The sequence below is a fragment of the Helianthus annuus genome, chromosome 12, assembly GCF_002127325.2.
Source record: "Helianthus annuus cultivar XRQ/B chromosome 12, HanXRQr2.0-SUNRISE, whole genome shotgun sequence".
NCBI classification, from domain to species: domain Eukaryota; kingdom Viridiplantae; phylum Streptophyta; class Magnoliopsida; order Asterales; family Asteraceae; genus Helianthus; species Helianthus annuus.
This window is the reverse complement of record NC_035444.2, coordinates 91228415-91289362: the sequence shown is the minus strand read 5'-3', so window position 1 is coordinate 91289362 and position 60948 is coordinate 91228415. Positions and strand designations below refer to the sequence as shown.

The 60948-nt window shown below is 39.7% G+C and overlaps 1 long non-coding RNA gene across 1 annotated transcript; it reads right to left on the bottom strand.

Annotated features, from left to right (window-relative positions):
• Nucleotides 1–15641: 15641 nt before the first annotated feature.
• LOC118484940 lies at nt 15642–17127 on the bottom strand. Its single transcript, XR_004875142.1, has 3 exons — nt 16730–17127; nt 16132–16211; nt 15642–15693 (listed from the first exon to the last, which is right to left on the bottom strand). It is a non-coding gene; the product is annotated as an uncharacterized LOC118484940 (long non-coding RNA).
• Nucleotides 17128–60948: the final 43821 nt, after the last annotated feature.

The window sequence follows — 60948 nt, the reverse complement described above, 5'->3', positions numbered from 1 at the left end:
TAATAAAGTGCCAAAATATGAGGAATTATTCCCGACACCTTGCAGAATAAATTGTGTCGCTAAAAATATTAGTTATGACGCTTAACGGATATCTTAAGCACTTTAACGGATTACTATCCGACCGAACAACCGGACAATACCCGGAACATAAAAATATTGCCAAAATTAATATTGGTACTTTTCTGAGCCAGTTAGGGTCCCTGATTACCCTAACACCCGCTATTTAATGCATTAAGCAACTAACGAGGTTAGTACCTTAAAGTAACGCACTTAACCAAACTGAACCGTAACTGAACGATTGAAAACGAACCGAGCACCATTACATCCTAAAGGAATCGGCCAACTAGTGGGACCCGGGGAGTACACCTTTATTATTTTATATTAGATTACGCGATAACCGAGAACGAGAACCTCTATAAATACCTCACTCTCTCTCTCACACAAACACACACTTCACCTCACCACCACTCCCTCTCCCTTGCCCCCTCCTCTCGGCCGAGATCACCACCACCCTCACATCCGTTTTTCGGTTCAAGTCTTGACATTCCAAGCATATACAAGTGTTGGTGGTTACGTACAACGGAGCTCGGAACAAACGGAACGCGGAGGACCTCTACCGTTTGCTATTATCCACGCAGTTTTCGACTAGTTTCTTCCCTAGCCCCGAGCTAGAGGTATAACGTTTAAAACTCATTTTTGATCATGTCTAAAGTGGTTAAAAAGATATTTGTCGGTTGAATGTCGGTAACCCGCTTAATGGAACTTTAAAGTCTACTAAAACGTGTAAATCGTTGGATAAAAGCTCAAAACGCGTGTAAATGTCGTAGTATTTGAATATGTTGGTTTTTATGGCCCGATCTATGATGTGGTGGCTCTCATCATCGTTTAACCCGACTTTGTTAGGATCACGTATCTTGACATACACTGGTTTCTTTGGTACAAGGGTTAAAAGGTGAAACTCCACCACACGGGAAACATGAACTTGTGTAAAAATGTTTTAATGTGAAAAATAGTATTTAAAACAAGCCGATCTACGTATGTACAAGTGGTATATTCGTAGGACCGGGTGTCGAGAAAATCATGTTTTAATAAAAATGGATAAAGTGTTAACAAATACGATTTTTATAAACTACAAGTGTAGAAACACTTGTAGAATAAAAGATCCGACAAAATAACAATGTTTACAAAAATTGTCGGGAAGTTGTAAGAAGTAAGTTGTTCTAAAAACGAGGTTTTTGCAAGACTAAGTTATGCTATATATAGATCCACTAAAAATAACGAGATCTACACCGTAGTTTTTGTAAAAGCTACAAGTTCATGAAACAACGCGGTTTTTCATACTAGTCTTCTATTTGAAGTGTTGAAAATTGATTTGGTTGATTTGATAAATTGTTGAGATGATTTGTAAAAGAAAATGATACGCTTGAAAGCGTGGCCACCTCCAGTTACAGGGGAAACTCTGGCGAAATTTTCTAAAAATCTAACACTTAGAATTATTTAACAAGTGTTAGACTACTTTGACATGTTTTCAAAAATATATTTTCGCCACAACTTTATTTATAAATAATCGGAGGTGGGATTTTCACAAAACTAAAAGTGATAAATATTTATTCGGTAAATATATTTTGTCACCTCACTGTTTATGATTATTTTGTGAAAATGTATAAATATTATTTTTAGAGTAAAAATAATATTTACTAACCTTGTCAAGCCCGAACTAATACAAACGCCTTCACGGCAAACATATAAGTTACAACGGTAATTTCTATTACCACATAATCACCAAAACGTAACTTACGCTTTATTCGGAAGTATTCATAAGCGCGTGTGTTGTCAATATATTATTTTGGGAAAATATTATGAGAAAAAGGAAATATATTATTTTTGAGAAAAATAAATATATTTTGAAATAAGAAATAAAATATATTAAGTGGGACTTAATAAAATAATATAAATACACATGTATTTAATTCCCCCATCCTTGGGAAGGAGTATGCGTATCAAACATATATACGAAACGGTTGACTAACTGTTTCCCAAAAATATAATCTATGAAGCTAAAGCACGGCCATCCGTCTAATAGAATTAGCACATGTAGGTCGTTGCACAGCACTTGGATATTGGATTGCTTGATTTTGTGACGCGTTCACTGTGAGTTCATGTCCCCCTTTTCTCTTAACTGTTTTCAGTTTTATAAACTGCGGGGGTGAAATACATGTTACAATGATTATGGATATGTTATACATGGTATGGTTAGCATAAGGAGGGTTATTACTTAGATCATGTGAGTGGGTAGGCAGAAACTTGAGGCCATTAATCCTCGTTGAGGACCGAGGGACAGGAGCGGTAGATCTATCTGGGTGTAGCGAGCCCAGCCCCAGGTCCAGCTGAACGGACCTCGGGGTGACTTAGTGCCCGACGCATAAATCCGCTAGGTTTGAGTCATCCCTACTTGCACTTCACACATATCAGTGGACTTGCAACCCATTGGTGATCTCTTTTGTTTCCTTATTTGCTACATACCAGGGTTTTTGATAAAGATAAAGGTTTATTTACTCATTTTCGCATGAACTCGCTCAACATTATTGTTGATTTTTCAACTTACATGTATTTCAGGGAATTAAGGATCTGGCACGGTTTAGCAGGATTTCCCGCTGCATTTAGATTCAGAGTCATCCGGGTTCAAGGTTTATGGCTCTTTCCTGGACAAGCCATAGCCTCTGAACCATGTTTATTTATGTTGCATTATAGTAATGGTTGTTGGGTGTTTACCCGTTTAGACAATGTTTGACAATTTTATCTTCAATGGATGACTTTGCATGATTTTAAATTCATATAGCTTGTTATGGTTAAGCTATGGTATTAAGAAGTCACACCAAATTAACCACGCTTCCGCAAAGCCAGGGTGTGACAGCTTGGTATCAGAGCTCTGATCATAGCGAACTAGGGTTCATTTTGAGTCTAGACTATGATCACTAGGGCTCTCACGAAAATATTTTTCTGCATACCACTTAAGTCCAGATCCAAAACTTTTTATAAACAAATGTTGAGCATATTTTATTATTTTAGGCTCAGTCTGGGAGGCTGAGGCTCGGTCTGGGAGGTCGAGGCTCGATCCAATCGATCGAGGTGGTTGTCTAGTGGGACTAGGGAGTCAGTCTGGGAGGCTGGGAAAAGTTGGCTAGTGGGACTAGGAAGGACAGTCTGGGAGGCTGGGAGGCTAGTGGGACTAGGAGGAATATGTGATTATTATGTGGTAACTTGTGTGATTACCTGATTTACTGATATTTGTACATACTTATGATTGTATTACAGACTCATGGACACCTCAGATACTGGAGACTCGGACACTACTGGACCCCGACCCATGGAGTCAGACGAGAGTATGTCATCAGAGCACGAGGTGCACACCTCGGATTTTACTAGTACAGACGACGACGACTTTCAGCCGTTCGCGCTACCTGACGGCGTCGATGAGCCCATCGTTGGTGGTCCTGCTGCGGATCTTCCTCTCGCTGTGATTCCCGCCCCGATTCCTCTTGCATCCTACCCAGCTTATGAGCTTATGCTTGATGCCGAGGCTGGTGATGATATTGATCTTTTCGATGACGAGCTATACGAGGACGAGGTTCCTGACCCAGCTCTTTTGCCCGCTGGCGGTCTTTTGATGATCGCCGGTGCTCCTGTCGGAGACTCGCCTGTTCATTCTCCAGCTCCAGACTCCTTTGAGTCTGTGGCATCTGCTCCATCACATGTGGCGAGCACGCAGCTTTTCGTTCATGACTCGGATCCTGACCAGGCGTCATCTGCCGCCCCTATGCCGAGCTTTGTTTTTGAGCATGACGATATCGAGGATTCTGACCCTGTATTTTCCCCTGGATTCGATCCAGACCGTGATATTGAGTTCGTTCATATGGACCAGCCTGTAGAGGACCCCGTTGACCCTGCCGACCCTTTCGATCCTATCGATCCGGACTTTGACTTCGATATGGCGTTCGACGATCCCGAGCCTGCAGTAGCTCCAGAGCAGGCCGCTGTTTTCGATCCCGCACATGAGCATGGTTTGGCGCATGCTGATGTTCCTGTTGATCCTATTTTGGCAGGTCAGCCACTTGGCGATATTCCTGTTGATGATATTCCTTTGTTAGATGCTGACCATGTTGATGATCCTCTTGTTGACCCTCCGATCGCTGACGTTCCAGTTGACCCTCATGTCGATCATATTGATCCTGTTGTTGCTCACGTTGATCCTGTTTTAGCTCCTGTTGATCCCTTACCTATTGAGCCCGAGCATGCTCTGTTTGCAGAGCACATGGATCCCCCTGACGAGGAGGCTCAGCACGGTTAGATACCGGCTGACGAGGATGTTCCGCCGCTTCCTCCTCACCGCACTGATGCTCACCATCCTGAGTTCTCGTTTCAGATACCTTCTGTCATACCTCCAGCGGGGCCTGGAGAGGGCTCTTCCGCCCATCCATTTGGCCATGTATCGATGCCCATGCCTGTCATGCCTCAGATATCTCCTGTTTCAGCATCCACTTCATCTTTTCCTGTTATGCCTTTTGGCACTGCCAGCGAGCCTTCTTTCTGGTCTTCGCTACCCGTTGATCCACCTCATATGGGGCATACCCTAGAGGACCTGTTGATGTCATTTGTTCACCAGCATGATTCCCATTCTCAGCGTTTGCAGGAGCTCGAGAGAGCTCAGATGCCTCCTTGTTCTGGTCCGTCATCCTCAGCTGCTCAGCCATTTCGGTCTTTTCCTCCTGACATTGCCGCTCGACTTTCGATCCTAGAGCAGCAGATTGCATCCGTGATCCGCACCCAGCAGGCCTTGGAGGAGGATTGGCTTCTCTTTCGCCGCCTACATTATCCTCCACCACCACCACCATTCTAGAGATCATCGACGTTACCAGGGTAGACACCGGTGAGACAGCCGCGATTGTTATGCACAGCTTTTGAAGACCATTTGACTACACAGATTTTTGTTGATACATGTGATGTACTGATTGTATGTAACACTGATATGATGTATTTTGTACAGGGGAAATGTAACCCCTATGTGATTGATGGATGTACTAACACACTTACTATGCTTATGGTCTTGATATATATGCAATCGCCGCATTCTCATCATATCTGATTTACTTGATTGATTATTTTTATATTTGGACATGGGATGTTGGACATGGGATGTTGTGTGTGATATATTGATAACATGAGATGTTATATGCTATTACTATTACTATATACGTATGATTTCTATGGCCTAATCGACGTACGCATCTTTAGAGAATGGCACCAAGACGTCAACCGCAGCCGATGCCCACGACTCAAGAAGAACTGCAAGGAATCATTGCTGCCGCGATTGCTCAGTATGCTGCATCGCAGGGAGGACCCAGCTGGAGTAGCTCCAACGGCAATGGCAACCAGAATCCCACTCATGGTAACCCTAAGTCTTTAAGACGTACCATGGTCTAATTGGATTCCTGTAGCAATTACTAATGCAGTCCCTATATTGAAACGAATGTGCAGGGTGCACCTTCAAGCAGTTTCTGGACTGTAAGCCCACAAACTTCGACGGCACGGGTGGTGCTGTAGCCTTCGTTCGTTGGGCAGAGAAGACTGATTCCACCATCCGTATGAGCAAATGTGCGATCGACCAGCAGGTCACTTACATTTCAGGGCTGTTTCTAGATGGAGCCCTATCTTGGTGGAACCTTCAAGTGCAAACTCTAGGCGAAGCTGCCGCCTACGCCCTGTCTTGGGCCGAATTGAAAGAGCTTATGCGGAGGAAGTACTGCTCTCGCGCGGAGATTCAAAAGCTTGAAACTGAGTTTTGGCACTTAAAGATGGAAGGGTCGAAGATAGCGGAATACGTTCAGAGATTCCACGATCTGTCTCACGTGGTTCCTTATATGGTAACACCCGAGTTTAAGAGGGTTGAGCGCTTCATCTGGGGACTGGCTCCTCAGATAATCAGTATGGTGACTTCTTCCAAACCTGCAACCATCACAGAAGCCATTGATCTCAGTGTGGCTCTTACTGAAGAAGCGATTCGGTTAAACAAGTTCGATGAGATTGAACCCAAGAGAAAGGAGACTCATGTGGAGTCATCTAGTGGTAGTAAGCGGAAGTTTTCAAGTTTCAAGCAAAGCACCGGGACGGTGGTCAAGAAGGGAGAATCGAATGCACCAACTCAAGATTCAGTTGGTGGTGGAAAGAAGAGCAGGGGATACATGGGTGCACAGCCCAAGTGCAACTCATGTCAAAAACATCACTCTGGTCGCTGCAGTCTAAGGGTTTGTGAGTCTTGTGGGAAGACTGGTCATACAAAGGATTTCTGTTGGGCAAATGCTGGCCGGGGAGGTCAGGGAGGAAATGGGAATAGAAACAACCGTGGTGGTAATGGGAACCGCCCACAAGGAAATCAGGGAAGAGATGGAAACCGTGCTAACCAAGCAGGAACCGTGAACCGAAACCAGGGAAACCACCAGGCTGGGAACAATGGTGGAAACGGGCAGAGGCCCGGGTGTTTTAATTGTGGAGATCAAGGGCACTTCAAGAGGAACTGCCCGGAATTGACCCAAGCTCGTGGAAGAGTTTTCAACATGGAGGCCAGGGAAGCGCGCCAGGATCCCAATGTCGTTACTGGTACGTTCCCTGTAAACCAACGCTATGCGTCTGTTTTGTTTGATACTGGTGCCGATTATAGCTTTGTATCGCTAGAGTTTAGAAACATGCTTGGTTTAGCCGCTAGTAAGTTAGATATTCCTTATTCGATCGAGCTAGCTAATGGGAAGTTAGTAGAAGCCAATGAAGTGATTAGAGGTTGCGTAATCGAGTTAGGAGAGCGTGAGTTTGCTCTCGATCTACTACCAGTCCAGTTGGGAAGCTTCGACGTGGTAGTAGGGATGGATTGGTTAGCAAGTAACAAAGCAGAGATTGTTTGTCACGAGAAGATTATCCGTATTTCGACCGACGATGGTGAGACCATTGTTGTTCATGGAGAGAAGCGTGAGACGCCGTTGCGGATTATCAGCTGTCTGAAAGCAAGGAAGTGTCTGAAGAAAGGATGTGTTGCTTTTCTAGCACACATCGTGGATAAAAAGGCTGCTGAGCCGAAGATCGAAGACATCCCTGTCGTAAGGGAATATCCGGAAGTCTTTCCAGAAGATTTGCCTGGCTTGCCGCCTCAGAGGCAAGTGGAATTTCGCATCGACTTAGTTCCAGGCGCCGCGCCTGTGGCTAAGGCACCTTATAGACTTGCCCCGTCTGAGATGCAAGAACTGTCAACGCAACTTCAAGAGTTGTTAGATAAGGGTTTTATCCGACCAAGCTTCTCGCCTTGGGGAGCTCCAGTTTTGTTTGTGAAGAAGAAGGATGGTAGTTTCCGTATGTGCATTGACTACAGAGAATTGAACAAGTTGACGATCAAGAATAGGTATCCTTTGCCAAGGATTGATGATCTGTTCGACCAACTTCAAGGTTCAAGTTTCTACTCCAAGATCGATCTTCGATCTGGATACCATCAACTCCGGATACAGGAAGAAAGTATCCCGAAGACAGCCTTCAGAACTCGATATGGGCACTACGAGTTCCTTGTCATGCCGTTTGGTTTAACAAACGCACCTGCAGTGTTCATGGATTTGATGAACCGAGTTTGTAAGCCGTATCTGGATAAGTTCGTGATTGTGTTCATCGACGACATCTTGATCTACTCAAAGACGAAGGCAGAGCACGAGCAACACCTCAGAACTATTTTAGAGCTACTGAAGAAGGAGCAGTTGTATGCCAAATTCTCTAAGTGTGAGTTTTGGCTGAGAGACGTGCAATTCCTTGGGCACGTGGTAAATGAAAGTGGAATTCATGTGGATCCAACCAAGATCGAGGCGATCAAGAATTGGGAAGCGCCTAAGACGCCAACCGAGATCCGGCAATTCTTGGGTTTGGCTGGTTATTATCGAAGATTTATTGAGGATTTTTCAAAGATCGCTCAGCCGTTGACGCTCCTCACGCAAAAGGATAAAAAGTTTGATTGGGGAATCAAACAGGATGAAGCATTTCAGTTGTTGAAGGATAAGCTTTGCAACGCGCCAATCTTAGCTCTACCGGAAGGTACCGACGATTTTGTGGTATACTGCGACGCTTCACGTCAAGGATTGGGTTGTGTGTTGATGCAACGTAAAAAGGTTATCGCCTACGCATCACGCCAACTGAAAGTGCATGAAAAGAACTATACCACGCATGATTTGGAGCTAGGCGCAGTGGTTTTTGCTTTGAAGATTTGGAGACACTACCTTTACGGTACGAAGTGTACGATCTTTACAGATCACAAAAGCCTCCAGCATATATTCAACCAGAAGGAGTTGAATATGAGGCAAAGGCGATGGGTTGAGTTGTTGAACGATTACGACTGCGAGATCAAGTATCATTCGGGGAAGGCGAATGTGGTCGCCGATGCCCTAAGTCGCAAGGAGAGAATCAAGCCCATAAGGGTTAGGGCTATGGAAATGATTATCCAAACCGATCTTTCCTCGCGCATTCGAGCAGCGCAAAAAGAAGCTCTCAAGGAGGAGAACCTTGAGAAAGAATATCTCCGTGGGATGGAGAAGATATTGATTCCAAACAAGGAAGGAACGTTATGTTTTGAGAAAAGGATTTGGGTTCCTTTGTTTGGTGATTTAAGAGAGGTTATTTTTGATGAAGCTCACAAGTCACGGTACTCTATCCACCCGGGAGCGGATAAGATGTACCAAGATCTTAAGGATTATTATTGGTGGCCTAGGATGAAAGGCGATGTTGCTATCTACGTGAGCCAATGTTTGACTTGCGCTAAAGTTAAGGCAGAATATCAGAAGCCTTCGGGACTTCTGCAACAACCAAAAATTCCCCAATGGAAGTGGGAAGAAATATCCATGGATTTTGTTACAAAGCTGCCAAGAACGCCTAAGGGCCATGACACTATCTGGGTGATAGTGGATCGCTTGACGAAATCAGCACATTTCTTGCCTATTCGCGAGAAGGATCATACAAGCAAATTGGCTGAAATTTACATGAGAGAGATTGTCACTCGCCATGGAGTACCACTCTCGATTATTTCTGATAGAGATGGAAGGTTCGTATCGAGGATATGGCAATCCTTCCAGGAAGCTTTTGGCTCGAAGCTGAATATGAGCACCACTTTTCACCCACAGACCGACGGCCAAAGTGAGCGGACGATTCAGACATTGGAAGACATGCTGAGAGCATGTGTGATGGATTTAGGCGGTAGCTGGGATAAGCATTTACCCCTGGTTGAGTTTTCATACAACAACAGCTACCACACCAGTATTGGTGCCGCGCCATTCGAAGCTTTATATGGACGCAAGTGCAGGTCGCCGCTCTGTTGGTCTGACGCAGGTGATAGACAATTGGTAGGTCCCGATGTAGTTCAGGAAACTACGGATAAGATCGCGCAAATCCGAGATCGCATTAGCGCGGCTCGCGACCGCCAGAAGACCTACGCTGATCTGAAGAGGAAACCTCAAGAGTTTGAGGTTGGGGATATGGTTTTGTTGAAAGTATCACCCTGGAAGGGTGTAGCACGCTTTGGGAAGCGTGGGAAGCTGAATCCACGCTACATTGGTCCATTTAAGGTTTTGAAGAAAATTGGAACAGTAGCATACAAGTTGGATCTACCTGCCGAGCTGAATAACGTTCACGATACATTTCATGTATCCAATCTAAAGAGGAGTCCAACTCAAGTTAACGTTGCCATTCCTACCGACGAGATTCACATTGATGACACGCTCCACTTCGTTGAAGAACCTGTTGAGGTCACGGATTGGAAAGTTAACAAGACCCGCCGGAGCAGTGTCAAGCTCGTCAAAGTTCGCTGGAATGCTAGACATGGTCCTGAATTCACCTGGGAGCGTGAAGACCGAATGAAAGAGAAATACCCCCACCTGTTTCCTAAGAACCCTGCTTCTTCAAGCAGAACCTAAATTTCGGGACGAAATTTATTTAACGGGGGGAGAATGTGACAACCCTCACAAAACCAGGTATCCGTACGACTTAATTAATTATTAATTGTTGCCTAATTACTGTGCTTGACTGAGATTTCTGCTACTTGATTGTTGATACTTATACATGTCTGCATCATACTATAATTTTCCTGTCACTACATTACTTATTTACTGAACCTTAGTGACAAACATGATGCACAAAAGCACAGTAGCACTAAACGGATACACAGTGAACATGCTGATATAGCCAGCATCAGGCAAACACTGCCTCTAAAGGCCTGAATGAGCCAAAATATTTTTACTACACCCAGAGTGTGTGTAGGGATACAAGGGTTGTATGATTACGTCTCTAGGGATAAGATACAGAGATTTGGATGTGCCTAAAACATACTTTTAGCACGAAACACAGCACTTTTATCAACACACTAGCTTCTAGCTAATTAATAAAGTGCCAAAATATGAGGAATTATTCCCGACACCTTGCAGAATAAATTGTGTCGCTAAAAATATTAGTTATGACGCTTAACGGATATCTTAAGCACTTTAACGGATTACTATCCGACCGAACAACCGGACAATACCCGGAACATAAAAATATTGCCAAAATTAATATTGGTACTTTTCTGAGCCAGTTAGGGTCCCTGATTACCCTAACACCCGCTATTTAATGCATTAAGCAACTAACGAGGTTAGTACCTTAAAGTAACGCACTTAACCAAACTGAACCGTAACTGAACGATTGAAAACGAACCGAGCACCATTACATCCTAAAGGAATCGGCCAACTAGTGGGACCCGGGGAGTACACCTTTATTATTTTATATTAGATTACGCGATAACCGAGAACGAGAACCTCTATAAATACCTCACTCTCTCTCTCACACAAACACACACTTCACCTCACCACCACTCCCTCTCCCTTGCCCCCTCCTCTCGGCCGAGATCACCACCACCCTCACATCCGTTTTTCGGTTCAAGTCTTGACATTCCAAGCATATACAAGTGTTGGTGGTTACGTACAACGGAGCTCGGAACAAACGGAACGCGGAGGACCTCTACCGTTTGCTATTATCCACGCAGTTTTCGACTAGTTTCTTCCCTAGCCCCGAGCTAGAGGTATAACGTTTAAAACTCATTTTTGATCATGTCTAAAGTGGTTAAAAAGATATTTGTCGGTTGAATGTCGGTAACCCGCTTAATGGAACTTTAAAGTCTACTAAAACGTGTAAATCGTTGGATAAAAGCTCAAAACGCGTGTAAATGTCGTAGTATTTGAATATGTTGGTTTTTATGGCCCGATCTATGATGTGGTGGCTCTCATCATCGTTTAACCCGACTTTGTTAGGATCACGTATCTTGACATACACTGGTTTCTTTGGTACAAGGGTTAAAAGGTGAAACTCCACCACACGGGAAACATGAACTTGTGTAAAAATGTTTTAATGTGAAAAATAGTATTTAAAACAAGCCGATCTACGTATGTACAAGTGGTATATTCGTAGGACCGGGTGTCGAGAAAATCATGTTTTAATAAAAATGGATAAAGTGTTAACAAATACGATTTTTATAAACTACAAGTGTAGAAACACTTGTAGAATAAAAGATCCGACAAAATAACAATGTTTACAAAAATTGTCGGGAAGTTGTAAGAAGTAAGTTGTTCTAAAAACGAGGTTTTTGCAAGACTAAGTTATGCTATATATAGATCCACTAAAAATAACGAGATCTACACCGTAGTTTTTGTAAAAGCTACAAGTTCATGAAACAACGCGGTTTTTCATACTAGTCTTCTATTTGAAGTGTTGAAAATTGATTTGGTTGATTTGATAAATTGTTGAGATGATTTGTAAAAGAAAATGATACGCTTGAAAGCGTGGCCACCTCCAGTTACAGGGGAAACTCTGGCGAAATTTTCTAAAAATCTAACACTTAGAATTATTTAACAAGTGTTAGACTACTTTGACATGTTTTCAAAAATATATTTTCGCCACAACTTTATTTATAAATAATCGGAGGTGGGATTTTCACAAAACTAAAAGTGATAAATATTTATTCGGTAAATATATTTTGTCACCTCACTGTTTATGATTATTTTGTGAAAATGTATAAATATTATTTTTAGAGTAAAAATAATATTTACTAACCTTGTCAAGCCCGAACTAATACAAACGCCTTCACGGCAAACATATAAGTTACAACGGTAATTTCTATTACCACATAATCACCAAAACGTAACTTACGCTTTATTCGGAAGTATTCATAAGCGCGTGTGTTGTCAATATATTATTTTGGGAAAATATTATGAGAAAAAGGAAATATATTATTTTTGAGAAAAATAAATATATTTTGAAATAAGAAATAAAATATATTAAGTGGGACTTAATAAAATAATATAAATACACATGTATTTAATTCCCCCATCCTTGGGAAGGAGTATGCGTATCAAACATATATACGAAACGGTTGACTAACTGTTTCCCAAAAATATAATCTATGAAGCTAAAGCACGGCCATCCGTCTAATAGAATTAGCACATGTAGGTCGTTGCACAGCACTTGGATATTGGATTGCTTGATTTTGTGACGCGTTCACTGTGAGTTCATGTCCCCCTTTTCTCTTAACTGTTTTCAGTTTTATAAACTGCGGGGGTGAAATACATGTTACAATGATTATGGATATGTTATACATGGTATGGTTAGCATAAGGAGGGTTATTACTTAGATCATGTGAGTGGGTAGGCAGAAACTTGAGGCCATTAATCCTCGTTGAGGACCGAGGGACAGGAGCGGTAGATCTATCTGGGTGTAGCGAGCCCAGCCCCAGGTCCAGCTGAACGGACCTCGGGGTGACTTAGTGCCCGACGCATAAATCCGCTAGGTTTGAGTCATCCCTACTTGCACTTCACACATATCAGTGGACTTGCAACCCATTGGTGATCTCTTTTGTTTCCTTATTTGCTACATACCAGGGTTTTTGATAAAGATAAAGGTTTATTTACTCATTTTCGCATGAACTCGCTCAACATTATTGTTGATTTTTCAACTTACATGTATTTCAGGGAATTAAGGATCTGGCACGGTTTAGCAGGATTTCCCGCTGCATTTAGATTCAGAGTCATCCGGGTTCAAGGTTTATGGCTCTTTCCTGGACAAGCCATAGCCTCTGAACCATGTTTATTTATGTTGCATTATAGTAATGGTTGTTGGGTGTTTACCCGTTTAGACAATGTTTGACAATTTTATCTTCAATGGATGACTTTGCATGATTTTAAATTCATATAGCTTGTTATGGTTAAGCTATGGTATTAAGAAGTCACACCAAATTAACCACGCTTCCGCAAAGCCAGGGTGTGACAATATCGACTAAAATGTGTATGATGATGTGCATGTATAGTTGTTTAAACAGAACGTTGAGTTTGTCGAATCAAAATTAGATTGAGCTTGGTTTGAAAGGTAGAATATAGTTTGTATATGTAAAGGAACATAAAGTACTCATTGGTCATGCTTAACGTATTTTGTAATGATTGAAATGCTACTTTTGTTTAAAAAAAAGGAGTTCACGTATGTTGAAAGTTGTCGGTCCCCATGAAGTCTTCTAGCCCACGTGTTTTGAAATTTGGATGACGAGTTAAGCGTTGGAGAGAAGGTTTTTTTTTTTTTTTTTTTTTTTTTTTTTTTTATAACGGGTTTGTTTCATTTGCATCAAAACATGAAAGTTTTGGACTTTGAAAGTTCTTGTGAAAACGTCGACCCTTAGAAAAGAAATTTAGTAAAAGGACTTAGTGATTGTTTAAAAAAATAAATTTAACAAATGATTTATTGATGTTGAAAAGAGTATTTGGTAAAACGATCATATAACATCCATGAGATCTTATAAGTAATTGAGAAAGGTTAGGTTGATTTCGATTAAGAATGGAAGTCTCTAGTATGATGATATAATGTGAACGTGTTTCAGTTAATAAATCAGATGTGAAGTTCATGGGCAAGAGATTCATTAGACCGATTAAATTGATAGGTAGCATTTCGTAAGGTTTGGAAATTCGTGTAGTAAAACGGTAAAGACATGATTAAGAATCTCGTGTATATGATTTGAGTGAAAATGGATGGTAGAATAAGATGTATGTTTGATAAACAATGTATTTTGAAATCGGTATAAGTAGGTATTTTGAATAATGATAAATGATTTAGGTATAAAACATGATCGGGTTTGCATAATAAAATATTTTGAAAGAGAAGTTTTGGGTAACGGTCACCTAAGTAAGGGAATCACCCCTAACTCGTTGGTGAGGTCGTTTTAAGGGAAGAGGGGTGGAGTCAATCGTCAAGGTAAGGAAGTCACTCCAATCTCGATGATACCTCTCCACTAGTTGTTACAAGGAATATGAATTTAAATTATATGAAAATCATGCATATATAAATGTATCGAAAAGGTTCGATATGTTGTGCGTGTGAAAAGAGAAATCAAAGGTAAACTCGAGGTTGAAAGATTGCATCGTATAAAATGAACAATAGAAACACATGTTTGACCAAAGTTTGGAGTGTTCCAAATGGAACTTTGACTAACCAAAGTGGTCGAAAAGTCTTTTGAATTTGAGGAGCATGCTTTGGCCTAATAGGTAAAATACTCTCGCCGACAAGTCGGTTAACGGTATTTACCCTTCCGGTTACTACATGTCCCAAATCAATCGAATTTCGAGACTTGGCGGGATTTATGAAAAATCAAGGAGTGGAACTAGTCGACAAGGTGCGGGTTTCACCCCTATCTTGACGATTTCGTATCCTAAATGTGGTTGGTACTCGTCGGGTCAAAATTTAAATTTCGACATGTTGACGAGGGTCCACTAGAATTTGAAATTTGAGATTTGCCATTTAGATGTGGATTTCACTCCTAGCTCAATGGCGATATCTCGTGTAAAAAAAAAAAGAATAGGTAGATTGAGAGTCGTTCACCAAATTGTGGGTTTCACGCCTATTTTGGTGAATTCGTCTCATTTGTACAATATGAGTGTTGTCGGATTTAGAATAATCGAGTAAAATGCATGAGGGAAGTGTATGTCGAAGGAGATACACAAACAAGTATAAACACATAAGAAAGCATATCAAGGATGATACTTAAATAATGAAATAAAACAAGTATTAACACATAGAGAAATATGTCAAGAATAACACATAAAGAATCGAACAACGAAACAAGTGTTAACACATAATAAAACAAGCATTAATACGTAAGAATAACATGTCGAATATTACACATGAGTAACATACATGTTTAAAAGAGCATAAATAAGTAACAAATAAAGTATCATGTAGTAGTCCAAGCAAAGCATACGAATAAGGTTCTAAAACTATAGACTAGGCTAAAGCATTCCTACTTTCCCTAATTCCCTATAGTTATGGCTCTGATACCAATCTGTCACACCCCAACCAATGGCGGAAACATCGGGATGAGACGAAGTGTGAAGATTGTTAGAGACATCATAACGCTATTTGTGACAATATTTAGAAAATCCAAATTTCATTTCATTTCATAACTTCAAATAGTCAACATTACAAGAAATTCAAATACAATGAGTTTAACGAAACAACATGATAACATAACAAAATTTGATACAACATATTAAACCCTAACGTCTATATGTGTATCTAGGCATCAACGCTATTTCTTTTCTTAGCATCGTCCTCATCAACCTGTAACATGTTTAAAATAATTCAATGCAAAAGCAAAGGCGAGTATACAAGTTTGGTACATACATAGCATAAGATAAAAGTGTGAACAATTCCTCATAGCAAGCATGCGATTCAAGACAAACATTAAATATGGCATGTGTATAACATATCAAACCAAGAAAACGCAACTTGCTCATGACATAACCAAAGTTTCAGTAGAGGCGGGTCGTTAATCCTATAGCGCTACATATGTCAAGGTTTGGCTCGTACGAAGTTAATGATAAGTTCAACACATAAGAATCACCCAAATTTAAAGTATCAAGTCATCACATATACAAGCATGTTATAGGAATGTTCATGTGTTTAGACAAAAGTTCATGTGTAAGTTTCAATAGGTAAACATGTTACACCCCAAAAGTGGTAAAAGTAAAAAAAGGGGGAAAGTACGAGTATACTCACATTGGTTGCGTTGCGATTTCTTGTAAGTAACGCACGAGTAAGATTGGATAAAATCCAAAAGAACGGACGAAATGGTTATCCTAGATATTGAAATAACGATCTCGTTAATATTTGTAAGTTAATATGATTTCTAATGTTTAAGATTTACGAATTGATTGTTTAACGTTATAACTTATCTCGTTATTTAACATTCAATGTTATAAAAGAATTAAAATAATTTGTTAATTATTTAGATTAACATTAAATTTAATGGTTTTAAAAAGGGATCAAAATGTAAAAAAAATGTCAAAGCTTAATTATAATAGGAAAGGATTATTATATAAAAAAATAATTAAATAAAATAAAGAAAAAGAAATAAACCGTATAAGTTTAAGAAAAAAAAGAAAGAAAGATTCTTAAAAAGGACATATACCAAAAATTTGGGCATCAACACCCATCATCTTCTTTAACAAGAATACGTATCGGCTGTTTGCATATACACATAAGTTTATGTGTTTGAACATCATATATAACCAGAATGTATTAACAGGGTTCAAATACATGAGGTTAAATGGAGATTTAGCATGTCCACAGAGTAGAGAAAGAATGAAAAATATACCAAAAACGAGATAACACCCGCGGGTTTCCGATCTCCGGCGACGACAGGATTGTTCAGACGGTTACGGCGAACACGAGTTCCGACGTCTTCGAGCTCCGTTCCGATGCGAGCTTCCGGCCACTTGCAGGTTTTCCCGCGAGAGCTCCGAGTTCAAGCAACGCGCCCGTGATTCGAAAAGGTTGTGGTGATGTCGAGATGTGTTAAACAAGATTGGGGAGGGGCTGTAGGTGTAGGAGAAGGAGGAGAACCCGTCGTCGGCAGCCGGCCGGAGTTGCGGCGCCGGTGACCAGAAAATCGGGAGAGAAGAAAGGTTTGGGGGTCTGGTTTGGGATGCAGCTGAAGTGATAAAAGAAGTTAGGGTTTAGTCAGTTGGGCTTTAATTATAAGTTGTTGGTAGATAGAGCAATAAATAAATAAAAGAAAGACAACGCCTAAGGCTGTTGAAAGTTGGCGCAAGTATAGGCCATTTTTAGCTGTATATAATTTCTTTTATTTTACCATTAACATCCCCATGTTTCCTAAAAAAACATATTATAAGTTATTAGTGCAACAATACATTTAGTGTACAAAAAAATGGTCCAATTGAGTCCGGCCGTAAGTTTGGATCAACTTTTCTATTATTTTTATCAACAACTTTTTTTTTGATATCTATTGGCATGTTATAATATATTATGTGATATTAGTATAAATATATTGGCTGTGTGGCTAGATTGGCTGCAACACCATCTCTATTTCCCTTTTTTTTTGTTTAGTCAATTTCAACACTATGTTTAATTATTATATGGTATAATATGTAACACTAATATATTAATATATGATCAAGTAAATTATTAAACACATCTACATATTAATGCTATGTATAACTAGCATCTTTCAATGTTTTAAACAAGTGTAAATACGTGGATTATGTATGGCACATTATAAGTGATATCATGTATAATAACACCGGTATTAAATAGGTGTGAAAGGATAGTTTATAAATTTGTAAACGTGTATTCAAGTATTTGCACGTATAGGGTATCTAGAATCACGTATACACGGTAATTTATTGTAAGTTACGCATGTGTTCACAAGAGTACGAGTATGTATCAAATGTACATAATGATTAAATATTTAAGCATGCAAAAATAAACGAAGTATAATTCGCATGAAATAATTATTTTTATATTACGATAGAAGTCTCGGATTACAATGATACGAAACAAAATACAATTACAAATGAAACGAGTTTCTTAAAATTGATTACGATGAAAGAATGGTTATAAGAACACAAGATTTCCAAAGATAGAATTTCACGTAAGGTTTCTAAATGTAGGAAGTTTGAAAACGCGGGGCGTTACATTTCTGACCCTGACATTCTTGTTGTAAGCTCCAGCCATTCTTTGTTGATAACTGGCCATCTGTCACAAAAGTTAGTAGTTCTACTCCCAATAAATTGAGATCTATTATCACATACAATTTCAGAAGGAATTCCAAATCTAGTAATAATGTTTCGCTTAATGAAGGATATAACTTCCTTTTCTCTGACTTGAGCAAAAGCTTCTACTTCTATGCATTTAAAGAAGTAGTTTGTCATGGCTAGCATAAATACTTTTCCTCCTAGTGCTTTGGGAAGTTTGCCAACTATATCCATTCCCCATCTCATGAATGGCCAAGAAGAGGATATAGGATGCAGGAGCTCTGCTGGTTGATGAAGGATATTACTATATCTTTGACATGCATCACATTTCGTTGCATAATCAACAGCATCCCTCTTCATGGTAGGCCAATAGTATCATGTTCTAAGGATCCTTGAGAATAGTGCTCTGCCTCCAGTGTGGTTTCCACAGTCCCCTTCATGAAAATCCTTTAGAACTTCTTGGATTTCAGGATCCTTGATGCACCTTAGATATGGACCTGCAAGAGATCGTTTATATAACATGTTATTTAATAATGTGAATTGAGATACCTTAGTCTTGAAGGCTCTAGGATTTTCTCCAACAGGAATTTCACCATTCTGTATATATATCTCAAGATTTGAAGGATCCAGAATCCTGAATTTGACTGTGCACCATCATTGGGTACAATTGCAGAATCTTCCACTATCTTCATGGCTACGTGATCCTCAATTGCAGGAGTTAAAACATGGATGATGAGTATTTTCACATCCTCTGGAATCTTCAGTGATGATCCAAGATTAGCTAGAGCATCAGCTTCTGCAATTTCTTCCATGGGTACCTGTGATAGACTAAAAAAAGCAAAAGAATCTGCCAGTTTCCTGACTATTTCTAAGTACTTGATTAGCTTTTCACCATTGACAGTGTAAGAACCGTTATAATGATTAGTAATTAACAGAGAATCTACATATACTTGAAGATACCTCATCCTCATATTGTTAGCTAATTGCAAACCTACTATCAAGGCCTCATACTCTGCCTCATTATTAGTGGTTTGGAATTCACATGCAATGGATTGGGGTATAATGTCCTCCTGTGGCGATTTTAGTAGTGTGCTTTGTCTAGTTCATTTATGTAGGATCGTTTTCACGACCAAACGAGTCGTTCAGAAGAGATCTCGTTCAATACGAAAGGCGGAAACAGACGTATCGGAGATATTTCAGCTGTATGCATGCTAGAATCATTTAAACTATCTCTTGTATTGATTAGAAGACTTTACACGACCTGGAGACACCTCGGCAGAGCTTCGCTACCAGAATTCAAATGTTACAAATGAAATGAACAAGCTCACTATTTATAGAGGATCCAGTTCGTGTGGAATGGACTCACGCGGCTTGACCATTGTCATTTCGTACGAAATGGACAATGCCATTTCGTACGAAATGGACAATGCCATTTCGTATGAACTGGACTTCCCTCTCTAAAACCCTACTTTCTAGCAAACTGAGCTCTGTTCTTTCTAATCTATCTACAAGACTCGATACAAGACGAAGTCAACAGACTCCCCCTTGGATGTTGACGAAGTCTTTGGTCTTCAGTACATCTTCTGTCTTGATCAGTTTTCTTGCTCTCTCCAAAGTATCTGACATTGTAAGCATCTTCAATCTCTATCTTTCTCCCTCTCTCTTCCAAGATCTCAATCTAACTCTATCTTCTCTTGATAAGATCTCTTGATTCCTTAAGTTCTTCAGTATCAGCAGCTTGCGTGGACACAGTTCCAAGATCAGAAACTGGCTCTTTGCATCTTCAGACTCCCTCTTGGTTGTTGATCCACAATCTTCAGCATTAGTTATAACAACCCTCGGTAAAACCGACACCCTCATAATAATTCTGACACCCTAATATATTTTTAAAATGTCTCAACATGTCTTTATATGCACCCGTATATGAAAACCGAGCCCCAAAATAGATTATAGTATATATATAATAAATTAAAAACACTAAAAATTAAGCTGAGGCGGGCCGCGTAGGGCCTCACCTCAACCTAAGGCGGGCCGCATTAATAGGTAAATGGACTCCACTGAAATCTTAAGTTCATGCGAGCCGCGTACGTATTCGTTTAAGTTCATGCGGGCCGCGAGCGATCTGGAATGTGGCGCAGCCCTGGGCTGCCACGTGGCCCAACACACGGCGAAGCTATACGATGACCGGGCCAAGCTACGCAGTTGACCAGAGTCAATGCGGGTCGCGTAAGCCCTGCCCATATCCCACGCGGGCCGCGAGGAAGTCCGAATTCAGCCCTATAAATAGCACGCATCGGGTCTTCAGTCCGTCGTTCAAAATCTTTCTTTCTTTCTTAATTTTCTGTAGTGGCGTTACTATACCCGGGCATTATACCCCCTAAAATAGCGAGGTTCTGCTACGATGTAAGTATTATAACCCCTGGAGACGTATTAGATATGCTGCCCGATTGATCTAGAGTTCCGTAACGGCTGTCGTGGTTCTGCCCGACGTAGTCGTTGGAATGCCGTCTCGGGGAGGGTATTACTAATGTTAAAATGGGTTATTATACTAACACACGTGCATTTGTGTAAATTATAGATATTCATCAGGAAACCCTAAAGAATAACCTAAGACAGCAATGTGAGTAATCCTCTTTTTGTTAAATGTTTTTACAAAACCTTTCATACTTTTCCATGCGAATAGCAGTTATTGAGTATTTGTAAGAATAAAATTATCGTGGGTATGTTGGGGTTTTGTATACAAAATTTGTTACAACCTGGTTAAGGAGTAACATTTCCACAAGTCGGGTTCGACAGTACCAACGAGTGATAATTGATATAACTTGGAAACAAATGTAATTGCGGGATCGCCCTCAATACTGTTCACTGTGAATTTTATTTAAACCTGATTAAACTGGGATTCACTCACCAGTATTTCCCACTGACAAAACCTTTTTAAAACGCGTTTCAGGTAACAATATGTGAAAGCCAAATAGAAGCCAGCTGGACAGCACTGAAGGCTTGGAAAAGTGGCAATAAAGTTACCTAAGAATAAAAGAGATGTTTTTAATAAATAAATAGGATTTATTCCTATGAAACGTGTGTATTGAAAAATTGGGTTTTACCCATATGTTTAATATTATTAAACGAGGTGGTTTACCCTGATTTAACATTTCCTAACTACGGTCCTGATGAAAATTTCCGCTGCCAAATTGGATAAATAAACGTGATACCACCGAAACTGGCTCGCGGCCGCCCGTTCCCGGGGAATAGGGATCGGGGGTTGTGACAGAAGGTGGTATCAGAGCTATGCCACTGATTCAGCCACAGAAGTGTTCCGCTGACATCAAAAATTCAAAGTGTTAGGAAATAAATTATGGAAATACGTGTATAATTGTATTTCTTGCTATGTGTTATCTGACTGTTTGTTAGTTTACAGTATAAGCGACCAAGGACCTTCTGACGCCTATCGTCAACTGTCAGGTTCGCCTACGAGCGAAGGCACCTCCTCTTCTCAGCCTGCCCTCTTGGGGTATTCTGCTGACACAGAAGAAGGAATCTTTGTGTTTAAGGCTCAGTCTGAAGAGCCATTTCCTCAGAAAAAGAGGGGATGGTTCAGTAGGGAAGCTCACGAGCGTAGGAAAAGAATGAAAAAGTTGCAGGAACAACGAGTGTTAGCCGCAACAAAAAGAGAGACTGATGCTTATAATCAGGATATGCTCAATAGGGGTATCGCTAATATCCATATTTTAGCAACCACTGCTGCTGACCCAAACCTGGAACAAATGCTAGCACCCCAACCACAAAATCCTGATCAACCCATGGAAGTAGAAAACCAGATAGAAATTCCTGATTACAACCCGGAGGAGATACCTAGGGTACCTGCACCAGATCCTTTAGACCCAAACAACTACGACCCCTGGTGGGACGATGTTAGGGACTACGTGCAACAAAACCCAATACAGGAAAATGTGCAAATGCCCAACTTAGGAGCTTACCCAGGGTTAGATCCTCAAGATCCCTACAACATTAGTGATGCATATGTTAGGGAAATTTTAGAGAATCCATACCCGTACCAAGCCCCTATGCCTCCGTATCAGGAACCCGTACCACAAATTCCAAACCTAATCCTAGAACCTGCACCCCCAATGAGTGCAGAAAATGTCCAAGAACTTAGGACTTTTGGGGAGGAAATTTTAGAAAGCAGTGAGAGAATGTGACAGGTGGGAGAACGCCTCGTATGGAAATACGATGAGCGTAATATGGATTTTTGGATGAATCCATATCAGTGAAGGTGATGGCAGGAACGGTAGTAATAATAATAATAATAATAATAATAATAAAATAGTATATGTGGGTATGTGTAAAAAAAAAAAAAACTACGGATGCCTACTATTAGTATTGTAGCTCTACATTTCAGTCGGTATTGTAATTTAAATTTCAGTACTAGTGTGTAATGATGCATACTATATAAATAGAGTAAAAGTCGCAATGCTCGACGTTTTTGGTTAAAAGTGCGTGTCATGTGATTGGCTATACTCAAATATTAATTGTGTTATTAATATTTGGTAATTGTTTAAAATTCAGATGGCCGACGAGGAAAATCAGGATAATCTGAATAACGATAACCAGAGTAACATTAACGTGGTTAATGAGAATCTGGACAACAATAACAATGGAAACCAAATGGATAATAGTGCCGTTCAACACATAGTGGCACAAGGAATTATAGATGCAATGCCATTTATTATTCAAGCAGTTCAAGAAGCAAATAATAAAAGTAAGCATAGCAGTAAACGACCAAGTGAACCGGAACACAGCGTGAACAATGGACCCGTACTTCAAGCGCCCATTCCCAAAAGAAGAAGAACCATGCCATATGGTTGTTCTTACAAGGAATTCTGGTCCTGTAAACCAATAGAATTCTCGGGCAATGAAGGACCCATTGCAGCCTTACGCTGGATAGAGAAAACTGAGGCCGTTCTGAAAATAAGCAAGTGTGCTGAAGAAGATAAGATAATGTTTGCTTCAAATCTGTTTAAAAACGCAGCCTTAGAATGGTGGAACACTATCCTCCAGTCAAGAGGAAGTGATAGGATTTATAACATGGAATGGGAGGAATTTAAGAACATGGTAGAAAGGAAATTCTGCCCTCCTAATGAAAAGGAACAAATAGCAAATAAATTTCTGAATCTTAGAATGGTCGGGGTAGACAGTAAAGGTTACACTACCACATTCTTTGAATATGCTAGGATAGTACCTACCCTTGCATCACCTGAACCAGTGTTAATCTCCCGTTACATCTGGGGATTAATTGGAGAGATTAGACATGTAGTCAAGGCAGCTAGACCCCAAACTATAGAAGAAGCTGTAGAACTAGCCAATACCTTGACTGATGAACTAGTGAGAACTAGAGAAGAAGACCAGAGGAGAAACCTAACCCAAAAGCTTACTCAAGAATTCCGTTCGGGGAATTCCAACCGTAGGAATATAGGTTCTACCTCTGCACTATACTGCAGTAACTGCAAGAAGAAGCATTCTGGAAAATGCTCTACTTACTGTAATTACTGTAAGGCCCCAGGACACAAGGAAGAAAATTGCAGGAGAAAAGCCAGTAATGGAATGTGCTACAACTGTGGAGAAAAAGGTCATATTATGACAAACTGTCCAAAATTGGCTCAAGCTGCAAACAACAAGAATCCTAAAAATGCTAGAGCATTCGTTCTAACTACAGACGAAGCTAGACTAATTCCAGACGTCATTGCTGGTACGTTTTTAGTTAATGATATTTTTGCTAAAGTATTATTTGACTCTGGTGCCAACCAAAGTTTTATTAATACTTCATTTTGCAAACTCCTAAATCAATCATTAACTAAACTACCACAAGAATGTCTAGTAGAAACAGCAAATGGAGAAACCGTTAAAATTTCTGAAATCTTGCAAGGAGCAAGAATATAAAATTTTAATCAAAAGTTTATTGCAAACCTTTACCCAATGAATCTAGTAGGATTTGATGTCATATTAGGAATGGATTGGTTAATAGCCAATAAAGCCAATATCTTATGTGATCAAAAGTCAATTCAAATAAAATCACCAAGAGGTGAAAAGATCACAATTAAAGGAGATAAACCATCTAGATCCACTAAATTCATCTCTGTGATGAAAACTGCAAGTTATATAAGGAAAGGATCTACAGTGTATTTGATTTCTATAATCACTAATACGAAAGGAAAAGAATTAAAAGACATTCCAGTAGTGTCCCAGTTTTCAGATGTCTTTCCAGAAGAATTGCCAGGACTACCGCCAGACAGGAAAGTTGAATTCAGAATTCACCTGCTACCAGGGACAGCACCAATTGCCAAAGCACCTTACCGTTTGGCACCCGCTGAAATGCAAGAACTGAAGAAACAATTAGAGAATTGTTGGAGAAGGGATTTATACAGCCAAGCTCATCACCATGGGGAGCACCGTTTTTATTCGTTAAAAAGAAGGACGGATCGATGCGTATGTGCATTGACTACCGTGAATTGAACAAAGTCACGATTAAGAATCGGTATCCATTACCGAGGATCGATGATTTGTTCGATCAACTTCAGGGAGCTCGATTTTTCTCTAAAATCGATTTAAGATCAGGATATCATCAATTAAAGGTACAGGAAGAGGACATTCCTAAAACCGCATTCAGAACAAGGTATGGTCATTATGAATTTACTGTCATGCCATTTGGTTTAACCAATGTCCCAGCTGCATTTATGGACATGATGAACCAAATATGTAAGCCATATTTGGATAAATTCATAATTGTCTTCATAGATGATATTCTAATTTACTCTAAGAGTAAAGAGGAGCATGCAAAGCACTTGCAATTGCTTTTAAGTTTATTGAGAAAGGAGAAACTTTATGCTAAGTTTTCAAAGTGCGAGTTTTGGTTAGAACAGGTACAATTTCTCGGACATTTAGTTAATCATGAAGGAATTCATGTAGATCCAACAAAGATTGAGGCAATTACCAAATGGAAAACCCCAGAGTCACCAACTGAGGTTAGAAGTTTCTTAGGATTGGCCGGTTATTATAGAAGATTTATCCGAGATTTTTCTAGAATAGCCATTCCTTTAACCAAGTTAACCTGTAAATCTGTTAAGTTTGAATGGGGACCAAAACAAGAAGAAGCCTTTAGAATTCTTAAGCAAAGATTAACCCATACACCCATACTAGCGTTACCAGAAGGAACTGAAGCTTTGTAGTCTTTTGTGACGCTTCTAAGTTAGGATATGGATGTGTATTAATGCAACGCCAAAAGGTTATAGCTTACGCCTCTAGACAGCTTAAGAATCATGAAGAAAATTATTCAACCCATGACTTGGAACTAGGAGCTATAATTTTTGCCCTTAAAATTTGGAGACATTATCTTTATGGTAGTAAGTTTACTGTTTTTACAGATCATAAGAGTTTAAGGTATGTTTTTGGGCAAAAAGAGTTGAATATGAGACAAAGACGCTGGATGGAATTACTTAGTGATTATGATTGTGATATCCAGTATCATGCAGGAAAAGCAAATGTAGTGGCAGATGCTTTAAGTTGAAAGTATCGTGAAAAGCCAAAAAGGGTACGTTCTCTTAAATTAAATCTTCAAGTAGATTTAAATGATCAGATTAGGAAAGTTCAAGAATCAGTAATCAAGGAAGATACTAAAAAAATAAAAGGAATGATTAAAGAATTAGAACAAGGAACAGATGGAATTTGGAGGTTCCATAAAAAGAGAATGTGGATACCTAAATTAGGAAATTTACGTCACCGTATATTAGAAGAAGCTCATAAGTCTAAATATACGATGCATCCAGGAAGTGATAAAATGTACCAGGATTTAAGAAAAAAATTTCTGGTGGATAGGAATGAAAAAGGATGTAGCAGCCTATGTTTCTAAATGTTTAACTTGCTCACAAGTTAAAGCTGAACATCAGAAACCCTCAGGATTATTGCAACAATTAGAAATGCCAGTTTGGAAATGGGAATTGATAACAATGGATTTTGTTACCAAATTACCCAAAACAAGAAAAGGTAATGATACAATCTGGGTGATTGTAGATAGGCTAACCAAGTCAGCTCATTTCTTACCAATGAAGGAAACCTTTAGTATGGAACAATTAGCCAAATTGTATGTAAAAGAAATCGTTTCTTTACATGGCATTCCTTTATCAATTATTTCCAATAGAGATAGCCGTTTTACTTCGCATTTTTGGTCAAGTTTCCAAAAAGCAATGGGAACCAAGTTGAATTTAAGCACGGCTTATCATCCTCAAACAGACGGGCAAAGTGAAAGAACAATTCAGACAATGGAGGACATGCTTAGAGCTTGTGTAATTGATTTTGGAGGTAATTGGGACGAACACTTACCTTTAATAGAATTTTCTTATAACAACAGTTATCACACAAGTATCAATGCTGCACCATTCGAAGCACTTTATGGACAAAAGTGCAGAACCCCAGTCTGTTGGGCAGAAATTGGGGAAAAACAATTATCTGGACCTGAGATAGTACAAGAAACAACTGACAAAATCATTCAAGTCAAGGAACGACTGAAAGCAGCGCGTGATCGACAAAAGAGCTATGCTGATAACAGACGCAAACCATTAGAATTTCAAGTAGGAGATAGAGTATTGTTAAAAGTCTCTCCTTGGAAAGGAGTGGTAAGATTCATCAAAAGAGGAAAGCTAAGTCCCAGGTATATTGGACCTTTTAAGATTATTAAAAGAATAGGATCTGTAGCCTATCAGCTACAACTGCCAGAGGAAATGGCAGGAATACATGATGTATTTCACGTATCTAATCTCAAAAAGTGTCTAGTTGATGAATCACTCGTAGTACCTCTCAAGGATATAAAGGTTAATGAACAACTCAAATTTGTAGAGAGGCCTCTACAAATTGAAGATAGGAAAATTAAGAATCTCAAACATAAGAGATTAGTTCTAGTCAAAGTAAAGTGGGACTCCAAAAGAGGACCTGAATACACATGGGAGCTTGAATCAGAAATGCAAAAGAAATATCCACACTTGTTCCAGTAGATCTCGAGGACGAGCTCTAAAACAAGGTTGGGAGGATATAACAACCCTCGGTAAAACCGACACCCTCATAATAATTCTGACACCCTAATATATTTTTAAAATGTCTCAACATGTCTTTATATGCACCCGTATATGAAAACCGAGCCCCAAAATAGATAATAATATATATAATAAATTAAAAACACTAAAAATTAAGCTGAGGCGGGCCGCGTAGGGGCTCACCTCAACCTAAGGCGGGCCGCATTAATAGGTAAATGGACTTCGCTGAAATCTTAAGTTCATGCGGGCCGCGTACGTATTCGTTTAAGTTCATGCGGGCCGCGAGCGATCTGGAATGTGGCGCAGCCCTGGGCCGCCACGTGGCCCAACACACGGCGAAGCTATACGATGACCGGGCCAAGCTACGCAGTTGACCGGAGTCAATGCGGGCCGCGTAAGCCCTGCCCATATCCCACGCGGGCCGCGAGGAAGTCCGAATTCAGCCCTATAAATAGCACGCATCGGGTCTTCAGTCCGTCGTTCAAAATCTTTCTTTCTTTCTTAATTTTCTGTAGTGGCGTTACTATACCCGAGCATTATACCCCCTAAAATAGCGAGGTTCTGCTACGATGTAAGTATTATAACCCCTGGAGACGTATTAGATACGCTGCCCGATTGATCTAGGGTTCCGTAACGGCTGTTGTGGTTCTGCCCGACGTAGTCGTTGGAATGCCGTCTCGGGGAGGGTATTACTAATGTTAAAATGGGTTATTATACTAACACATGTGCATTTGTGTAAATTATAGATATTCACCAGGAAACCCTAAAGAAAAACCTAAGACAGCAATGTGAGTAATCCTCTTTTTGTAAAATGTTTTTACAAAACCTTACATACTTTTCCATACGAATAGCAGTTATTGAGTGTTTGTAAGAATAAAATTATCGTGGGTATGTTGGGGTTTTGTATATAAAATTTGTTACAACCTGGTTAAGGAGTAACATTTCCACAAGTCGGGTTCGACAGTACCAACGGGTGATGATTGATATAACTTGGAAACAAATGTAATTGCGGGATCGCCCTCAATACTGTTCACTGTGAATTTTATTTAAACCTGATTAAACTGGGATTCACTCACCAGTATTTCCCACTGACAAAACCTTTTTAAAACGCGTTTCAGGTAACAATATGTGAAAGCCAAATAGAAGCCAGCTGGACAGCACTGAAGGCTTGGAAAAGTGGCAATAAAGTTACCTAAGAATAAAAGAGATGTTTTTAATAAATAAATAGGATTTATTCCTATGAAACGTGTGTATTGAAATATTGGGTTTTACCCATATGTTTAATATTATTAAACGAGGTGGTTTACCCTGATTTAACATTTCCTAACTACGGTCCTGATGAAAATTTCCGCTGCCAAATTGGATAAATAAACGTGATACCACCGAAACAGGCTCGCGGCCGCCCGTTCCCGGGGAATAGGGATCGGGGGTTGTGACATTAGTAGACAAGATTCGAACCTGGCTTTAATGTCTTCATACTCCCCCTTTCGATAAACTGGGATCGCAGTCTGGAATTCACAGTCTTTGGATCAGAAATTTGGCTCAAACTCTGCTCATGCTTTGCAGCTTTCACATGTTCAGAAACATTTCCTGGCTCTCCGTAGCAACAGGATCCGGAATCTGGCTCAAGTCTGCATATCTTCATGCTGAAAGTCCACAGGAATCGTAACCTGGCTTTCGCATAGCTTTTAGGAGTCGTAACCTGACTGCTTCTACCTGCACAAACTCTACCTCAAAATAAATTTCACAAATTTAAAAATTTGACAAATTTAGAGACCACTTGTAGATCTCAATCTCAAAATGATTTTACGTTTATAATCTTTGATGACCACTTGAAAAAATATCATTATTTTTCATTTCTAAACACACTCACCCAAGCCTGTTGTTCATCATGTTTAGCACTTGGAATTTTGAAAATCAGCTTTTCAACATCAGTTGTCAAAAATAAAATGAAATAAAATCTTTTTGGATTTTTTTGTTTTTAACGGAAAGCAGTAAAGAAATGTTTATAGACAATATTTTTGTGGGTTTGTGTAAGAGGATCATATTAGTTTTTGAGACAAATCACTAACACCGTTAAGCTTTAAACATTTTAAGTTCTAAACGATTCACGTAGATTGTCAGTATACTGATCCACTTAAATTTTCACACAAAGTTCAAGTGTTTCGAGATACGAGATTAGTATTTTAAGAACTTGAACTTATTCGCGTGTACCACCTCAGAATATACTCCTGTATCCAGACTTCTATATTCAGTCTTACAGGTGAATGTACACTAATGATATCTGTAAACGAGTAGTGGAGACCATGAGAGCTCAGGTTAGAACTTCCGTTCAGACAAAGAGATGATGGCTCGTCTTTAGGTGTGTCCCGTTTTGGGGATCTTTTCTTCAACAGCACATGATTAGCATTTTTCAATGTTTCATCATTTTTTATGCTGAGGGTGAGCTTTAAGATTAAAGCAGTGCAGAATATTATACAAGGACTAGGCTATTGCTTCCGCAAAATCAGAAGTCCTAGTATAATACCCAGATATCATCACGCACAAAGACCTAGTATGTCAGAAATAGAAAGCCTTTCAAACAAGATTTCAGGGGTTACCTATATATCCGAGAGATGTTCCCCAAGAAATAAGTAATTATTTATATTTTATCTTGAAAACAATCTACTGAATGTATAAAAACCTACTGGCATATCATCAGTGAGATCGTTTATGACATTTGACTTTCCAATTCTTTAGCGTGCTGTGATAGTCCACTGATGTACTATCATTTCCTCCTTTTCACAACAAAACTCGTTTTAAATTTTATCATGTTTTTGGCTTTTTCAAAATTTCTAATGTTTTTGGATTTTCTGAAATTTCTTACTCCCCCTAAAATACAAAACCATTTAAAGAAAATTTGACAAACCGATGAGAATTGCTTCAAATCTCCATTCACTTGGCGTAAACAATCAGAACTTCCCCTGACAACAAACTATTTTCCCATTATGATTTCAAAACACTTAAGTTTGTTTTAATATAAATGGTTTTTCCAGAAAATTAGTTTTGTTGATTTCACAAACCACTTCTAGGTTAGGGGTTATATTCATCATTTTGTTCATTTTTAACCACTTGTAGGTTTACTTTTCTTTCACCACTTGAATGAAAGTTAAATCAAGTTCAACTTAATGACCTTGATTAACCACTTGTAGGTACAAACACTTGTATGTTCACTTATCAACAATACCATTTGCAAATTGAAATATGACAATTTTGAATTTTGAGAAAGATGCTGATTCATGCTCCACGATTACCAACTTGGGAGCTCCAGCAAGTCCAGATTTTACTCTTGATAGGTTCTATCCCATGACAATACGTACATGGGTGAACCATCTTCATCTGGTTTACTCTTTTTCAATTCATAAAATTCTTTAACCCCTTTTACCTTTCTATTAATCATTTTTCCAAAAATATGCTTCACTTTGGGGTTAAAGGCTTTATCAACATCAAATTCTTTCTTTTCAGAAAAGAATTGATTTAAAATCTCAACTTTGCAAACTTTTTGTTTATAATTTTCAGTTCGCAATGGTGGAAAGTTTGTGTCATCCATTGGCGGAACTGAATTTTCTTCTTTTAATTCAACTGGTGGCTCTTCTGACTTTGACGAGTCATATTCATCGTCAGAAAATAGCTCCTCTGATTTTGACGAATCAGAATCATTGCTAGAACTATCATCAGATTTCTTAACAACCCACTTTTGGCTGTTAAGCTTTGCTTTTGTTTTGTAAAAACTTTTTGAACACTCACCAACTTCAAATTTTGAATTTTTGAAAACTTTAAATTGTTCGGTTGGTGGTTCTATATCAACAACTTTCTCTTTGAGTTTTTCAGAGACTACCTGTTTTGTGTTGGTTGCCTTTGGACAGTTCACGGCAATATGACCAACTTTCTGACATTGATAACAGGTCCTCGTCTCCTTTTTCTGAGCAGCTCCATTCTTCATTCCTTCTTGCTTCTTAGCAAGGAATTCTTTGTTCGATTGCTTCCAGAATGAACTCTTTTCCTCTTCTTCCGAACTTGATCCTGAAACAAATACAATTTTTGGTTTTTAAGTTTTCTCATTTTTATGATTTTCTGGTGGAATAAAACCTAAACCTTTCTTTTTGAAATTACCATTATGGTTTGGTTTCTTTCGAAAATCCGAACCAGAACTGTAACCCTTTTTCTTGTTTAACTTTTGTTGAACTCTTGAAGCGTATTTTTTAGGTTTTTCAGTATGATTTACATCTTTTATTTCAGAAATATTAATTTCTGTTAATTTGAAAACCTTTTTAATCTTTTCAATTTGAACACTTCTTATTGGAAATTCTTCATCAGAATATAATTTGTCAGAATCATTCAAAGTATATGATACTTTGAATGTTTTGTCATTCAAATTATTTTGTGATAACAGAAAATCTTTATTGTAAACCCGTTTGCCCTTTTTGACTGTTGGACTTGAAGTGTCGGACTAAGACTTTGACTTTGACTCCTCCGTTTCATCTTTATCCAACACCTGATCGACCACTTTCTTTATTAACTCAGACTCATGATCAGTGTCAGATGATGTGAAAGTAACATCAATGTTGTCTAGCAAGTTATCTGAAGATTCAGATTCCCACTTTAGATTGGTTGCCTTTTTGACTCTTTCTGAATTTGGATTTCTTGGAGAATATCCATTTTCAAGTGGAGGCGGACACTTGGTATAGTTAGTACTGTGTTTCTTACCAGAATCCTTCACTTCAGATGTCTCTTCTTCAAATGCCTTCATGCCTTTGACTGTTGGGTATATCCTGCCAATCACATAAGAAGCACATGAGTAACTTCTCTATAATCTATCAACCCTTTCAGTTTCTATTCTCTGGGTTTCCAATTTTCGTTCAAGTTCAGCACATTTCTCAATGTAACGATTGATGCCTTTCTGCTTCGTCATGAACGCTCCTTGGAGTGTCTTCATAGCTGTTGCTTGCTCAATGCTTGACTCGTTATATTGATTCATAACTTTGTTTAACACATCATACGATTCTTTCAGTCTGTTCATGTTATGAATCAATGTGTTGTTTTGCTTTTTCATAGTTTCACAATTTTCACATTTCTCAAGTATCTTTCCAGCAATAGCTTCCTTTTCAATCTCGAAAGCTGGAATTTCTTTGACCTGCTTCTTTATCACTCGGACAACTTCATCATCATAATTATCTCTCTCGGCTAGAAATCTTAAATGCTCTTTCATTCTGCTTGCATAATAATCATCATCACTGTCATCTTGTTTTTTTAACTTGCTTCTTTATCACTCGAGCATTTTCAACCTCACTGTCATCTTTCTCATCTCGTAATTTTTCATATTCTTTCATTCTCCTTGCATAATAATCATCAATACTATCTTCAACAATTTGAGCAACAAAAGCTTTAGGCTTTAAGAAATCTCCATCTGGACAATATTTATCCCAACAAAAACCTTCTGGCAATCTTTCATCCTCTTGATCTATTATACCATAACAAGCTCTTTTTGATGACTCCTCGATCATCTTCTTAGCATGTGCAGTTTGTGGTTGTGACAGGCCTATTTATAGGTGATGTGACAGGCCTATTTATAGGTGAAGGAGAAAAGAAGAGAAAATGTGGTTTGGTTCGGATGGCTGTCCGATCAGATGGCTGTCCGATCGGGTGGTCATCCGATAGGGTGACAATCCTATCAGATAGCAGTCCGATCGGATGGCCATCCTGGCCAACCCAACTTTTCCGTATTCCAGTTCTTGATTGTTTTGTGAGTTAGATTAGGCGTTGCATTGCGTATAGTTTATATATGGTATCTATATTACATTACCAACCAAAAGTTTCCAAGTTTCATAGATTCCGCCAGTGACAAGGCTCCAGTCTCTCGTTCAATCAAGTTTCACGAGTCTAAGGAGTCAAGAACCAATTTAAGTTTTAAGGGTCAAGAGTCATAGTTTCTCAAGCATCAAGAATCAAGAGTCCAAGTATCAAGAATCAACAATAAGAATCTAGTTTCCATAGTATCGGGAATCAAGTGTCTAGATTAGGCATCAAGAGTCAAGTATCTAGATTTAAGTATCAAGAGTCAAGTATCTAGATTAAGTATCAAGTCTCATAGTTTAGGTGTCAAGAATCAAGCATCTAGAATAAAGAGTCAAGCATCATAGTATTAACAAGATTCACACCAAAAGTATCAAAACATCAACTCCTTAAAACCACAGAGGCTAAAATTGACAAATTATTAGAAGTTCAAGGACTGTTCTTGCCAAGTGACTCAAGTTCAGGGACGCTAGGCATTACAATCTGCCCTCCTTTAGGAGATTTCGTCCCCGAAATCTTAGAAGAAGACTGTTTGAAGAGATGCGTGTACTTGGCCTTCATATCACTTTTCAATTTCCAAGTGAATTCGGCACCACGCTTTCCTTCCCATCGAACCTTAACAATGGGAATTTTGTTGTGTCTCAGACGCTTGACAGTTTGATCCATGATTTCGACCGGTTTCTCCACAAATTGAACAGCTTCATTTATTTGCAAGTCTTCAAGAGGAACTTGCAGTCCTTCTTCGGCTAGGCATTTCCGTAGGTTAGATACGTGGAAGACTAGATGCACATTGTTTAGCTCTAGTTGCAACTCGAGTTTGTATGCTACCTTGCCAATCCTTTCACGTATTACGAAAGGGCCCACATAGCGAGGAGCAAGCTTTCCCTTCTTCCCAAAACGAACTACTCCCTTCCAGGGAGATACCTTGAGTAGAACTCGGTCACCAACAACAAATTCCAGAGGCTTCCGCCTATTATCAGCATAGCTCTTTTGTCTGCTCCTTGCCTTGATCAAGTTATCACGGATCTGGAGAATCTTATCCGTTGTCTCTTGAACAATCTCAGGGCAGTGAACTGCTTTTCCCCAACCTCATGCCAGCTGAGAGGAGATCGGCATTTTCGCCCATATAAAGCTTCGAAAGGAGCCATCTGGATACTGGAATGGTAGCTATTGTTGTACGAGAATTCTATCAACGGTAAATGTACATCCCAGTTACCACCAAAGTCGATGACACAAGAACGGAGCATGTCCTCTAGGGTTTGAATAGTGCGCTCGGTCTGTCCATCCGTCTGAGGATGAAAGGCCGTGCTAAGATTCAAGTGCGAACCCATAGCGGACTGAAATGTTTGCCAAAGACGCGAAGTAAAACGACCATCACGGTCCGAGATTATGTCAAGAGGTATACCATGACGGCATATAATCTCATCAGTATAGACTCGAGCAAGTTTCTCCACTCTGTAATCCTCACGAATAGGAAGAAAATGAGCGGATTTGGTCAAACGATCTATACACCCAGATACTATCGTGACCTTTAGAGGTACGGGGTGGTTTGGTAAATAAAGTCCATAGCAATGCTATCCCATTTCCAGACAGGGATTTTGGGTTGTTCCAAGAGTCCAGAGGGACGCTGATGTTCAGCCTTTACCTTTGAGCAGGTAAGGCACTTAGACACGTATATAGCAATGTCCCTCCTCATGCCAGGCCACCAATAAGTCGTACGTAGATCCTGGTACATCTTATCGGCGCCTGGATGGATAGAGTAATGGGATTTGTGAGCTTCAGTCATAATGAGCTCACGGAGATTATCGCGATCTGGCACCCAGATGCGATTTAAATAGTACTGCAGTCTATTAGGTTTTGTTTCAAGCTAGTCAATCCTAGCACCGTGGACTCCTTCTTCTAGACTTCCTTCATTTGCTAATGAATACTGGGCGTCACGAATACATGCATGGAGATCATTAGAGATACAAATAGCCTTGAAATGGGTCTTACGATTGAGAGCGTCGACTACAACATTCGCCTTGCCAGGATGATAGCGAATTTCACAGTCATAGTCATTAAGTAGTTCCAGCCAACGTCTCTGTCGCATGTTTAGCTCTTTTTGGTCGAAGATATGCTGAAGGCTCCTATGGTCGGTGAAGACCACACACTTAGTACCATAAAGGTAGTGTCGCCAGATCTTTAACACAAAAATAACCGCACCAAGCTCCAGATCGTGAGTAGTGTAGTTTTTCTCGTGTACCTTGAGCTGACGAGAGGCATAAGCAATAACCTTGTCCCGTTGCATGAGCACACATCCCAATCCACGGTTCAAGGCATCACAATATACCACAAAATCGTCGTTGCCATCAGGTAGAGTTAACACAGGAGCATTACACAAAAGATTCTTAAGGGTTTGAAAGGAGTTCTCTTGCTCGGGACCCTAAACAAAAGGTTTCTGCTTTTGGGTTAGCGTAGTAAGAGGAACAACGATTTTTGAAAAATCCGCAATGAACCGGCGGTAATAGCCCGCCAATCCTAGGAAAGAACGAATCTCAGACACGGATTTAGGCGTACACCAATTCTTCACTGCCTTGATTTTCGAAGGATCAACATGAATACCCTGTCTACTAACAATATGACCAAGAAATTTCACTTCGTCAATCCAAAACTCACACTTAGAAAACTTAGCATACAAACGTTCACCACGTAAAAGTTCAAGCATAAGACGTAGATGGCGAGCATGATCAGTTTTAGACTTAGAATAAATAAGAATGTCATCAATAAAGACGATCACAAAACGATCCAAATAAGGTTTGCAAACGCGGTTCATAAGGTCCATGAACACTACATGTGCGTTAGTTAGGCCAAAAGGCATAACCACGAACTCGTAGTGCCCATATCGGGTACGAAACGCAATCTTAGGAATATCATCTTCGAGGACACATAGTTGATGATATCCGGAACTTAAGTCAATCTTTGAGAAACACGATGCGCCTTGTAGTTGATCAAATAGGTCATCGATGCGAGGAAGCGGATAACGATTCTTCATGGTAAGCTTATTCAGCTCACGATAATCGATACGCATACGAAACGAGCCATCCTTCTTCTTGACAAATAAAACAGGAGCACCCCACGGAGAGGTACTTGGACGAATAAAACCTTTATCGAGTAGTTCTTGCAGTTGGCTAGATAATTCTTGCATCTCAGAAGGTGCAAGACGATAGGGAGCCCTGGCGACAGGAGTTGCACCAGGTACGAGATCAATACGAAAATCAATGGCTCTAGGAGGAGGAAGACCGGGTAAATCCTCAGGAAAGACGTCAGGGAAATCACACACAGCTGGAACATCGTTTATGTTCTTCCCCTTGCCCTTTTGTTCCACCACATGGGCCAAGAAGGCATGGTTCTGTTTACGTAAGCTTCTGCTCGCTTGTATGCATGACATCAATCTCAGTCCTTTTGAAGGTCGGTCTCCATAGACGATTAAAGTATCACCAGAGGGAAGAGGAAGACGAACAAGTTTCTCGTGACAAAGAATCTCGGCATGATTCTTACGCAAGCAATCGATACCGATAGTAACGTCAAAGCTACCCAAACGCATGGGTATGAGATCAATAGAAAACACGTGATCGTTAAGAGTCAGGGAACAATCACGCACGGTAGAATTAACAAGAATCGACGTACCATTGGCGACCTCAACCGAGATCGACTCAGGTAACTTGGAACGTGTACAGTTTATCAAAGATTCAAATTCCGCGGATACAAAGCTCTTATCGGCACCAGTATCAAATAGAATCGAAGCATAAAGGTTATTAACAAGGAACATACCATTGACAACGTCATTGTCATTACGAGCCTGATTCACATTAAGGTTGAATGCTCGTCCACGAGCGGCTGGCTGCTGGTCCTGGTTCAGCTGAGGACACTGGTTACGGAGGGGGGTAGTATCTCCACTTGTAGCATGCACGAACAGCGTTGACTGGCCTTGGGTTCTACAGAGGAGCTGGAGGTGCAGGTAGAGCTGCCCGAGCTGGGGTTTGCTGAGCTGGCTGGGCTGCGTTAGCTTGACGACAGTAGGGAGTCGTGTGACCATAGCAATTACAGTTGGTGCACAGACGACATGCAAAAGTAGCAGGATGATGGTAGCTGCAAGTTGCACACTTGGGATGAGGCCTAGTGTATTGCTTCTTAGCTTCAGGAGCAGCAGGGTTAGCAGCAGTGGTAGCAGGAGCAGGTTTAGCAGCAGGGTTTGCAGCAGGAGTAATAACATTACATCCAGAACCCTGGGATTTCCTTTTCTTGTTCTTGCTGCTGCCTGGCTGCTGAGTAACTTGCTTCGTAGAATTAGAGGGAGCAGGAGTAGCGAACTGTTTATCACGCACACGGTTGTTGTTCAAACTTGATGCCAAACGATAGACTTCTTCAATAGTTTCCAGTTGAGCTGCTTCGATAGAATCACGCATAGCAGGAGGTAGACCATTGATGTACTTGGTTATCATTCTCTTGGGAGTCGAAACCAAGTGAGGAACGATAAGACTCAGCTGCTTAAAACGGGTAGTATATGCCAGGTTATCATCACCAACCTGCTTCAGGTGCCAAAACTCTTCTTCAAGCTTCAGTTTTTCATGAGGAGGGCAAAACTCGAGCATCATGAGTTCTCGCACCTCGGCCCATGGAAGAGCATAGGCTTCTTCATTTGAACGGATGTTTCTCTCATTTGACCACCACTCCAATGCTCTTCCTTAGAACATCCCAGTTGCACTCCTAGTCCTTAAGTGATCTGGGCACTCGCTATTAATGAAGGTAACCTCGATGTTGTCGAACCACTCGAGCTTAGCAGTCACCCCATCACTGCCCGTGAAAGACTTGGGGTTGCAAGAGATGAAATGTTTATAGTTGAACCTTGCCGGCTTCTGCTTCTCAGCCTTGGAGTCCACAGAGGATGGGGGGTGTTTGATCCTTGGAGCTCAGAGACGATCTTTGGCATGACTCGAGCAATCTGGTCGGCCATAAACGACATCATCTTTTTCTGAGACTTCTCCCTAGATTTCCTGAGAGAGCCGGATAGCTTTCGAGAAGACATCCTAAAGATCCAATAAGAGGATCGTATGAGTCTAGATTCACGAGATCTCACAATATAAATTACACACACGATAGATTAAAGAATCTAGATTGAATTTCCACAAAAAAAAAAAAAAACTCACGACCTTTACGTGGCACGTTGTACGAAGTTTGGTCAATCATGCCAAAAAACGCTTATATATAGGAAGTACCAGCGGCATATCCACCACGCTTCGGACACATCGCCTTGCCTCGTACTCGGTGTCATGCTATGTGACATAATTGTCACACGTAACAACTTACTCATCATCATCATTGACACATAGTGCTCAAATAGTTTCACATAGACTACTCAAATAGATCACTCAAATAGATCCACATAGTTCATTCTCGGTTTACTTGATTAACTCATAGAATAATCCCATATATTAGCATAGATTACTCATTAGATTAACATAGATTTACTCAGTAGATTAACACCGTAGAGTATCACCGATCATGCTAGAGTACACGTAGGTTCCTCACAGGTTCACATTCATAGCTTTAGAGTCAACATAGTTTGGATAGATTCTCCATAGATTCCACGAGCAAAGTTTCCAAAGATCACATACACTTTCCTCATTGGTCTGCAAACACTAATCTCGTATGGCACTTGGTACGAAAGTTGGTAACATGCCGGAAGCACTTATATATAGGAAGTACAAGCGGCGTATCCACCATGCTTCGGACATGCCACTTCTGTCTTGTACTTTCATGTCATCTTAGTGTTTCATCCCCCACAGTAACACATCATACCACAATAGTCAATCAAGATTACCACATAGATTACACATAGAATAAGACTTCATAAATTTAGTTTGATCTTGAGATTAGAATTAATGTTTTGGGTTGCGGACGACGTGCAAATTTGTGTAAAAGTATTTCAAAATAAACGAAGACTCAAGTTTAAAACCACATAGATACAACCACTTTCAAGAATTCGAGATAATCATAAAAACAAGGTAGGCTTTTTAAAACATACGATTGTTCCGGGTAGAGGAACGACGACTAGCCAAAGTGATTCGAACCCCTTTCGAATTGAGGTAACGCGTCTTGACTTACTTAGACAAATACGTCATCGATGTTAGGCCTACGATATTCGTCCTTTTGGTCATTTCGCGTACTCAATTGATCGGAAGTCACGAGACTTTGACGAGACATAAAAATCATCAAGGAGTGGGACTAGTTATCAAGGTCTAAGTTTCACCTCTAACTTAACAACATCGTGCCCTGAATGGTGTGGACACTTATCCGCAGATAAGGCCTACTGGAATAGTGTGGAGATTTCCCATCAAGGTTTGGATGCCACTCCTATCCCGTAGGCAAATCTCGTGCTAAATATAAACATTGTGTAACAGTGTCTTCATAGTATAAAGTGTACATTATAGCAGCCTTAGGAAAGGCATGTAAGTTAAATAGGAACATGTGTTGCTAGGAAGCAGATACGGTAGATTGCATAAGTCTTAAACAACAATTAAGAATCAAGTTCCTAAAACTATAGACTAGGGCAACTATTCCTACTTATCCTGATTCCCTATAGTTATGGCTCTGATACCAATCTGTCACACCCCAACCGATGGCAGAAATATCGGGGTGCGAGCACTAAGCGTTTAGATTGCTCATGAGAATCCATAACACTATTTGTTTCAATAGAACTTAGATCAAATTCATCATAACATTGTCTTAAAGCAAACACAACCAACAAAAGTATCGAATACAGGCCATAACAAATATTGTTCAATCGTTCAAAAGATTCTAAGTTAACTAGGTGACGTTTCTAAGCATCTCCTAGCTGAATTCCATGCATCCCAAGCATCCTATCAGCCTGCAACATGCATTAAAATATCAATACAAAAGTATTGGCGAGTATACAATTTTGATAATAGTATAATAGATTAAAACATCTCATATCCATAGTGTAAACAATAAACAGTTTCAGTCGTGCTAGTGTCGCAGTCCAAGCATTGATAGCCCAAGTATCCCGATGCTTTAGTGTTTACCCAAGACTCAAGGCAAACTAGAATCCTCCTAACAATACCCCCCGAGAGTAATGGAAGAGGTGCATCTCCTATAGCGCTACTATTGTTAAGGTGGAACTACACACTCTGGATTAAACGTCACGTAGCACAAAGAGTCAAGAATCAAGAATCACAAGTTTCACATAGGATAGAGTATAAGTTTCAAAGATTCGAGCTTAAGTTTCATAGAATACATGTTACACCCCAAAAGTTTAAAGTAAAAGGGGATCGAGTATACTCACACTGATTGCTTAACAGTCGCAACGGTTATCGGATCAAAGGGAGCTCTTTTAGGATTAGCCTGATTAGATTGCAGTAGGGTAAGAGTCGGGTAGCGTTTTAAGATTGAATAAGATGTTAAAACAGTCACCGGGTCGAAGGGCTTTCCGATCGGACAGCTGTCCGATCGGATAGCCGGTCGATCGGATGACACGTGTGATGTAAAGTGACAATGGTTGCCCGATCGGATGGCTACCCGATCGGGTTGCCATCCGTTCGGTTGTGATTTGCATGAAAGGGACCAGGATGGCTTGTCCGATCGGATGGTAATCCAATCGGATTACCACTCGATCCGAGTACTGTTGAACTGGTCATTCCAATCGGATGGTTGTCCGATCGGATGGCTGTCCGATCGAGTGGCCATTCGATCAAACTTCCAAGTTTTTGTTTGGTTACCAAGGGTTTTGAGAGCTTCAAGACAATTGTCACCTGATAGGGTGGCTATCCGATCGGATTGTTGTCCAATCGGGTTGCCGTTCGATCGGGTGACCCTTGTTCTTGTTTGTCAAAAAGTTTCTAAGTTTGAAAATTTATGGTGACGTCTTTGTCTAGACTGAGGCAATCAGTTACTCATCATTTTATAGACATTCAGATCGGCCGGGAATCACCCCAGTCCGACCCGTTTGTCCGTTGGTGACGGGTTTATGCCGGAATCCATCTCGTGATCGTCTTAATCAGTGAACAATCCGTTCCTAAACCAACTCCAGACCACCGATCGAGTCTACAGTCCGTTCTGGCACGTTATCACCGAAGTAAATCAGAAATTGAGGAAAGAAATGAGGAAACTTAAGTTTTATATGAAAAGTATAGGTTTTAGCTTAGATTTTAGTGTAAAAAAATGTATGAAGTACCTTAGATCTGAGCTAGATCTTGTTTAGAATGACATCACATGTAGTTTGTACAACCGCCATGATGACGTCACCCTCAAGAACTCAGATCTGAGAGATTTCACGGTGAAAAGTGTGATTTCAAGTGAGAATCACGTAGAGAATGATGTGTAGATCATGGAACTACAAAGATGTAGCTTGAAACGTACCGGATTTGATGAGAAAATGAAGTAATAACGTGTGCGCGTGTTCTTGGTCGAGCAGAGCTGTCACATCACTGAAAAGGTGATGTGACAGGCCTATTTATATGTAGGATCGAATGTTGACCCGAACGAGTCGTTCAGAGGTTAACTCTTGCAATTCAGATGCGGAATAATAAGAAAAGCAAGTAGATATAGCTTGTTCTTCCTCCTAACTGCTTGTATTATTGATATCAAACGTTTTACAGCTCGATCGTCACACCGGCAGAGCTTCGGCGTGGAATCCAACAAATTACTACTCTGGTTCGCTCTTGACACACCTATATATAGTGTTTTGGAACCGCTCATGTGGACATGTGACACATGAGCGGTCCAGCATTGACCATAAAAGCGACCCAAGATTGACACAAAAGCGATCCAGGACTCCTATGACCGTATAAGCGATCCTAGCTCCTAAAACCTATACAGACTCCTGTTTTCTCGTATTTCGTGCCCTATGCTATACAATACAATGTAAGACTTGATCCTAGATACTTAGACAGAATCAACAGATGTAGTGCACCAACAGACTCCCCCTCAGATGTTGATGGAGTCGCCAACACACCTTGACTGTAAACTTGTGTCTTCACATCTGCAGTCTAGATCAGTCTCTGGGCTTTCTCTTTCTCTCTATCTTCAGACTCCCCCTCTCGATTTACTGGTATTCTTTTTTTCTTCAGTAACATCTTCAGGATCGTTGTCTGATCTACACAGGCCTTCGGAATTGAATAACCTGGCTCTAAAAACACTTTAATTCTCTTGATCAGATCTCTTGATTCCTTAAGTTCATCAGCATCAACAACAGACGTGATTTTCAGGATTGAAACTAGGCTCTTCTTTAACAGAAATCTTTAACAATTGAAACCTGGTTACCTGCACAATCTTAACCCAGAAATAAATTTTCTAGATTCATCACATATCAAAAACTTGTGCTCCAACACATGACTCTCTCAACAATCTATGATGAACCACTTGAAGAAGGTTAGAATTAACGAAAACAGTTAGATTTACACAAACACTTCCCCTCAAATGCTGCTCATCAAGTTTAGCACACGGAATTTTGAAAATCAGTTTTCCAACATCAGTTGTCGAAAATCTTTTTGACTTTTTCAAAAATTTATGCTAAAACACACTAAAATCTTTTTGGATTTTCAATATGAGAAAATAAAATGCAAAGAATGAAATATTTACAAACAATATTTTTGTGAGTTCGTGCAAGAGGATCATATCAGTTTATGAAACCTATCACCAACACCGTTAAGCTTGATTTCATTTTAAGCTTTAAACAATTTACCTAGATTGTCAGTATATTTGTCCTCTTAAATTTTCAACACAAATTTCAATCGATTCGAGATACGATATTAATGTTTTAGAGACTTAAACTTAATTGTGTATCACTCCACTTGAATATACTCCTGTATCCAGATCCCAAATATTCAGTCTTACAGGTGAGTATACCACAGCTGATATCTGTAAAGGGGTTAAATGCGAAACCGTGAGAGCTCAGGTCAGAACTTCCGTTCAGCAGAGAGATGACGGCTCGACTTTTGGTGGGTCCCCTTTAGAGGATCTTTTTGCATTTCAACAGCAGCGACTATCAATTTTATTGTTTCATCAGCATGCTGAGGGCGAAACTTATGTTTCAAAGCTTTAGCAGAAAGTATTATCCGGGGACTAGGTCAGTACTTCCATACAGCAGAAGTCACGGGATAATACCCCAGATATCACTGAGTATAAAGACCTAGTATCTCAGAATATGGGACCTTTCAAACAAGATTTCGGGGGTTACCCATATATCCAAGAATAGTTACCCACAAATTAAGTAAGTTTGAATTAAGTTTATATCTCGTTTCAATTTACTAAATGTGCGAAAATCTACTGACACATCCGCAGTAAGATTGTTTAACTCTTTTTAACTTTACATTTCTTTAGCGTGCCGTGATAGTCCACTGATGTACTATCATTTCCTCTTTTACGCAACAAAACTCATTTTTGAATTTTATCATGTTTTTGGCTTTTTCAAATTTTCAAATGTTTTTGGATTTTCTGAAATTTCCCTACTCCCCCTAAAATGCAAACACATTTTAAAGAAAATTTGAAAACTTCAAGACTCTTGACCTACTAGAAACATAAAATGCAAAACAAACTGTACAAAAAAACTTGACAACTGACACTGAATCACATCAAATCGCCATTCACTAGGCATAAACAATCTGAACTCCCCCTATCACAAACCATTTTCTCATTTAGATTTCAAAACACTTAAGTTTGTTTTAATCAAAATGACTTTTCCGGAAAATGAATTTGTGTTGATAACAACCACTTGTAGGTCTATCTTTTAAAAACGGGGATGTGGTTCATCATCTTGTCTATCTTTTGCCATGGATAGTAAATCAAGTACAATTTAATGTCCCTGATTTATCATTTTCATTTAAGAACCTTCTGTACCACTTGTAAATGTAACCTCTTCAAAGTATACAAACATCTCAAAATTTAACCACAAATACCACTTGTGGGATCAAGATTACCACTTGTAGGAATGTTACGTCTACATCACCATTTTACCAATCAGGATGCCGATTCCTGCTTCGCAATTACCAACCTGGAAGCTCCGGCGTAGTCCTTTCACCTGCAAAACATTCAAACATTATTCAAAATCTTTCAAACAAACTTTTAAACACTAGAATGATACCGATTCCTGATCCACGATATAAACTTGGGATCTCCAGCATAGTCCTAAGACTATCATGGAAAGCATACATCCATCCAAGTCTTCTCAGACTTGATGGATTTTAGCTCCTGAGCAGTCGGGTTGTATGTAGCCTTTTTCGTGGCGTTAAAATCTTTGACCCCCTTCGCTCTTCCACTCAACATCTTACCAAAAATCCTTTTAACATTCCCGTTGAATGTTTTCTCGACATCAAATTCATCTTTTTCTTTATAAAACTGATTTGAAATCTCAGTTTTTCCAACTTTCTTCTTCACTTCCTCAAACTTCAATGATGAAAATTCCTCATCATTTACTAAAATCTTCTTTTCAACCTGTGTCTCTTCTGGCTTTGTGGAACCAGATTCATCGCCGACATTCACATCATCTTTCTTTGCAACCCAGACCTTGTTGTCTTTTCCTTTCTTCTCATACTTACTCTTTTGTGAACACTCACCAACCTCGAATTTTGAATTCTCAAAAATTTTCTTAACAGTCGGTGGTTCAACATCAACAAATTTCTCTTTCAACTTCTGAGAAACTCCCTGTTTTCTTTTGACATTCTGTGTACAATTCCATGCAATGTGACCGACTTCATTGCATCTATAACAGGTACGAGTCTCCCTTTGATAACCAATATCAGCTCCATTCTTCTTTTTCTCAGCAAGAAACTCTTGATTTGACTGTCTCCAGAACGGTTTCTTCTGTTCTTCATCTGAGCTTCCACCTGACACAAATTCAGAATTTGTTTTAGAATTTTTCATATTTTTATCATTTTCTGGTGGAATAAAACCAAGACCTTTCTTTTTGTAGCTACACTTTTGGTTAGGTTTCTTGTGAAAACCAGAACCAGAATTGTAACCTTTTTTCTTATTTAAACGTTGTTGAACTCTAGAAGTATATTTTTTAGGTTTTTCAAAACTTTTCAAAACTTTTAATTCTGGAATATTAATTTCTATTAGTTTGAAAGTTTTGTTTATTAGATCCGTTTTAATACTCATTATTGGAAACTCTTTATTATAGTATAATTTGTCCGAACCATTCAAAGTGTAAACAACTTCAAATGTTTCATCATTCAAATCTGCCTTTGATAACAAAAATTCTAAACTATAAGACCGTTTAACCGACGAATTTTGACTGTTGACTGATGACTTTGACCCGCCAGACTCAGATTTCGACTCGGACTCCTCATCAGTATCCAACACCTGATCGACCACCTTTATAATTAACTCAGACTCATGATCGGTATCGGACGAGGTAAACGTGACATCGATGTTTTCTGGTAAAACGTCAGTTGTGTCGGTTTTAAGCTTTATATTAACTGCTTTTGCAAGTTGCTCCTCATTTGGTTTCCTAGGTGAATACCCATCCCAAATTGGAGGTGGACACTTGTTATAGCTAACAGTAGTTTTCTTACCACAGTCTTTCTTTTCTTTCGGCTTCTCATCTTGAAAAGCTTCCATACCTGCAACAGTTGGGTAAACACGATCAATAAGATAATCAGAGGTAGAATAGCTCAACAATAACCTCCTAATCCTCTCATTTTCAATCTTTTCAGTTTCCAACTCTTGCTTCCATTTGGCGCTTTCTTCAATGTAGAAATTTATAGCTTTTTGCTTCGACATTAAAGTTGCATTCATCATCGTCAGCGCCTGTTCTCTTTCTGTGTTTGTCTTTTGGAGACCAGTTACTGTTTTGTTCAACACGTCGTACGATTCCTTCACATAATTGAGATTGAACAGTAACTGCTCTTTCCTTTTCTCGTACTCAGCTATGATATCATCTTTTGCTGCACACTCTTTGCAGGCTTCCAGACACTTCTCACATGGCTTGACGACTTCAACAATTTTTTCAACTTCGACTGTTTTTACAACTTCAATCACTTTCTCTACTTCAATCACCTTTTCTACTTCTTTCTCTACCTTGATAACCTTCTCATCAACACTTTCAACATTCTGAACATCAACTTTAGATTCAGATTGTTGTTCTTTAGCAGCTCGTTTCTCTTTCAGTTTCTCCATTCGCTCTGCAAAATAGAAATGAAAACTTTCAGGAGAAAGATGAGATTTAGCAACATTTATATGTTTCTCTTCCTCATCATTACTGCTGCTGTGATCAGGTGACTGATCAAACTGAACAGATTTTTCAGAATCATCATCAGAAACACCAGAATCAGTTGGTGTTTTATCAAATACAACTGCTTTTTCTGAAATAATCTCATTCTGTACACTCTCATCAGAACTCGATAAATTCTCATCTAATCCCTCTGAAATTTCCCCAGATCTTTCAGAAATTTCATCATTAACGCTATCTGAATTTTCATCAGACGTAACAGACTGTTCATCCTCACTAGACATATTCACTCCAATCGATTTCATCCAAGTAGTAAACATATCTGGCTCTCGGACAATCTTGGCAATGAAAGCTTTAAACTCTCCCTTCTCGTCAACAAACATATCCCAACTGAAACCTTCTGGTAGTTTCTCATCATCTTGTTGAATAATACGTGCTGCTGTGGCTTCGGATGGTATGTAACCATTCCAGCTGAAATCTACCAAACATGCTCTCTTCGGATCTTCAATCTTTCTTCCGTGAGCTATCTGAGGTTCTTGGGATTGACCGACTTGCTGATAGATAGCTTTACGGTAGTACTCATCTTTCCCGAATGGATTCTGTGCTCCGCTAGCTTCTCTTCCTTTGCACTCCCTCTTGAAATGGCCTTTCTCCCTGCATCGAAAACAAGTAACTTTAGATTTATCAAAACCTAAAGTAGATACATGAGCGTCAAGAAAGTCATTTCTCCCGATAATGGTTTTGAATTTCTCAGCCCGACGAAGAACACTAGCAAGACACCACTTGATATCCATGAGTTCCATCTCTTCGGCGTCTATCTGATCGTAATCCTCTTTGGTGAGCATAGGATTTCCGATCCGACCAGCTACCCGACCTTCATAAGATAACAGAACAGAACCTAGAAGTGCCATGTGGTCTTTTGCAGTGTCTTCAGAGAAGCTTTGACCTTCTGGAAGGTTGAGAGCTATGTTGCACTGAATCACGTATCCGTTTCCAGTTTTTGTACTCTGAGACTGAAAGCTTGTGTTAGTCTCTTTCGGATCCACACTTGGAAACGATGAAAACCCGCTGCTGCTCCTGTTTAAACCCTGATCAACTTTTTCTGATGAATCTCCAGCACTGAAAGCGGTTTGAATCTTTGGACTTCTTTCAGCTTCAGAAACTGGAACACTACCTTTATAGTACATTTTAACATCCTGTTGACCACTAGGATTATTCATCCTTGCAATCTTTTGCTGCTCAAGATCCTGACTCTCAATTTTCTCAATAAACTGACCAATTGTTAGTTTATCATAAACACCCGTGTTTTTTAGTATCATCAAATATGTTCCCCACTCTTTTTGAGGTAATGCATCAGCCAACTTATCAACCCATTCCTCACGACCTTTTTCAACTCCTAACATCGATAACGATCGCACCAAGTGACAGTATCTCTCGATTAGCTTTTTAGTATCCTCTCCCGGCAGACTGCTAAACAAATCAAATTCTTTTTTAAGCAATGCCTTCTTGCTTTTGAGCATACTTTCACTACCCTCGAATTTTACTTTAAGAGCATCCCAAATTGATTTAGCAGTTTTGTCATGTTGTAGCAAAATGAATATATCTTCTTTAATTGCCTGTTGTAACAAACTGATCATCATTTTCTCTGCTCTGTACATTGCACGTTCTTGTTCTGAGAATTCGGATATCTGTTTAATAACTTGCAATTCTGTTCGAGGCAATGTGTACTTCTCCAATATGCATTCCCACGATCTGAGATGATTTGCCTGAACCCAGTTTTCAAAGCGATCTTTCCACCCGTAGTATTCTTCAATACTCATCAGTTTCGGGGGTTTCTGGGTGGTTCCCGTCTCGTTTTCAAGATTCATGGCTTGAGCAATCGCAGCTGGTGATGACGGTGTTGCAAACGCATTATAGAACTCGGAATCCATATTGACTTAACACGTTTTTCAAGACAAATAACAGATAAGCGAACCAGAAATATCCTTTGGAGCGAACCTAAAACTTCTGATCAAATAAGCGATCCAGCAACAATGTCCTTTTGAGCGATCCAAGATTGATACAATAAGCGGTTCACACTTTGTTCGTTCGAGCGGTTCAAGTAGTGTCCAATCGAGCGGTTCACAAAATGTTGTACGAGCGGTTCAAGATTGTTCGTTCGAGCGGTCCGAGTTGGTCCGTTCGAGCGGTCCAAGATATCGTTGGAGCGGTCCAGTAATGTTTGAAAGAGCGATCCAGAACCTGTTCTACGAGCGGTTCAAGAGTCTAATTAGGAGCGAACCAGAAACAAAAATGTACTAATGAGCGGTTCAAGATGTGATCTAAGAGCGGTTCATGATGATGTCACTACGAGCGATCCACATTTCGAACATGTTTTGACCTATAAAAACTTCGAATTTTGTCTTCAAACTTTCCAGGGGTTATCTTGATACTATTGTGCACAATCTGTGAAAAATTGAGCGAATTCTGACCGTGAAATCTCCTGGAAATAAGAAAAGAAGGTGTAGAAGTGAGAAGAAACAGTGAAATCCGGCTATAATCTGTAGAAAACCTCCTCCCAAGCTCTGATACCACTTGTAGGATCGAATGTTGACCCGAACGAGTCGTTCAGAGGTTAACTCTTGCAATTCAGATGCGGAATAATAAGAAAAGCAAGTAGATATAGCTTGTTCTTCCTCCTAACTGCTTGTATTATTGATATCAAACGTTTTACAGCTCGATCGTCACACCGGCAGAGCTTCGGCGTGGAATCCAACAAATTACTACTCTGGTTCGCTCTTGACACACCTATATATAGTGTTTTGGAACCGCTCATGTGGACATGTGACACATGAGCGGTCCAGCATTGACCATAAAAGCGACCCAAGATTGACACAAAAGCGATCCAGGACTCCTATGACCGTATAAGCGATCCTAGCTCCTAAAACCTATACAGACTCCTGTTTTCTCGTATTTCGTGCCCTATGCTATACAATACAATGTAAGACTTGATCCTAGATACTTAGACGGAATCAACAGATGTAGTGCACCAACATTATAAGTGAAGGAGAAGAGAAGGGAAAATGTGGTTTGGTTCGGATGGCTGTCCAATCGGGTGGTCATCCGATAGGGTGACAATCCGATCGGATGGCAGTCCGATTGGATGGCCATCCTGGCCAACCCAACGTTTCCGTATTCCAGTTCTTGATTGTTTTTTAAGTTAGATTAGGTGTTGCGTTGCGTATAGTTTATATATGGTATCTATATTACATTACCAACCAAAAGTTTCCAAGTTTCATAAATTCCGCCAGTGACAAGGCTCCAGTCTCTCGTTCAATCAAGTTTCACGAGTCTAAGGAGTCAAGCACCAATTTAAGTTTTAAGGGTCAAGAGTCATAGATTCTCAAGCATCAAGAATCAGGAGTCCAAGTATAAAGTATCAAGAATCAACAATAAGAATCTAGTTTCCATAGTATCAGGAATCAAGTGTCTAGATTAAGCATCAAGAGTCAAGTATCTAGATTTAAGTATCAAGAGTCAAGTATCTAGATTAAGTATCAAGTCTCATAGTTTAAGTGTCAAGAATCAAGCATCTAGAATAAAGAGTCAATCATCATAGTATTAACAAGATTCACACCCAAAGTATCAAAACATCAACTCCTTAAAACCACAGAGGCTAAAATTGACAACTTATTAGAAGTTCAAGGACTATTCTTGCCAAGTGACTAAAGTTTAGGGACGCTGGGCGTTACAATCTTCTCCACGCCCCATGGAGTAGGGAGTTTCTCACATTGATGATATGTTGAGGGGATTGCCTTCATATCGTGTATCCATGGCCTGCCAAAGATAACATTACAACAAGATAAGTAATCAATAACACAAAAGTTTTTAACAGAGTTCACTCCCTCTATATAGATAGGAAGTTTGATGTCCCCCAATGTAATCTTTGTCTCTCCACTAAATCCCACAAGGACAGATGATCTTGGGACGATATCAGATTCAAGGATGTTCATTCTTTTGAGGACATCCAACTGGATTATGTTCACTGAGCTTCTCCCATCAATGAGAATCCGGCGAACAAAATGGTTAGATATAAATAATGTAATAACCAAACCGTCATGATGAGGATCCTGTATGTCCACACGGTCATCCCCATCAAAGGATATGACTTTTCCTGGGTAAGAATGGAAGTTCCAACAGGTCTGTCCCCATTCTCCATCTTTGTTTCCTTTGCATGTCTCTTAGCTGCCGAGAACCTCCGGAGATGAAATGTATGATTTGAGCATCAGCTGGTGGAGGAGGAGCTTTTCAAGGAACTTTCTCAGAATCCTGGATCCTTGACTTTTTCCTTCCAAGCAATTCCTTCAAGTATCCTTTGCTCAAAAGATAACCTATCTCCTTCCTTAATGCTATGCACTCATCTGTGAGATGACCAAAATCCTCATGGTAAGCACACCATTTCGATTTGTCTTTGGTAGCAGGCGGTTTGTCATTATTTCTTGGCCACCTGGACTTATCACCTAAATTCTGCAAAGCAAGGATTAGTTCACTATTATCAGCAGAAAAACAATATTCAGAAATAGGAGGATAATCCTCATCATCTTCCTCTTGTTCCACAACATGCACATTCTGGTTGTCATGATTCGAGTATTGCTTGGATCGGTAATTCTTGAAATAGGATCCTTGTTTGTCTGGCTTTGAGGATCCCAACAACCTCTCCTAGATCCTTTTATCATCCTCCAAACGGATGAATCTAAGGGCCCTGTCCCTTACTTCATCTAGGTTCCTGCAAAGTGTCATAAGAAGATCATCATAGAATTGTGAATCCTTAAGTAAACCCATTTTAAAAGCCTCTACAGCTGTAGTAATATCTAAATTAGGAATCTCTAAGGATTCTCTACTGAATTTAGTTATGTAATCCCTTAGTGATTCATTTTGACCTTGTGTTACCCTATATAGATCACTAGTTAATCGTTCGAATCTTCTACTGCATGAGAATTGGCTATTAAACAAATTAACTAGATTAGCAAATGAAGTAATAGAGTAAGGGGGAAGACTTAGCAGCCATTTAAGAGCTGATTCTGTCAGTGTGGATCCGAAACCCTTGCAAAGACAGGCTTCCTTTAACCTTTCTGGAATGGGGTAGATCTCCATTCTCTCCCTGTATTGAGCTACATGCTCCTTTGGATAAGTTGTGCCATCATAGAGCTTCATATTTGGTGTTTGAAACCTCTTTGGTATCTCTGCATCACATATAGGTGGTGCAAAGCGAGACGCCCTGTGACTCCCATCCGGGATCTCAGGAATGGGTTTAACCACTCCTGGGACATTGGATATCATATCCTTGAGTTTTTGCAACTCCTTAGCCATGGCCTGGTTGATCCCTGGTTCCTGCACAAGACCATGGTTAGTATTGTAAGATGTATTGAAAATGTTACCTCCTAACTAGTTCGAGGTTGGGATTCCAGATGTGAATCTAAATTGAGGCAACTCTGGTGCAACTGTAGGACCAGATGAAGCAATAGTCTGCATAGCTTCTAGGTTGTTGACTCCCCGAGGATCCTTGATCCTGAAAGATGTTGGATCCAGGATACATTGGAGCTGAAGGTCTTGGAGGATATTCCATGGATCCTTGAACCTGTGATGAGGATCCTTGATGCTGAGGGTAGGATCCTTGAGCTGAAAGCGTCCCCATTTATCCTCCCGAACTAAATAAGGATCCTTGATACTGAGATGAGGATCCTTGATACTGAAAAGAGGATCCTTGAGGCTGGAAGTAGGATCCTTGAGGCTGCGCTGACTCCAGTGATCCTTGCCGAAGGATAGAGGATCCTTGAATCTGGACACCGGATCCTTTGGAAAACTGGATAGTTAATGATGGAGTAGTAAAATCCAACGACCTGAGCATCAATGGGGAGTGATCCTCTGTTGATTTTTTCAATTTCTTGATTTCATCAATTTCGCGAAGGATCCAACCATTAGTTTCGTCCCGCTGTTGCATGTATCCTCTCATCTGCAAAATCAAAGTATAAAGATCACTTTTAGTAGGTGTAGAGGAAGAAACAACAGCTGGTTTTGTGATAACGGGGGTTGTCTTCTTCGGAGCATTGTCAACGTTCTTCTGGAATGCATCGGGAAGATGATGCAACGGTAGAATGTCCTATGATGAGGTAACCGCCGACATGGAACTTGAAGTAGTTTTTCCCTGAGAAGCCATGCGGTTAAAGGTAATGCAAAGAAATGAATGAAATGAACGAAATTTTTCAGAATTGAAGCACCGGTTGCCCCACGGTGGGCGCCAAACTGTTTTGGTAAAAAATCACACAAGGATAATGCAACCAAATCTGATTTTGTGAAGTGTGATGCTTGGTTAAATGAACAAATGTATGAACGAATAGCAAATGAAATCAATGATGAACACCGAGATTTATACAAGGAAAAAGCCCTTGATCTTTAGAAGATCTCCGGCATAAAAAACCTCGGGTGATGGAAACTACGGATCACCAACTATATTGCATAAAAAGATTACAACTTTGGAAGATATTGAGCTTGTTACAATGAATTCTAGTGTGTGTGTGTGTGTTTGAGAGCAAGTAGCAGAGGTGTTGGTGTCGAAATAAGATGTGTTTTTTCAGCTCAATACCCCCTAAATAAGCTAACAAAAAGTCCTATTTTCTAGGAAGACCATGTCAACTCCATAACCGTTAATGGAAAATGGCACATGTAGCACAAAGAACGAATATTCCCCTAAATTCCAGTTGAGAGTTAGCCCACTACGTCCATTATCTGCATATAAACATTAAAAACGTGACAATTGTTAGAAATCATAAGTTCTGTTAAGGATCCTGGATCCTCAGACTCCCTGCATAATCCGTTAAGGATCCGTGATCTATGCCCAGTCTCAGGATAGATGATCCTTAGCATAAAATTCATGCCCTAACACCATGTATGATTTCTCTTCGTAGACATACGCATATAATCCTTTCCTACTAATTAACCTTCAAACACGATGAATAATTCTCATATGTGAATATGGTTTTGGATTAATCTTGTTTCTTACTTGTTTTAGATAATAAGACCTGAGTCTGACTTTGTTATTGTAAAGTTATTGTTTCATTTTTATATTGCATTATAGTGTGAGGTTCATTGGGGAACACTAAAAAAATGGGGAACAGTGGAGAACCGACTCAAACGAACTCCGATTGGACTCATTCCAGCGGCGTTGGAACCGGCTCGTCGAACCCTAACTAGAATCTTTAACCCTAAATCATAACCCCTAAACCCTAAATATATTAGGGTTTGGCTTTTAGGGTATAGCTTTAGGGTTTAGCTTTAGGTTTAACTTTAGAGTTTAGCTTTAGGGTTTAAGGTTTAGCTTTAGGGTTTAGTGTTTAGCTTTAGGGTTTAGTTTTAGGGTTTAGCTTTAGGTTTAGCCTTTAGGGTTTAGCTTTTAGTGTTTACAGTTTATATTTTACGGTTTAGCTTAGGTTTTAGCCTTATTTTTTAGCTTTAGGGTTTAGAGTTTAGGAGTTAGGATTTAGGGTTTAGGGTTAAGAGATCCTAGTTAGGGTTCGACAAGCCGGTTCCAACGCCGCTGGAATGAGTCCAATCGGAGTTCGTTTGAGTTGGTTCCCCGCTCTTCCCCACTTTTTTAGTGTTCCCCAATGAACCTTCCCTAGCATTATAGCAACATATATTATTGTTAAGTTATCAGATGTTTTCAATCCAAATAAACTATCAACAATCCACCAACAAACAAACAACAAATGTTTTATTTTTGAAAAAAAAAACATTTTTTTAGTAACTATGAGAACTTTTAATTGCAAAAATTGATAAACCATTAGTTCTATAGTTAGCTTTATCTTTTTGACTTTGAAGATGCATGATACATGTCTGCAAATCTTAAAAGCTATTTGTAGGACCAAACTTATGAAAAATGGTTAAGCTTCACTTCATTTGTAGGGTAGAAAGGATCAATTGTCAATTCTAAATCTTAAAGATTTATGTGTTGTATGGTCCCTCAACCAAAATATTAATAAAGCTAAAGTTCGCATACATACAATACACACATACGTAAAAACATTATTACAATAATAAGTATAAGAAACTATCATATATGGTGTTTACACACGATAACATACACACTTTATCACAGTTTTTTTATACTCACATGACATGTTTAGTTTAAGACGGATTAAGGTGCTGACATGTGTCGTGATGTATATTATTTTTCATATGAATTAATGTATCAAAACTACAATATTCGTAATTTTTTCACATGACATGTTTAGTGTAAGACAGATTAAGGTGCTAACCGCTAATCACCCAAACTTTTTTAAAATTTTTTCTTTTTATTTTTTACTTATCTTGGTTTAGTTGGGTAAAACAAGTTCTAAAAATTATGTTTTTACGAATTTACAACTGACAGCGTCGTGATAAAAAGAATCAATTTAGAAAATTATGAAAACGGGCATTACAAATCTTTGTAAAATTTGATTATATATATATATTTTTACACTACAATCTTTTTCCCACAAAAGTGAGTTATGAGCCATTACCGAGCATACAAATATACATCTATACTAATTGCTTAATTTTCGTTTCTTGTGTTAATAGCCCGCTTGGTTCTCACGAATCTAGAACTTGGCAAAGCGATGCGTTCCAAGTCCTTACCGACAAAAATCCATGTAAGTAAAAGATAGAGGCATCAGGATCAAACCATTTTTCAAAACAAAACCTTTATTTTTCTTTGCTTTATCCAAAAACACCCCCCTAGTTAAACCCTTTGAACCTTAAAAACATTTTCATTTCCAAACCCATAAAAGCAAACCTTTTCATTTTTCATCTTTCATTTTTATAAACCTATCGGTTATGAAATTACGATTATGGCTCAGTTTCAACTTTGGCAACCAAAAATATATTAGAAAAATCAGAAAAATATGCCAAAGTATTTGTTTCCAAGCCACAAAGCAATAGAAAAATTGATATTTTACGTTTTTCACCTTTTTCCAATAAAACATACCAAACCTGAACCACCACCTACCCTTCAGAAAGCCCTCTTGATATTTACAAGGATTTAACATTAAAAGCAGGAGGTTTGATCAATTGTCAAGCCTATGGTAGGAGTAAGTTCCAAAAAGGGCACGAGGGTTTTCACTTAATACATCATCGGCCGAGTGTCGAGTGACCACTTGTGAGGAAGTGTAAATTTGTATATAGCTAAATGGAATTTTATAAAGGCATGTTTTGCCTAAAGTAAATAAATTTTCTTAACTTGTGTTTTAAATAAATCATAACGAATAAGATTGTATATAAAATAAAAAAAATAAATTTAGAACTTGGATTCCCGACACTCTATAGATGAGACCAAAACCTTCTCTTCTACCTATTCTGTTAGGGTATGTAAGCCACGAATAGAGTTTTACTTGAGGACAAGCAAAGATTCAAGTGTGGGGGTATTTGATGTGCTTAAAATATAACATATAAATTATATCAAATACGGTGTACAATCAACCCTTTTTCAGTAATAATGTTGGAAAAAGCTTGTGTTTCTATTTCTTTTTAATTTACAGGGTCAAAAGAGCTTAAATGTGCAAAAGGAGCAAAAATACAACAAAAACCAACATAAATACTAAGAAGAAGGAATTGACGCAACTCGCCAAGCACCAATTCACATCCAAACCACAAAATAGCAAGAACAGAAGACTTGACACGGGGTCGTGTCCACCAGACACGGGTCGTGTCCGAAGGTGGATGCTGTGCAGAAGAAACTGGCAGCCAACATGGGGCTGTGCTAAGCCAACACGGGGCGTGGTCAACTCAAATATTTTCAGAATCTGCTATAGTACAACAAGTACTTTGGCCATGGGCCGTGCCATTGACACACGAGACCGTGTTAGTACAAGACCTGACAAGCAGTTAATGTGGAAGAGAGAGAGAGATGGCCACGGGGCCGTGCCAGGTAGGCACGGGCCGTGGTGTAGCTTCTGATTTCAGCTATAAATAGATGTGCTTGGTTCCATTCCAAACCATCATCGTCCATTTTCCATCTTTTAGAGTGTGTGTAGTAGTCTCGGGATCCAAGATTGATAGTAAGAGTCTTTGTCAAACAAAGGTCATGCTTAGCTAAACTCTTACATCACTTGGTGAAGACATATCTTTTATGTATTTTCTTTTATGATTTTCAATCTTTGGCAACTTTTTAATTGGGTATGTATTAATGACTTTAATAACTAGTTTTTTATATTGAAGGCAAATATATCTAATCATTCTTCATATATCGTTAATTCACATATCCGTGTCTTTACGGTCTATATGAAGCGCGTTAATTGCCTGGAAGGGGGTTAGAAGGGTGGTTGGGTAAATTTTATGTCTCGTTCAGTGTATAGATCCTGCGAGAACCTGGTTCAAGCTTAGTAACACCTCACGAGTCGGAGCGGACATTACCCATCACGGGAGAGGTGCAAAACACTTGAATCCCTTATGTATAAACTACTAACTAAAACTTTAAACCAACCCCACGAGGTTTGTATCCCTGCTGACTCAGACCAACGTGTTGAGGGTGACCGCTGCCTGGAAGGTGGCCCACCACTTTTTGCATTAATAACTTTCTTAATTATCTTTCAATATTTCGACCTAGTGGGATTGTATCCTTGTTAACTCAAACCACTAGGTTGAGGGTAATGTGCCTTCACAAGAGGGGCCTGCTACTATAACTAAGATAATATCTTAAAATGCCCAAAGTGCGGAAATCATCAAAAGGGTACATGAAAGATAAGTCGGAACCAAGTGATTCTTTCTTCTCTATCTGTTTTTACTTTTATTTTATTTTATTTTCTATTTTTAAATTATATTTTTATAGTTTTTAAAACCTTTTCTCAAAGTTTGTTTCAATTAGACGTTGACGCTAAGCCGGTATTAAAAGCTCTTGTGTCCTTGGACGACCTCGGTATCTTGCCATCACTATACTACGTCCGCGATGGGTACACTTGCCCTAGCGTGTGTGTAGAGTGATAGTAGAATATCGTGTTTTATAAATTTAAAACTTGAAATCGGCGAGTAAAAAAAGAGCCAAAAATATACTAAAAAATATACAGACCCGCACGCACGTCAAGTTTTTGGCGCCGTTGCCGGGGACACAAGAATTTTAAGAAAGCTTAAAATTAACGGCCTAATCTTTTTCTATCTTTTCTTTTTATTTTTCCTCTTTTTCTTTTAATTTTTCACTTTCTGCAGAATTCACAAGGGGTCGTGCTGTTCTAATACGGGGCCATGTCAACTCTTAAGTATCTTAAAAACTATTTTCTGCCAGATACAGACTGAAGCATGGGGCCGTGTTACCCTAACACTGGGCCATGTGAAACTAACAGTTTGTGAGAAAATAGTGACCGCCTGATCCAGACGGTCTAAAAAATGGATTTCTTTGATTATTTCTATCCCCGCCACTCTTACGTTTTATGGTGCGATTATTGTGGGGATGAGCATGAAGAATCGGAATGTGGCGTTCTAAACTTCACTCCCCACTATTTAGCCCAATCGTTTTCCTGTAACGAAAACCGTGAAACAAACGGGAGTGGAAATAAAAATGAAATCCCTCCACCTGAACTCCATCAAACCTCTCACCTAGATGACATAGAAGACATAAGTCAAATAGAAGAAAGGATTATCCTAAAGATCAAAGAACTAGCATCCTTATTGAAGGCGCGATATTCATCAAGGATTCCATCCGAAGGAGAACCGATGGAAGACGTGTCTCGTCCAGGATTAAGACACGCTAGTCAAACCCAAAGACCATGGATGACATCTTTATACTTAACATGACTTGAAACTCCAACACCCGTCAGATCCATACTTAATTTCCTGAAATACATGTAGTTTGGAAAACATCAACAAAAGTTGAGCGAGTTCATGTGTATGTGAGTCTGTATAAATCGTTAAAATGTGTCTGTATAAATGTATGTTATTGGTATGTAGCAAATTAGGAAAAAGAGATCGATTAATGTGTAGCTAATACATTAATAAGTGACATGGCCTAGGAAGCACTCAAACCTGTAACGCGGATTTCATACCGGTCCTTCTGGTGGAACGACATAGTCACCACATGCAGCCACACGCTGGCCCCTATGTGGGGCTCGCAACACCCGACAGATCTATCACTCATGCCTCTCGGTCCTTATACAAGGATTAATGGTCTTACGATAATAGCCTATCCATTCACGTGATCTAGCAGTATTCGTATTTCCTTCCCAAAGATGGGGTATTCCTTATATGTATTTTTGTATCTGTATTTGTATATCTTGCCAAGTAATGGCGTCGTATTTCGGTGTATTGTTTCAAATGGCGTCGCACGCAAAACAGTGTCCCTCTTCTCAACCCAGCGCATGAAGGCTACGGCACCCCCTGTGCCGTCGAAACGTAGGGGCTGGCAGCCCAAGAACTGCTTGTAGGTGCAGCCTGCGATATAAGTAACATTACTCGCGTAAGGTATTTGCAAAGCACTCGTGGAAATGTCCAAACGTTTTGTAATGCGTCTTAAAGGACTAAACATTACCGTTGGGTGGGTTATTTCCTGAGGTACCTCCGCTGCGCTCGGAGCGAAGGGCCTCGTACTATGCGATGACCTGTAAGAGGCGTTCTTGAAATTCCGCCTCTGTCGTTGGTAGAGGGTTGTTGGTATCGGTGTTCCCTTGCGTCGACATCTTCTGAGAAGAAGATCGGTTAGGTCAGGTCTTATTGTACAGGGGTGCATATAGTTGCTTGGAGATCATATGCACATACACATACTTGGTTATCATACCAACCAATCAAGTAATAGTATAATCATAGTATAATCAAGCAACTTGATAATTATATTTATAGCAAGTAAGCACGTAGCATTAAAATTATAGCACACACATATAGGTCAATAACGCGCTTAACGAGAACATAGCGACTGAGCTTTCGTTGGTCATTGGTCACAAAGTATTGTTGCATGCTTAATGATGATTGACTTCTCATTATTCCCTGGCCACAATTGTGTTGTCTTCCAAAACGTATCACATCAACAGGGACACAGGGTCACCCTACCCTTGTTCATTAAATATGTTAGTGTGTCAAAATTACGTAGTCAGACGAAGTCTTCAAAAGTCTCCACAATCTCGGCTTATCATTAATGTCCTACCCAAATGTAATGCAATCCGCATAATCCAGAAACCAACTATACTGGTGACTGAGGTGGAGGAAGAAAGAAAAGTAAAATGTCGACATGCGTGAATTCCTCCTCGAGCTTGTATATACGTCGAAGTGATAACTGCTCTGCTGCTCGACAGTAAGGATGCGAGCATCAAAACCTAGGAAAGGTGTGATGGCAGCAGGTGAGAGCGCAAAAGGAGTCTCTGATAATTGTGGAGGATCAAAGTATACTGGCAATAAACAGTGTGGAGGACGTGGTGTCAGCTCAAGCTTCAACATTCTGCGACTTATATCCTCGAACTGTAGCTGATGTTACAGGAGCACTCATTCTGTGTGTAGCCTCCATAATGTGAGGGATGACAAGTGTCTAAAATCAGCATAGTGTAGCATAGGAACCATCATAATGGCTTGGCCAGCGTTGTAGAGGTGATTATAGCAAACGGTGCGACCTGTAAAGTCAGGGAAAATGTTGCTGTAGTGAAAGATCATTATGCGGGTGCTGACCTGGGGTTCCTTCCCAGGGTGCGGGTATGTCTCGGAAGAAAGCAATAGGCAAACTGGTGTGATGGACGTCGGACTCCACAGGGGGAAAGGAGTAACATCAATGGGTGCGGGTGTAATGGCGATTGTCCCGAAAGGAAGTTCAACAGGTGCAGGTATGGGTTCAGGTACAAAGGGCGCAATGTCTGTCAAACCAAAGGAATAAGGTCATGATTGAGCAAAGGCATAAGGTCAGTGAGTGCAACATCAAGCTGGCCCACAAGGAACTGGAGCTGCCTCAGGGGCAGGTCCTGGGTCGTGTGGGGGTATGTGATCTTAAGCAGGTGTTAGTGCAGTAGTCAAGCGGCGTCGTCGTCCATGTTTGTAGCAAAAAGCGGTAACCTGCCTGTTTGTAAAGTCGTAGATGTCGCAGATTCAAAGGAGTCCGGAATCGAATGTATACTAGAATCAGAGGGTAGTTTGGTAATAGGGATCTCAAAATGTAAAATCAGTAACAACGTCCTCATCTAACTTTCCATCATCCTGGGTGTCAACGGAAGGATCATCAATAAGCAAATTAACGTCGTCATCAAACAGTTCGTCAAAGAGGCAGATCCTCGGGGAAAATAACCACGAGAGTTACAGCGTCAAGAGTCGGAGCCACGTGGTGCTCATCATCGAAGTGTCCAAATGATAAGGTGGTCATGGACCGAAACAAGAATGACATGAAGTTTCTTGTCTAGGAAGCCGTCAGCAAGGGTAATTCATCACCAAAGTCTGGCAGCGCGGACGGTTGGCAGTCGTCATCATTCTTGGTCAACACGTCAGGGTCACTCTCAGTGTCTGACGTAACTATCTCCGGCGCAGATACAGTCTCATTGTTTGTGGTGGTGGCCGTAGGGTCGCCATCATCTAACAATTCGTTTCCTGAGGAAAGTGACGTGTGTGCCGGTACATAATAGTCACAGCATGCATATTTATAGTAATTTTTTTTAACGCTTTGCATATTGCAAACAAAGACAATTCATAATGCAATCATGTATCCACATATTCG